Source organism: Papio anubis, chromosome 9, assembly GCF_008728515.1.
Source record: "Papio anubis isolate 15944 chromosome 9, Panubis1.0, whole genome shotgun sequence".
In the NCBI taxonomy this organism is placed as follows: Eukaryota; Metazoa; Chordata; class Mammalia; order Primates; family Cercopithecidae; genus Papio; species Papio anubis.
This window is the reverse complement of record NC_044984.1, coordinates 83,520,961-83,593,049: the sequence shown is the minus strand read 5'-3', so window position 1 is coordinate 83,593,049 and position 72,089 is coordinate 83,520,961.

The window sequence follows — 72,089 nt, the reverse complement described above, 5'->3', positions numbered from 1 at the left end:
GAAGATTATTATAACAGATTTACACAAGAGGAGCATGGGGAACTTGTTGAGACATGTCCTCTTGCCTGTAATCTTGCACAGTTTGAACATTTTCACTAGTGTGCCATATATATGTAATAAAGTTGATTTTTAATTTAGACAGTGAATTTTGTGTAAAAAAAAGTTTGCAATTTATTTTGGAAATATACATGTTGTGAGAATCCAGATAGCAAGTGATCTCTGTATGTGTGAAGTGCTCCACCAGTTCTATGAACAAAAAACGATAAGAATATAGAGAAGTAATAATTCCTGCCTGATTGGGATATAGGAAGTAATATTGAGAGGCGGACTGCTAGTGGGCTGACATGCTTGGAAAATCAGATAGAAGAGGTTTCACAGAAGGGTTGACATTTGAGTCAGCATAGAAAAGGGGTAAGAGGTCATCCCTTTCTCTTTGAAGCAATCCCTGATTTCTCATCTAGCCTCAGGGGTTACTCATCTTCCTCTGTCCTCTAATAGTGCCCCCTAATTTACCTTAACCACGATCAGCCTTGTCTTTTATACCTATCCTAGGACAATGCTTGGGGCAATATAAAGGTCAATATGTTTGTTGAACTAGTTATTCAACATTTATTGAGAATTTGCTGTATGCCAGATCCTATTCTAGGCTCTGGGAAATAGCAATGAACCAACCCCCAAAATCTCTGTCTTCATGATGCCTATATTTCCTTGGATTTGTTTTCATAATAAAATGGTTATAACATTGAAAAAATATGAGCTGTAACAAGTCAGAAGACAAGTAAAATTTCAGACAATGACAAATCATGCAGAAAAATAAATCAGTAAAAGGTGAGAAAAGGCCTGGGAGTGCTACCTTGGATGAATTTGTCAGGTAAGGTCTGGGGAGGGAGCATGTGAACAGAGCTGTGAATGAAGTGAGAGAGTGAGGTATGCAGCTACCTAGGGAAGAAAGTTCTACACAGAGGCCATGGCAAGTTCAAAGGCTGTGAGACAGCGGGTGTGTTTGATGTGTTGTAGAACAGAAAGGAAGAACAATGAGGTTGGAGAGGTAGCAAGACACCAGGTCGCATAGTGTTTTGTAGCCATGAATGAATGGTGGAAAGTGAAGGCAAGAAAGTATGAGACTTTCTTGAAATGGTATGGCTATAGGAAAAAGTACATTTTTTTCCTAGGAAATAGAGTTCAGAATCTTTAGCATAAAGTTCATGGCTCTCCTCAATTTCACCTTAACCAAGTGGGAGGCAATAGTATTTTTTAAAACTAGGTTGATTAGGAGGCCAATGTAGTCATTCGCTTGAGCCCAAGAGTTTGAGACCAGCCTGGGCTCTATGGCCAAATGTTGTCTTTACAAAGAATAAAAAAAATCACGCTGTGTGGTGGTGCGTGCTTGTAGTCCCAGCTGAGATGGGAAGATCACCTCTGTCTGAGGAGACTGAGGCTTGTACCACTGCACTCCAGCCAGGACAAGTGAGACCCTGCCTCAAAAAACCTAGGTTGAGGTGAAACTGGGGAAGGCCATGAACCTTATGCTAAAGATTTTGAATTCTGTTCTCTAGGAACTGGGTGACCTTTGAAGATTTCTGGGCTATGCTATAAGATTTGTGTTTAATAAAGGTATTATTAAGGGCCTCCTGTATATTATTGGTGGGACTGTAAGTTGGCACAATAATTTTGGAGTAATTTATCCAAATAGATAATTCTGCAGTAATCTATCAAATTTTAAAATGCATATATAGACATTTTATATACATACACTTCTAGAATTTTACATTAAAATGTTTATGTAAAAATGCACAGATATTTGTGCAAGGATTGCCATTGCTTTGTCATTAGTAATAGAGACAATTAGAAAGAAATTAAATGTCCACTAATAGGAGGCTAGTTAAATAATCATGGTACTTCAAACAATAGCCTACTATGTAGCCATTAAAAGAAGTGAGAGAGCTCTCAGCCTACTTGTATGGAAAGATGACCAGGACATATTGTTAACTGGAAAAATAAAATTATAAAAGTATATGCAAAACATTATTCCATTCATGAATGAAAAAATAGTATGTATATCTGTGTTTGTATTTGCATGATTACTGAATTTAAGAATAGACAATACCTTGATTAATTCTAGGGCAAGCTTGTCCAACCCATGGCCCAGGGGCCACATTTGGCCCAGGATGGCTTTGAATGTGGCCCAGCACAAGTTTGTAAACTTTCTTAGAACATTATAAGACCTTTTCTGAGACTTTTTTTCAGATTATCAGCGATTGTTAGTGTTAGTGTATTTTGTGTGTGGCCCAAGACAATTCTTCTTCTTCCAATGTGACCCAGGAAAGCCAAAAGACTGGACACTCATATTCCAGGGAGCTGTGTTTGGGCTGCAAGTGGTGTGAGGCTGAAGAGAAAAGGAAACATTTTACTTTACACTCCGTACTTTTGGGTCATATTTAAAGTTTTTAGAGCAAACATGTATTACTGTTTAAATTAACATTTTTAAAAAGAAGAATAAAAAGATGTTTTTATCCAAAGAAAAGCTATTGATGACAATCCACTTGGAACACTGAAGCTTTTTCTGAAAAAACTAGCTTTGATAAAGAGTAATAAATTAAAAACCTATTCATATAAGGTCATCTGAAATGCTCATTTCCAGTGAAATTAGTCTATCTAATTATCTGTTCCTGGTTCTAAGACAATGAAAACATTGCTTTAGGGAATTTTTAAAAATGTCTGTACACTGAAATACAATTTAAATGAGCTCATTGTATATCGTAATTCTCTGTGAACTTCAGTACTAATAACCCATATAATGTATTGGCTAGAATTAATGTATTTTCTACTGATTTAACATTGCTTTTCATCCTAGGGACATTATAATTCAGGGGGATTCTAAGCAATAGTCAGTACTTCTGATGAATTTCTCCACAGATAAAATCTAGAAAAGAACATGTACAGCATTACCAAATAAATATTTTGGGGTTTCGTTTTGCAATAAAATTTTCATGATGTCATTAAAAATGTTAGTAATCAAGCAATAACAAATGCATTCAGATAATTAGTATCTTTGCATATTTTTTGTCTAGTCTTCTAGTATCTGTTATCTTGTTGGTCCATGTTTATGTATCTAATTTTGTTTCACTAACTAGATTTAAAGGACCTTGATGGAAAAGAGTGTGCAGTATTCTTCACAGCTACTAGCATGGGATGTACCCAGCAACTTGAGGTGGCCCTCATAGAAATTGAAATGACACTCTCAGAAGCGCATTACTTTTTTTACTTCACTAGTATGTTAAAATTGTGATATATTTTAAATTTTCAGTCCTCTAAATGTGTCTCCATGTCCCACAATAAATATCATATAGATATTTGTTGTACAATCACAAGTCAGTGCAATATACAGATTTTGAGATCTGTCTCTATGTCATAAATTGAAGGCTGATTTGTATCACCTTCCCAGGTGATTGATTCTTTTGTGGGGCAATCACTCCTGTCTATTCCTGACCTCCTCAACTCCTGTCCCTCACTGTCCTTACCTAATGAGTCTAAATTCTATCTTTGCACATCGTAAACATCTCCTGGGATATGACCTTCTCTCGTGCCCTCTGTCTTTCATTGTGAGACTCATTGTGCCTATAGGGTCCTAGCTAAATGGTTCTTTCACTATCCTGAGTGGGGAGAACACCCATCTGTCCATCTCTATGGCAGGCCCTGACACATCATGGGTATTTAGTAAACACCTGAATGATGCTTGGACTTTTATGAAAGGTAAGATGTTAGTCCCCAAACAAATCAGCAAATATTTATTAAACATACATGCTGTGCAGAGGTCTGGGCAAGATGCTATGAAGGGTATGAGAAGTCTTTGATGCTAGGTTCTTAAAAATCTAAATGATGAACCAAGTAACACACAAATAGAATTACCTAGTAACCAGGTATATGAACACAGAAGCAATGCTGCAAAGAGGTCTATCATTAATTACTAGATTTGCTATATAGGATATGAGTGCTAGCAGGATAAATTAGCCTCTGTGGCATGCAATGACTACATGGAGATGTACCCTGTCTTGAAGAGAAAGTTGGCTTTTTATGAGTGGAGAAGTAGTCCAAGGCTGAAGGGAAGAACCATAGAAGTGAATGGGAGAGGGAGTAGTACCATCTCCCAGAGTAGTTTTCCTGCAGGCTAGTGTTCTTCACTTTTGGAAGGCTATGGGTACCTTTAAAAATGTGATAAGTACTTTGAATTCTCTTTTTATCTTCCGGATAAACCATATAAAAACAAATGCGTCCGGGCACAGTGGCCCACGCCTATAATCCCAGCAATTTGGGAGGCCGAGGAGGGCAGATCACAAAGTTAAGAGATCGAGACCATCCTGGCCAACATGGTGAAACCCCATCTCTACTAAAAATATAAAAATTAGCCAGACGTAGTGACGCGCTCCTGTAGTTCCAGCTATTCGGGACGCTGAGGCAGAAGAATCACTTGAACCCGGGAGGCTGAGGTTGCAGTGAGCTGAGATTATGCCACTGCACTCCAGTCTGGCAACAGAGTGAGACTCTGTCTCAGACAACAAACAAATAAACAAAAACCAAATGCAAACTTTTATATACATGTGCAGGCATTTATGTATATGCAGTTTACCTATGGGTATCAGAAGGAATCTCAGTGAGGTTCATAGATCTCTTCTCTTAAAAACAACATTTCAACAGAGATAAACAAGTGGAATTACAGATTTTGAAAAGTTTTAGAAAACGGACAAGATCCGCTCCAAGATGGCCGAATAGGAACAGCTCCAGCCTCCAGCTCCCAGAGTGAGTGACACAGAAGATGGGTGATTTCTGCATTTCCAACTGAGGTACGAGGTTTTTCTCACTGGGGTGTGTGGCACATTGGATGCAAGACAGTGGGTGCAGCCCAACGAGCGAGAGCCAAAGCAGGGCAAGGCATCACCTCACCCGGGAAGCACAAGGGGGAAGGGAACTCCCTTTCCTAGCCAAGGGAAACAATGACACACAACACCTGGAAAATCGGGTCACTCCCACCCTAATACTGTGCTTTACCAAGGGTCTTAGCAAATGGCACCCCAGGAGATTATATCCCGTGCCTGGCTCAGAGGGTCCCACACCCACAGAGCCTCCTTCATTGCTAGCACAGCAGTCTGAGATCTAACTGCAAGGCGGCAGCGAGGCTGGGGGAGGGGCCCTTGCCATTGCTGAGGCTTAAGTAGGTAAACAAAGCATCCAGGAAGCTCGAACTGGATGGAGCCCACCGCAGCTCAAGGAGAACTGCCTGCCTCTGTAGACTCCACCTCTGGGGACAGGGCATAGCCAAGCAAAAGGCAGCAGAAACCTCTGCAGATGTAAATGCCCCTGTCTGACAGCTTTGAAGAGAGTAGTGGTTTTCCCAGCATGGAGTTTGATATCTGAGTATTGACAGACTGTCTGCTCAGGTCAGCCCCTGACCCCCAAGTAGCCTAACTGGAAGACATCCCCTAGTAGGGGCAGACTGACACCTCACACGGCCGGGTACACCTCTAAGACAAAGCTTCCAGAGAAATGATCAGAAAGCAACATTTGCTGTTCAGCAATATTCACTCTTCTGCAGCCTCCACTGCTGATACCCAGGAAAACAGGGTCTGGAGTGGACCTTAAGCAAACTCCAACAGACCTGTAGCTGAGGGTCCTGACTGTTAGAAGGAAAAATAACAAACAGAAAGGACATCTACACCAAAACCCCATCTGTGCGTCACCATCATCAAAGACCAAAGGTAGATAAAACCACAAAGATGGGGAAAAAGCAGTACAGAAAAGCTGGAAATTCTAAAAATAAGAGTGCCTCTCCCCCTCCAAAGGAATGCAGCTCCTCACCAGCAACGGAACAAAGCTCGACGGAGAATGGCTTTGACAAGTTGAGAGAAGAAGACTTCAGGCAATCAAACTTCTCTGAGCTAAAGGAGGAATTACAAACCCAGCACAAAGAAACTAAAAACCTTGAAAAAAGATTTGACGAATGGCTAACTAGAATAACCAATGCAGAGAAGTCCTTAAATGACCCGATAAAGGTGAAAACCATGACACGAGACCTATGTGATAAATGCACAAGCTTCAGTAACCAACTCGATCAACTGGAAGAAAGAGTATCAGTGATTGAAGATCAAATGAATGAAATGAAGTGAGAAGAGAAGTTTAGAGAAAACAGAGTAAAAAGAAATGAACAAAGCCACCAAGAAATATGGGACTATGGGAAAAGACCAAATCTACGTCTGATTGGTGTACCTGAAAGTGACAGGGAGAATGGAACCAAATTGGAAAACACTCTCCAGGATATTATCCAGGAGAACTTCCCCAACCTAGCAAGGCAGGCCAACATTCAAATTCAGGAAATACAGAGAATGCCACAAAGATACTCCTAGAGAAGACCAACTCCAAGACACATAATTGTCAGATTCACCAGAGTTGAAATGAAGGAAAAAATGTCAAGAGCAGCCAGAGAGAAAGGTCGGGTTACTCACAAAGGGAAGCCCATCAGACTAATAGCAGATCTCTCGGCAGAAACTCTACAAGCCAGAAGAGAGTGGGGGCCAATATTCAACATTCTTACAGAAAAGCATTTTCAACCCAGAATTTCATATCCAGCCAAACTAAGTTTCATCAGTGAAGGAGAAATAAAATCCTTTGCAGACAAGCAAGTGCTGAGAGATTTTGTCACCACCAGGCCTGTCCTACAAGAGCTCCTGAATGAAGCACTAAATGTGGAAAGGAACAACTGGTACCAGCCATTGCAAAAACATGCCAAAATGTAGAGACCATCAATGCTAGGAAGAAACTGCATCAACTAACGAGCAAAATAACCAGCTAACATCATTATGACAAGATCAATTTCACACGTAACAATATTAACCTTAAATATAAATAGGCTAAATGGTCCAATTAAAAGACACAGACTGGCAAATTGGATAAAGAGTCAAGGCCCATCAGTTTGCTAAATCCAGGAGATCCATCTCACATGCAGAGACACATATAGGCTCAAAATAAAGGGATGGAGGAAGATCTACCAAGCAAATGGAAAACAAAAAAAGGCAGGGGTTGCAATCCTAGTCTCTGATAAAACAGACTTTAAACCATCAAAGATCAAAAGAGACAAAGAAGGCCATTACACAATGGTAAAGGGATCAATTCAACAGGAAGAGCTAACTATCCTAAATATATATACGCCCAATACAGGAACACCCAGATTCATAAAGCAAGTCCTTAGAGACTTACAAAGAGACTTAGACTCCCATACAATAATAATGGGAGACTTCAACACCCCACTGTCAACATTAGACAGATCAACCAGACAGAAAGTTAACAAGGATATCTAGGAATTGAACTCAACTCTGCACCAAGCGGACCTAATGGACATCTACAGAACTCTCCACCCCAAATCAACAGAATATACGTTCTTCTCAGCACCACAACGCACTTATTCCAAAATTGACCACATAGTTGGAAGTAAAGCACTGCTCAGCAAATGTAAAAGAATGGAAAGTATAACAAACTGTCTCTCAGACCACAGTGCAGTCAAACTAGAACTCAGAATTAAGAAACTCAATCAAAACCGCTCAACTACATGGAAACTGTACAACCTGCTCCTGAATGACTACTGGGTACATAATGAAATGATGGAAAAAATAAAGATGTTCTTTGAAACCAATGAGAACAAAGATACAACATACCAGAATCTCTGGGACACATTTAAAGCAGTGTGTAGAGGGAAATTTATAGCACTAAACGCCCACAAGAGAAAGCTGGAAAGATCTAAAATTGACACCCTAACATCACAATTAAAAGAACTAGAGAAGCAAGAGCAAACACATTCAAAAGCTAGCAGAAGGCAAGAAATAACTAAGATCAGAGCAGAACTGAAGGAGATAGAGACACAAAAAACCCTCCAAAAAATCAATGAATCCAGGAGCTGGTTTTATGAAACGGTCAACAAAATTGACAGACCACTAGCAAGACTAATAAAGTAGAAAAGAGAGAAGAATCAAATAGATGCAATAAAAAATGATGAAGGGGATATCACCACCGACCCCACAGAAATACAAACTACCATCAGAGAATACTATAAACACCTCTATGCAAATAAACTAGAAAATCTAGAAGAAATGGATAAATTCCTGGACACATACACTCTCCCAAGACTAAATCAGGAAGACGTTGAATCCCTGAAATAGATCCATGACAGTCTCTGAAACTGAGGAATAATTAATAGCCTATCAACCAAAAAAAGTCCAAGACAAGACGGATTCACAGCCAAATTCTACCGGAGGTCCAAGGAGGAGCTGGTACCATTCCTTCTGAAACTATTCCAATCAATAGAAAGACAGGGAATCCTCCCTAACTCATTTTATGAGGCCAACATCATCCTGATACCAAAGCCTGGCAGAGACACAGCAAAAAAAGAAAATTTTAGACCAATATCCCTGATGAGCATCAAGGCAAAAATCCTCAATAAAATATGGGCAAACTGAATCCAGCAGCACATCTAAAAGTTTATTCACCATGATCAAGTGGGCTTCATCCCTGGGATGCAAGGCTGGTTCAACATACCCAAATCAATAAATGTAATCCAGCATCTAAACAGAACCAAAGACAAAAACCACACGATTATCTCAATAGATGCAGAAAAGGCCTTGACAACATTCAACAGCCCTTCATGGTAAAAACTCTCAATAAGTTTGGTATAGATTGAACATATCTCAAAATAATAAGACCTATTTATGACACACCCACAGTCAATATCATACTGAATGGGCAAAAACTGGAAGCATTCCCTTTGAAAACTGGCACAAGACATGGATGCCCTCTCTCACTACTCCTATTCAACAAGTTCTTCCAGGGCAATCGGGCAAGAGAAAGAAATAAAGGGTATTCAGTTAGGAAAAGAAGAAGTCAGATTGTCCCTGTTTACAGATGACACGATTGTATATTTTGAAAGCTCCATCGTTTCAGCCCAAAATCTCCTTAAGCTTAGAAGTAACTTCACCAAAGTCTCAGGATACAAAATCAATGTGCAAAAGTCACTAGCATTCTTATACACCAATAACAGACAAACAGAGAGCCAAATCATGAGTTACATCCCATTCACAATTGCTTCAAAGAGAATAAAATACCTAGGAATCCAACTTACAAGGGATGTGAAGGACCTCTTCAAGGAGAACTAAAAACAACTGCTCAATGAAATAAAAGAGGACACAAACAAATGGAAGAACATTCCATGCTCATGGATAGGAAGAATCAATATTGTGAAAATGGCCACACTGCCCAAGGTAATTTACAGATTCAATGTCATCCCCATTAAGCTACTAATGACTTTCTTCACAGAATTGGAAAAGAACTACTTTAAAGTTCATATGGAATCCAAAAAGAACCCGCATTGCCAAGACAGTCCTAAGCCAAAAGAACAAAGCTGGAGGCATCACACTACCTAACTTTAAACTACACTACAAGGCTACAGTAACCAAAACACCATGGTACTCGTATCAGAACAGAGATATGGACCAATGGAAAAGAACAGAGCCCTCAGAAGTTATACCACACATCTACAACCATCTGATCTTTGACAAACCTGACAAAAACAAGAAATGAGGAAAGTCTTCCCTATTTGATAAATGGTTCTGGAAAAACTGGTTAGCCATAAGTAGAAAGCTGAAACTGGATCCCTTCCTTACACCTTATACAAAAATTAATTCAAGATGTATTAGAGACTTAAATATCAGACCTAAAACCATAAAATCCCTAGATGAAAACCTAGGCAATACCATTCAGGACATAGGCATGGGCAAGGACTTCATGTCTAAAACACCAAAAGCAATGGCAACAAAGCCAAAATTGACAAATGGGATCTAATTAAATAAGGAGCTTCTGCACAGCAAAAGAAACTTCCATCAAAGTGAACAGGCAACCTACAGCATGTGAGAAAATTTTTGCAATCTACTCATCTGACAAAGGGCTAATATCCAGGACTTACAAAGAACTAAAACAAATTTACAAGAAAAAAACAACCCCATCAAAAGGTCAGCAAAGGATATGACCAGACACTTCTCAAAAGAGGACATTTATGCCGCCAACAGATACATGAAACAATGCTCATCATCACTGGCCATCAGAGAAATGCAAATCAAAACCACAATGAGATACCATCTTACACCAGTTAGAATGGCAATCATTAAAAAGTCAGGAAACAACAGGTGCTGGAGAGGATGTGGAGAAATAGGAACACTTTTACACTGTTGGTGGGACTATAAACTAGCTCAACCATTGTGGAAGACAGTGTGGCAATTCCTCAAGGATCTAGAACTAGAAATACCATTTGACCCAGCTATCCCACTACTGGGTACATACTCAAAGGATTATAAATCATGCTGCTATAAAGACACATGCAAACATATGTTTATTGTGGCACTATTCACAATAGCAAAGACTCGGAACCAACCCAAATGTCCATCAATGAAGACTGGATTAAGAAAATGTGGCACATATACACCATGCAATGCTATGCAGCCATAAAAAAGGATGAGTTCATGTCCTTTCTAGGGGCATGGATACAGCTGGAAACCATCATTCTCAGCAAACTATCACAAGTACAGAAAACCAAACACCGTATGTTCTCACTCATAGGTGGGAGTTGAGCAATGAGAACACTTGGACACAGGAAGGAGAACGTTACACACCGAGGCCTGTTGTAGGGTATGGGGAGGGGGGAGGGATAGCATTAGGAGATATATCTAATGTAAATGATGAGTTAATGGGTGCAGCACACCAACATGGCACATGTATACCTATGTAACACACCTGCACGTTGTGCACATGTACCCTAGAACTTAAAGTACAATAAAAAAAAATAAATAAATAAAATAAAATCACAACAACAACAAAAAAGAAAAGAAAACAGACAAAATAGGAGTCAGGAGAAGAAGTAGAAAAGTATTCCATTTTCATTCAGAAATTGCTGTTTCTGCTTCCTGAAAGTTTTTATCTATAGAATCTGGAGAATGATGATCATTTCCTCTCTAGATTTTTTGGGTTGATTAATGGTAATAATGGTGCAGAAAATGCACTGCGAGGGGTGCATATGTTTATTTTACAGGGAAGAAAATATCCTGAAGATTTTTGATTAATTAAAATGGAATTTTGAAAGAGGAACTTTTTAGCAGCATGCATGATGGAATGGAAGTAAAAGAAACTTTCATTCTAGTCATTTAAAAGTGTGTGGCACCTCACTTTATAACTGCTGAATATAGAAGAGGGGAAATAGGGATGTCCAGCATGAGATGAGTGGGCCATAAACAACACTTTCAGTATAAATAAGAGCAAGACCTTTTCTTTTTTGAAACAGAGTTTCACTCTTATTGCCCAGTCTGTAGTGCAATGGCGTGATCTCAGCTCACTGACACCTCCCAGGTTCAAGCAATTCTCCTGCCTCAGTCTCTCAAATAGCTGGGATTACAGGCAGGCACCACCATGCCCAGCTAATGTTTTGTATTTTTAGTAGACAAGGGGTTTTACCATGTTGGTTAGGCTGGTTTTGAACTCCTGACCTCAGGTAATCCACCTGCCTCAGTCTCCCAAAGTGCAATTACAGGCGTGAGTGACCACACCTGGTTGGCTTTTTTTTTTTTGGAAGAAATGTCACCTTAGGAGGAGTTAGCATTTAAGAATATTTCTTCCTTTAAGAGGTCACTTTTTTCAGAAACTGACTCCCAACTAGTAATTTAGAAAGAAACAATTGCAATCATTATAAATGTTCGCTTAAAATATTTAAGAAATAACAGTGACTGAAGTTGGTAGACTGCACGATAGATTTGTCACAGGAATAGAAGTTTCCTTTAGAGAGTTTCACACTAGATTACATAGAAAAGCAGGTCAGGATGTTAACAAGAGTGATTCCATATGCTTGATTTCTGTCAGAGACAATTGGCTTCTCTATTAGTACATTGCTACATTGCTATAAAGAAATACCTGAGAAATGGGTAATTTTTAAAGAAAAGAGGCTTAATTGGCTTATGGTTCTGCCAGCTGTACATGAAGCATGATGACATCTGCTTGGCTTCTGGAAAGGCCTCAGGAAACTTACAATTGTGGCACAAAAGGTGAAGGGGGAGCAGGCACGTCACATGGACAGAGCAGGAGCAAGAGATGGGTGGGCAGGGGTGGGGGAGGTGCCACACACTTTTAAATGACCGGATCTCACAAGAACTCATTCATTATTGAGAGGACAGCACCAAGAGGAGGGTGCTAACCCATTCATGGGTAATCCTCCCCCAGTGGATCTAATCACCTCCCACCAGGCCCCACCTCCAACATTGGGGGTTATAATTCAACATGAAATTTGGGCAGGGACATGCATCGAAACTGTATCAACTTCTCTCTGCTCCTCTCATCCTTAACCTCTCCTTTATGGCTTATAATGGAGATTGGTTTCAGTTGGTCCACAGGTCCTTCACACCTGATAGATCCACACTCTTCTCTTTTTTCTACTAAACTTTGTTCAGACCTTCTATCTAATTAATTACTCCATCAGTTTCCTTAAGGGACTCCTTGCCTTCAGGTCTTTCCCCATTTAATGTATTCTCTGCAGTGCAGCCAGAATGCTCTTTCTGAAATACAAATATGATCACATCTCTCTCTGGCTTTAAACTTTTTACTGACTCCTCAAGTCCTACAGGATCAAGTCCAAAGTGTTTAGCATGGTTTACAATCCATGGCCAATCTACTTCCCCAGATGTATCTCCAGCCATTCCTATCTACACGCTCATACTCTACATACCCAGCTGTTCCAGAGGCTGCCATTGCTGCTGACAGGCCATGGATCTTTTTCTTTGCATATGGTTTAAGCCTTTCAACCATTCTACTGTATACTTAATTGTCATTTTAAATATGTGAACATATATTAATTATACAGATCATACTACAAGTCTGTCTTTGCTCTGCCCTCATGGCAAAGTGTGATATTCTCCAGAGGCAACTAGATTCATTCACCTCTTAGATATTTCTGGTGTTTTTCTTGATCTATCTGTCTGTCTGTCTGTCTGTCTATCTATCCATGCATCCTAACCTACCTATCATTGGCCTATCATCTATCATTTCTCTTATTTTAAAATCTTAGACATATCAAAATACTAATGTGGAAAGTTAGTATTTAGCTTCCTTGACCTCTCTTTTTACACCGTTGGTTTAGCCTCTGAATTGGGTACCAGTTTTACATGTCTCCTCAGTTTCTCCTGGTGATGTCCATTTCCCAGATAGTGCTGCTCTTCCCAGGAGATAACCAGTCATTTGTCCTGGGAATGTTGGGCCCTTCCTCTTGGCTGCTAGTAGCGCAGCTGGGCCAACTAATTTAATGCCCTAAATTTCAGGCTCATGCTACCAAATCTAGACTCAAATGAAGCTCCAATCCTAGGAACATGAGATTCAGCATCCCGACTGGATGTAGAGGTGCCAGATGACCCACCTTAGAAAAGAGGGAGGTCTCTGTGGGTGAACTTTGGCCAGTGAGAGGACAGCATGTAACATACAGCCTTTATTGTTTCCAATTCTTTTTGCTTTGTTTCATTTCTTCTTTTCTCTCATTGACTTGGGTTTGTACTAAACCTCCACACTTTAACCATTTTATTAGGCCCTTTTTTTTTTTTTTTTTTTTTTAAGTACTCAAGGTTAAGACACTTTCCCTCCTGGGTGTGTGTATATGTATTACAATTTTTGGTTAATTCAAAAATCAGAACTTAAATGATCATGATGATATATATGCTACATATCCCAGCAAAACCAGTAAGCATGATTTTAAATTTGTTTCCTAAAACTTCGGTGTTTTTGGAGTTTAAGATTGCATGAATTTTTTTTTTGTGCACTTATGTCCTATGCCAGTAAAGAAATCTTCTCAAAGTACAAAAGTACTCTTAATGTGGCCAAAAGTGTTAGGTAATATAACAGTTTTTCTTCAGTCTTTGACATTCCTGCTGTAGTCTTATGTGCTCTCATTCCAATTTTAACTGGTTGTCCCTTAGACCTGATGTTCAATATTATCCTTTAAATTCTTTTTGCGTCTTTCCTCTTTGTATTATCTATTTCCCAAATCCTATACCTTTCTTTTTCTTGGTTTGCTACATCATGTTGATAAAGCATATCCTCCAGCAGCTTTCTGAGAAAATGTGCATGGATAGGCAATTTTTAAAAATCTTAAACATCTGAGAAGCTCTTTAACTTTCATATTTAAGTGATAGTTTATTTGCATATAGAATTTTTTGACTGAAAATAAATTCTTATCAGAATTTTAAAGGCACTGTGCATTCCCCTGCCCCACCCCAGTATATTGCATTGTTACTGAGAAGTTTAATGCCAACTTAATTCCAAGTTCTTTGTAGATTACCAGTTATTTTCTCACAGGAATTTTTAGTGCCTTCTAAAAAATCTCTAACATTCTGCATTTCATAATGTTGCATATTGGTGTGGGTCTTAATTAACAACAGAACATCAGGTGCCAAGTTTTAGCCCAGGTCCATAAGTTCTAAGAAAAAATTTAAAATTATCTCTTTAATTATTTTCTGCTATCCATTTTCTTGATTATTTATTTCACCCCTAAATGTCTTGGTTATGTTTCTGCATTCTTCCATGCTCTGGGGATATAGCAGCGAACACAGTTAACACAAAGATGAAAAAAATCATGCCCTCATGTACATTCTGATCTCATGTACATTCTGATAGCAGAGATAGATAAATAAGTGAAATAAAATCTGTTAGGTAATGCTAAGTGCTATGGAAAAGAATAAAGGCAATAAGGAGGTTATAATATGGTGTGTATATGTGTGCGTGTGTGTGTGTATGTGTGTTGGGGGGAGGAGGAAGGGAGGGAGAGAGAGAGAGAGAGAGAGAGAGAGAGAGCGCAATTTAAAAAATGGTGGCCAGAAAAGGCTTCACTGAGAAAGTGAGGTGTGAGTAAAGACTATAGAAAGTGAGTTAGCTATTTAGATACCTGGGGGGAAAAGCTTTCCAGGCAGAAGAAACATCTCAAACTACAGATGCATTTAAGGAACAGTGAAGAAGTCAGTGACTCTAGTGAAGGAAGCAAATGGGACAGCTGAGGGGATAAGGTTAGGTTAAAGGTAACTAGTGCTCAGATCATATTAAAACCTCAGGTAGTAAAAGAGTCATTGGACAATTTTGAGCAGAGGGGTAACCTGGTTTGACTTATATCTTAGTGGTTTGTGTGTTGAAAATAGTGTGAAGGAGTGCAAAGATAGAAGCAAGGGTGTCATTTAGAAAACTGTTGTAAGAAGGTGAAAGAAAAGTAATGGTGACTTGTATCAGGTTAGTGGCATGAGGACTGGGGGATGTGGTGGAATTTTGATATAGTTTGGCTATGTCCCCACCCAAATCACATCTTGAATTGTATCTCCCATAATTCCCATTGTTGTGGGAGGGACCTGGTGGGAGATAATTGAATCATGGAAGCGATTTCCCCCATACTGTTCTCATGGTAATGAATAAGTCTCATGTTATCTGATGGTTTTATAAGGAGAAACCCCTTTTACTTTGGCCCTCACTTTCTCTTTGCCTGCTGCCATCCATGTAAGACATGACTTGCTCCTTCTTGCCTTCCACCATGATTGTGAGGCTTCCCCAGTCACGTGAAACTGTAAGTCCAATCAAACCTTTTTCATTTGTAAATTGCTCCATCTCAGATATGTCTTTATCGGCAGTGTGAAAATTCTTTGTATGTTCTGAAGATATAGAGTTGTCATGATTTGTTGACAGATCATATCTAGGGTGTGAGATAAAAAGGAAGAAGTGATAACATCAAAGTTTTGACTCAATCCTTAAAAAAAAGAGGAGTTGCCAAAAACTGGAAAAGGGAGAGAAGTGCAGAGGAGAAAGTTTTTATTTTGGCAGGAGATTGTGGAGTGTGGGGGAAGGAGGGAGGAAGGTAAGTTAGAAGTTTGGAATTTGGCATTGGAAGCATGAGATGCTCTTAACACAGCTAAATAGAGATGTAAATTGGCAGTTTGACATTTAAGTCTGTGTGTTCAGGGGAGGCATGAAGGCTTGAGTTGTGAAGTGGAAGCTGGCTGGGTGCGGTGGCTCACGCCTGTAATCCCAGCACTTTGGGAGGCCGAGGCGGGTGGGTAGCGAGGTCAGGAAAAGACCATCCTGGCTAACAAACACATGGTGAAACCCTGTCTCTACTAAAAATACAAAAATATTAGCCAGGTGCGGTGGTGGGAGCCTGTAGTCCCAGCTACTCGGAAGGTTGAGGCAGGAGAATGGCATGAACCCCGGAGGCAGAGCTTGCAGTGAGCTGAGGTTGCACGACTGCACTCCAGCCTGGGCAACAGAGTGAGACTCCGTCAAAAAAAAAAAAAAAAAAAAAAAAAAAAGTGGAAGCCAACAGCATACAGGTGGTCTATATGACCATGAGGCTAGACAACATAGCTTAGGAGGAGGAGCTTATAGAGAAAAGAGATCTAAGGGCTATGCTTGGAGGAACTGCCTACATTTAGAGATCAGGGAGATGTGTAAGAAACAACAAAAGAGATAAGAGGAAACAGAAAAGTAGGAGGAAAAGCAGGCATATGTGGAGTTCCACCAGCCAAACAAAGAAAGTTTTCCAAGGAGGAGGGAATTATCTGTTCTGTCAAGTGCTACTGACATGCAAGGTAACATGAAGACTGAGAAATGACCTTTTTATTGGTGATCAGGATAAGAACAATTTTGGTGGACTGGTGGGGATGAAAATCAGATTGGTATAGGTTAAGAGAGGGGAGGGAAGGAATTTGAAATAGTGGGTAGAGACAACTCTTTTAAGGAGTTTTGCTAAAAGAGGAGAAACAAATAGGATGGTAGCTAGAGCTCTATTCTGTATTTTAGGAATTCCTATTATTTAAATGTTGCATATTCTGAATTGATTGTCTTATCTTTCTTTTCTTTTCTATTTTTCATCTTCTTGTTCTGTTTTCTGGAATATAACTTGGTTTTATCTTAAAACCCTTCCTTTGATTTTTTTCCTGCTGTCATTTAATTTTAAGAGCTCATCTATTGTCTAATTGTTCATTTTTAATATGAACGATGAGCTCTGTTTGTCCTTGTTCCTCATTTATCATACATTCCTTTGAAGTATATGAAAATTGATATTTTTAAACTAGTAATAAAGCTTTTCAATTTTGTTCTAGTTAGCTTCCCTCCACCCAAATTATTAAATGATATTTAAGATATACAGAATGATATAAAGGATAATACAACGAAATCCTTGTGCTTAAAATATAACATTTTAAAACTTTAGTCTCCCAGGTTTGTTTTGTAAATATAGTGTCTTCCTATCTTCCTAAAGGCGTTTATTAAAGTTTATTTTTCCCTGAAGCTTTTTTCCTGCTTACTGCATTGATATCTATTTCTTCTGAGTCCAATTTACTCTCCTGCTTTGTTCTGTTTGCTTTAGTCTGTATTTTGTGTTAGAAGACTTCCTCAGATGTTTGGAGGATGGATACTTATCCTTGCCTAGTTAAGAGTGAGGCTCTAAAAAGCTCATTTGTAGCTTTTTGTGTTTGGGCAGCACTGACTGACTGCCACCCTTCAATACGCTGAGCCTCAGCTCTTTCCTCATGAGACCTCCAAATGCCAGTCTCTGTAGATCTCTTCTCATGAACCATTCTGTTCTCTCAGAGGAGAATCTTATAGTTTCCTGCCTAGGGATACAATTCTAGACTTGCAAAAGAGCCCCAAGGAGCCTCAGTATTCAAGATGTAGATTCTCAGTAATCTCCCATCTCCCACGTGACACCTTGGCCCTGCCCTTAGCTGTACTTGGGGTTTGAGTCAAGGGCCTCAGGTTAAGATTTAGCTTCTCTTGGGAGTAAACCTCCTGTCTTCTGCATAAAGTTGAAGAGGGATAGTCTACTGTGCTACAAGCTGGGAGAAATAATGGGAGGCATCGAAAGCTCCATGTAGGTTTTTAACTAGTTCTGTTCTCAGCTCCTTCATCAGCTGTAGGTCTCTGCCTTCCTCCCTCTGCTCAGCCACTCACCACTCTTGTGGTGTATTTCCATTGATGACTTCCTCATCTTTCTTTTTGTTCTGTTGGTTTTAAAGATGGGGCTTAAATATTTACTTTATGTAATTTTAAAGGAATGACTCAGAAGTAAATAAGTACGGTCAGTGCTCCAATACTTACTTATGATGCCACTTACTCACCATTATCCAGTTCAGATGTGACCTTCCCTGAGAAGATGCCCTTCCTTGGAGCTCTGATACCATTCATGTGGTAAATAAGTCTCTTACATTAGCCATTACTTTGCCTCTTTATTGAACTGTAAGCCCTTGGAGGGCAAGGACGATTACTTACTCACTCTTTATTTTTATTTTTTAATTGACAAAAATTATATATATATTTATCCTTACAATATGTTGCTTTGAATACACTGTGGAATGCATGCATTGTGGAATGTACCCATCATGGAACAGCTGAATCCAGCTAATTAACATCTTCATTATTTCACATACTTATTTATTTTGTGTGTGGTGAGAAAAATTAAAACTACTTTCTCAGCAGTATTCAAAAATAGAATACATTGTTAATAACTGTACTCACCATGTTGTACAGTAGACCTCTTAAACTTACTCCTCTTATTGAACTGAAATTTTGTATCTTTGATCAATATTTCCCCAACTCCCTGCCTTCACCTCCAGCACCTGGTAACCATTCCTCTCTCTACTTGTAGGAGTTCAACATTTTTATATTCCACATACAAGTTAGGCCATGCAGTATTTGTTTTTCTGTGCTTGGTTTATTTCACTTAATATAATGCCCTCCACGTTCATCCACGTTGTCGCAAGACAGGATTTCCTTCTTTTTTAAGGCTAAATGGTGTTTCATTGTGTATACATACCACATTTTCTTTATCCATTTATGCATTGATATACATTTAGGTTGATTTCCTATCTTGGCTATTGTGAATAATGCTGCAATGAACATGGAAGTGCCGATGTCTCTTCAATATACTGATTTCCTTTCCTTTGGGTATACAGTATATCCAGTAATGGGACTGCTGGGTCATATGGTAGTTTGATTTATTTATTTATTTATTTATTTATTTATTTATTTATTTATTTATTTTTGAGATGGAATCTCATTCTGTCACCCAGGCTGGAATGCAGTGGCATGATCTCAATTCATTCACTACAGCCTTGACCACCTGGGCTCAAGTGATCCTCTTACCTCAGCCTGCTGAGGAGTGGAGAACATAGGCACACAAGGTGTTACTGTGTTGCCCAGACTGGTCTCACACTCCTGGGCTTTCAAAGTGCCAGTGTTACAGGCATGAGGCACTGCATCTGTCCTATTTTTTTTTTTTTGAGGAAACTCCACACTGTTTCCCATAATAATTGTACTAACTTATATTCCCACCAACAATGTTCAAGGGTTCTCTTTTTTCCACATCCTCTCCAACCCTTGTTATAGTTCATCTTTTTGATAGTAGCCATTCTAACAGGTGTGAGGTGGTAGCTCATTGTGATTTTAACTTGCATTTCTCTGATGATTCATGATGTTAATTTTTTTATATACCTCTTAGCCATTTGCATGTTTTCTTTTGAGAAATGTCTATTCAGATCCTTTACTTATTTTTAAGGGGGTTGTTTTCTTACTATTGAGTTGTTTGAGTTCCTTATATATTTTGCATTGTTTGTAAATATTTTCTTCTATTTCTTAGTTTTTCTCTTCACTCTGTTGTTTCCTTTGCTATTTGGTTTGATGTAATCCTGTTTATCTCTTTTTGCATTTGTTGCCTGGACTTTTGAGTTAATATATTTATATAAAAATCATCACCCATACCAATATCATTGAACTTTTCCCTTATTTTTTTTTCTAGTAGTTCTACAGTTTCAGGCCTTATGTTTAAGTCTTTAGCCAATTTTGAGTTGATTTTTGTATATGGTGTGAAATAAAGGTCTAAGTTTTTTCATCTGCATGTGAATATCTAGTTTTCCCAGTACCTTTTATTGAAGAGACTGTCCTTGCCCCATTGTGTGTTCTTGGCACCTTTGTCAAAAAGCAATTGACTGTAAATACATGGATGTATCTATGGACTCTGTTGTGGTCCTTTTATTTATGTGTCTGCTTTTATACCAGTACCATGCTGCTTAGATTATTATAGCTTTACAATGTATTTTGAAATCAGGTAATGTGATGCCTCCAGGTTTGTTCTTTTTGCTCAAGATTGCTTTGGCTATTTGGGTCTTTTGTGGTTCATACAAAATTTAGCATTGTTTTTTTCTATTTTCATGAAAAAATGACATTGTAATTTTGATAAAGATTACTTTGAATTTCTAGATTACTTTGGGATGTATGAAAATTTAAAGAATTTATGAACATAGAATGTCTTTCCATCTGTTTGTATCTTCTTCAATTTCTTTCATCAATGTTTTATACTTTTCTGTTCAGGATTTTCACCTTCTTGATTAAATTTATTTCTAAACATTTTATTGTTATTGTTACTTGATGGCTCCCATAAATGGAATTGTTTTCTTGATTTCTTTTTTTTCTGGAAAGTTTGATGTTAATGTACTGGAATGCTACTGATTTTGTATGTTGATTTTATATCCTTTACTGAAATTTGTTTACTGAACTTTACTGAATTTGTTTATTGGTTCTAACAGTTTTTTGGTAGAGCCTTTAGAGTTTTCTATATACAAAATCATGTTTTCTGCAAACAAGGACAATTTAAATTTTTTCTTTCCCATTTGGAGTCTTTTATTTTTTTCTTTTCCTATTTGCTTTGGCTAAGACTTCCAGTACTGTGTTGAACAGAAGTGGTGACAGTGGGCATTCTTTTCTTATTGCTTATCATAAAAGGAAAACTTTCAGCTTTTCACTATAGAGTATACTGTTATCTGTGGGTTTGTTTGTTTCATTTGTTGTGTTGAGGTACATTTCTTTTATACATAATGTACTGAGGTTTTTTTTATCGTGAAATGATGCTGAATTTTGCTAAGTGCTTTTTTGCATCTATTGAGATGATCACATGTTTTTTTCTTTATTATGTAAATGTGATGTATCACATTTATAAATTTGCATATGTTGAACCATCCTTGCATTCCTGGGACAAATTGCACTTGATCATGCTGAATGATCCTTTTAAGGTGCTGTTGAATTTGCTTTGCTAGTATTTGGTTGAGGATTTTTGCACCTGTTTTTCAGGAATTCTGTCCTGTAATTTTCTTTTTTTCTAATGTCCTTGTCTGGATTTGCTATCAGGGCAATGGTGCCTCATAAAATGAGTTTGGAAGTATTTCTTCTTCTTCTATCTTTTAGAACAGTGTAAAAAGGATTAGTATTAGTTCTTCAAATGTTTGGTAGAATTCAGTAGTGAAGTAATCAGGTCCTGGGCTTTTCATTGATGGGAGACTTTTTACTACTGACTCAAACTCCTTACTTGTTAATAGTCTTTTTAAAATTTCCTATTTCTTCATGATTCTGTCTTGGTAAGTTGCATGTGTCTAGGAACTTATCCATTTTTTTCTAGATTATTCAATTTGTTGGCATATAATTATTTATGGTAGATTCTTATGACTCTGTATTTCTGTGGTATCAGTTGTAATGTCTCCTCTGTCATTTCTGATTTTACTTATTTGAGTCTTCCTCTTTTTTTCCTAATTAATCTAGTAAGGGTTTGTCGATTTTGTTTATCTTTTCAGAGAACAAACCCTTAATTTTGTCGATCTTTTCTATAGTTTCTCTAGTCACTATTTCATTTATTTATGCTCTGATCTTTATTATTTTCTTTCTTCTGCTGATTTTGGGCTTAGTTTGTTCTTGTTTTTCTAGTTCCTCAAAGTGTAACATTAGGTTGTTTATTTGAGATTTTTCTTCTTTTTTGATGTAGTTTATTGCTATAAACTTGTGTTTTAGAAATGCTTTTACTACATCCCATAAATTTTGGAATGTTGTGCTTCCATTTTTGTTTGTCTCAATATATTTTTTAACTTTCCATTTAATTTCTTTGTTGATCCATTGGTTATTTGGGAGCATGTTGTTTACTTGCCATGCATTTGTGAATTTTCTGAAATTCCTCCTGTTGATTTCTAGTTTTATACCATTGTGATCAGAAAAGATAACTTGATATGATTTCAATTTTCTTAAGTTTGCTAAGACTTATTTTGTGCTCTAACATATGATCTGTCCTAGAGAATGATCCATGTGGGCTTGAGAAGAATGTGTATTCTGCTGCTGTTGGATAGAATGTTCTCTATATGTCTGTTAGGTCCATTTGAGCTAAGGTGTTTAAGTCAATTAAAAAAATTGAATCTGTTCATTGCTAAAAATGGGATATTGAAGTCCCCTACTATTCTTGTATTAGAATATATCTCTCCCCTCAGATATATTAATATTTTCTTTATATATTTAGATGTTCTGATGTGGAATGCACATGTATTTACAATTATCTCTTGAAGAATTGATCCCTCTGTCATTACATGAGGAAACTTTTTTTTTTTTTTTTTTTTTTTTTTGAGACAGCGTCTTGCTCTGTCACCCAGGCTGGAGTGCAGTGGCACAATCTCGGCTGACTGCAACCTCCACCTCCCAGGTTCAAGCAATTCTCTGCATCAGTCTTCAGAGCAGCAGGAATTACAGGCACCGCCACCACTTCCAGCTGAGTTTTGTATTTTTAGTAGAGATGGGGTTTCATCATCTTGGCCAGGCTGGTCTTGAACTCCAGACCTCGTGATCCACTCACCTCAGGCTCCCAAAATGCTGGGATTACAAGTGTGAGCCACCGTGCCTGGCCACATAAGGCCTTTCTTTGTCTTATTTTATTGTTTTTGACTTAAAGTTTATTTTACCTGATATAAATATAGCTACTCCTGCTCTCTTTTAGTTTCCATTTGCATGGAATATCTTCTTCTATTTTTACTCATTCTTAAATCTCTGAAGCTCAGTATAATGTTGGATGAAGACATATCTGCAAAAGTTATCCAGCTAGGCTTGCTTGTAACTATCTGGTGGAGGTTATAAGGGCAATATGGTACAAGAGTGGATAAGTAACATTTTATCACAGAAAAAATTTTTCTATTGCTTAATAGATCTGTGATGATAAGCAAGTTATTTTTCTTTAGGCACACTTTCCTCAGAATTGTGACTGTAATAATGCCTACCACATAGGGTTTATGGGGGAGAACTGAGCACTTTGTTTTTATCTTTTTCTTTTTTTTAACCTTTTACTACAATTATTTTCAAACATACAAAAAAGTAGAAAGACTAGCACCATGAACCCCAATGAATAATTTCTTAACTCAACAATGGTCAACATTTTGCTGTGCTTGTTTTATCATCTCTCCCTCTTTTATCTTTGATGTTTTTTAAAGGTAAATTTGGACATCGTATCATTACAACAATAATCACTTCTGTATATATCTCTAATCACAGTATTATTAGCACCCTAACCCTAACTAAATTAACAATTATTATTATTATTATTATTAAGACAGAGTCTTACTCTGTTGCCCAGGCTGAAGTGCAGTGGCACAATCTCAGCCCACTGCAATCTCTGCCTCCTGAGTTCAAGCAACTCTCCTGCCTCAACCTCCAAGTTGGGATTACAGGCATGTGCAATCACAATTGGCTAATTTTTGTATTTTGTTTTTTAGTGGAGATAGGGTTTCATCATGTTGACCAGTCTGGTTTCAAACTCCTGACCTCAAGTGATCCACCCACCTCAGCCTCCCAAAGTACAGGGATTCCGGGGTGAGCCACTGTGCCCAACCAACAATTATTCTTTAGTGTCATTTTTTTTTTGGTAAATTTACATTCAGAAAAACACCTTTTATTGTATAGTTCTGCAAGCTTGGACAAAAGCATATAGTTAGGTAGCCATCAGTACAATGAAGATATACAACATATTTCCATAGTTCCTCAAATTTTTCTTTCTTTCTTTTTTCTTTTTTTTTTTTTTGTAGTAGAGACAGGGTTTTGCCATGTTGGCCAGGCTGGTCTTGAACTCCTGGCCTCAAGTGATCCAACTGCCTCGGCTTCCCACAGTACTGGGATTACAGGTGTGGGCCACCATGCCCGGTCTCCTTATGTTCTTTTATACTTAACCTTTCCCCTCACCTCAGCCCCTGATAACCACTAATCTACTTCCTGTCCTTATAGGTTTGCCTTTTCTAGAATTTCATATAAATGGAATAATAAAACATATAGCCTTAGAAATTTGCTATTATATATATTTAAGGCATACAACATGGTGTTCTGATATTCATATACACAGTGCAATGATTACTACAGGTTAGCAAATTCACATATTCATCACCTTCCATAGTTGCCTCTTTTTTGTGTTTGTGTGGTAAGAGCACCTAAAATCTTCTCTCTTAGAAAATTTTTAGTAAATAATACAAAGAAATATCACTATAGTTCTTTTGTTGTACATTAGATCTCTAGACTTATTCATGCTACATAGCTGCAAAATTATGCCCTTTGACAGATACGTTCTCGTTTTCTGCCCCTCTCAGAGCCTGGTTCTACTCTCTGTTTCCATATATTTGGCGGCAGCTTCCTCTTCCTCTTCTTCTTCTTCTCCTTCTCCTCCTCCTCCTCCTCCTCCTCCTCCTCCTTCTCCTCCTCCTTCTTCTTCTTTAGATTCCACATATAAGTAAGATCATGCACTATTTTTCTTTATGTGTTTGGCTTGTTTCCCTTAGCATAAAGTCTGAATTGAGTACTTTAATATATGTAGAGCTCTTAGAAAAGCAGCTGGTTCATTGTAAGCACAATATATACTATCAGTATTTAATTTCTAGAATAATCTTGGGTATGTTTTTTAGAGAGAATATAGTTTTAGTGGGTTTTTGTGTTTGTATTATGAAATTGTTATAACCTATCAGTGTTTTTGATGAAATATTGAGTTTGGTCAGGGGAAGGAAAAGCCTATATCTGAAGATCTGGGAACAAGAGACCTATCTAGGGGTTGGACCTGGACTCCAGAGTGAGCTACTCTTGCTCCGTTGTCCCCATATCTGTAGGGATATGAGTTCTCCTTTCTCTTTCTTTCCATGTGAGGATTCTGGAAAGTTTTGCTTTTCTTTCTTCTGGAGATTAGCCTTAAAGGGAAAGGCGTTTCCAGATTTTTGATTCAGCTTTGCTTATTTGGAACAAATTAAGAAGTCAAACCAGAAAAAAATAATAGATTTCTAAAGAGGTATTACATAAGTTAAAGTGTGGAATAAAGTGCTCTTCAAGCTACATGAAGCATAGAATTTTTATTTTATTTTATTTTTTAACTCTTTAGGAGGAAAGGAGAGGCAGAACTTGTGGCTTTGACTAATAAAATATATCTATTCTCTGGATGTTGAAAAACTTGTAGTTTTTTTTTTTGATACAGAGTTTTGCTCTTGTCGCCCAGGCTGGAGTGCAATGGCATAATCTCGGCTCACTGCAACCTTGGCCTCCCAGGTTCAAGTGATTCTCCTGCCTCAGCCTCCCAAGTAGCTAGGATTACAGGTGTCCACCACCATGCCTGGCTAATTTTTGTATTTTTAGTGGAGATGGGGTTTCACCATGCTGGCCAGGCTGGTCTCGAACTCCTGACCTCAGGTGATCCGCCCACCTCAGCCTCCCAAAATGCTGAGATTACAGGCGTGAGCCACCGTGCCCAGCTGAAACTTGTAGATTTTTTAAAGCACGATATTTGCTTTGACACAGTAAACTGAAACAGTATTCAAGGTAAGAAGTAAAACTGAATTTCAGTGTTGAAATTGGGCAATTAATTAATATTTTTTTTTTTGTTGCAGGTCTAGGCACTGGGAATACAGTGGTGAAAATAAATAAATGGTTTATGCTAAATTGAGCCTAGAGACTAACGGGGAAATTGTCTTTAAGCAAAACTCTAAATATGTAATTGGAAAGAAGGGGGCATTTTGAGAGAGAGATATTATCAGGAATGGGGATAGGGGCATGTTGACAATTTGAATTAGGATGTGAGGAAACTTTTTTTATGAATGGAGTTTTAAGCTGAGCTATAATGATTAAATAGAACTTTTCGAAGTAAATATTGAGGGGAACAACATTCTGGAACATTAGGGGCAGGGAATACTTGGTGGTGAGTTGGATGGCTCGAAAGTCTAGGTGGTTTGGTGTTTGTTAGAAGAGAATGGCTGAATGTGAGGCTGCAGGCCAATGATGACCAGAAACACACACAGCCTTTGGGAGCATATTAAAGGCGTTCTGTGTTATTCTAAGGGCTGTGAGGGGTCATTGAATGCTCTCAGCTCAGAAATAATTCTATTTGTGTATAACAAAAGATTGCATTGGCTACTATGAGAAGAAGAGTTTGTAGAGAGCCAGGAGTATCCTTGTGAGAACAAGTAGGAGGTTAGGATGTTGGCAGTGGAAATGGAGAAAAGCAGTTGTATTTGAGATTCATTTGTGAGGGAAATCATCAGGATGTGTTGACCAAATCAATGTAGGGAATTGAGGCAGAGGAATGTGTCTTAGATGACTTCCAGTTTCCAGAGGGCAGCTGAGGGGAAAGAGATTTGAAAAAAGTATGAAGAATCAGACAAGAAACACAGCATAGTGTAATTATTAACAGCAGCTAATACATAATTACATTTTTTTTCTGTTAACCAATCCTTCAAGTTCCAGATCATGTCTTGTCTTCTTATGAAAACTTCTCTGACCACCTGAGGCAGAAGTCAGTTGGTTCTTTCTTCTCCTCTTCTGTAATACTTATTACTCATCTGAAGTTTACACATGCTGTTTTTATCCTGCTTATCTTGATCTGTGATGCTTCTTCTCTCATCACCTAGATTTTAAATGCGCTGGCAAGGCTTTTTTTTTTTTTTAAATATATTTCTTTGAATTCTCAGAATCATTTAGTAGAGTTTGGTACACAGAGAATGTTTTTTGGTAGATAGAAAATATTAGTAGAGTTCAGCACACTGCTATTAATTTTTGACTGTTTAATAATTGAAAATATTATCATTTTGATAGAAAGTTTTAAAAGGACATGTTATTGGAAGTCATTTCTTCTCCATATTCTGTTCACAGAGAATGAAATAGATCATGTCTGTAATTTAATTTCTGAATTGTCCTTGAGAGCACAGCCTATAAATAACTATAGAATAATTTATGGTGGATATTTAATCAAGACAGATCAAGGGAATTCAATGTATTTGTTTTTAAGTCTCTGAATCAATTGTTCCTCTAATGAATTAGATGTGCCAGTTACATTTTGAAGAACATAATTGAAATAATGACGACTGACAAAAATATATACACCATGTGGCAATACGGTTTTTTTGTTTGTTTGTTTTAGTTTTTTGAGACAGGGTCTTGCTCTGTTGCCTAGGCTGGAGTGCACTGGCATGGACATGGCTCACTGCAGCCTCAACCTCCTGGGCTCAAACTATCCTCCCACCGTGGCCTCCCAAAGTGCTGGGATTATAGGTGTGAGCCACCATGCTTGCCCACACAATGTAGTTTTATGTCACTTATGAAAAGTGTTGTAACATCAGAGACCCCCAAAAGCTCTCTAAAATGATGTCAGTAATAGTACAACCCACACCCACTACCTTCCATGTCCTATGGTTAATGGTAATAAGAAAAGAAGGATGGGGGTGTGGACTCTGCAGCTCTTTGATGGGATCCTTCTCCAACTGCACCTTCATCTCAGACTGCTGCTGAAGCACCTCCTACTTTCTTCTGCCCATGATCCTTTGAAAACATTTTAGTGATGATGAGGGTAGAGGTCTCATTGCTGCCATTTATCTGTCAACTCCTGTTGCTATTATTAATCACAATTAGCTCTTTATGTGAGCATTTATGTAGGAATAAAACACATGTTTATTGAATATGTATACCTAGATTTGAAGCAGGCTGCTTTGGGATATAGATATGAAAATAGATAAATAAAATCTATGCTCTGAAGAAGCATGCATGCAGTGACGAAGTCAGATTTGTGCACAGGCATACAATTTTTCTCTATGGAAATAGAGATTTCTTTTCTCTATGAGAAGTTTAGCTATCTGTGTTTAAGGTTTTACAATCAGGGAGATCTAGGTTAGTAACTTGGCTTGCCCATGTAGTAACTACGCAATCTTGGGTAAGTTACTTAATTTCTACAATCCTTATTTGCATCAGACCTAAAATGGAGATAGTGATGCTTTCATTCCAGAATTGTTGTAAGTATTAAATGAGATAATGCATTCAAAGTTCCTAGCATAGGGTGTTATACATGGAGAGTGTTGAATAAATCGTACACAAAAGTATATGTTTTAATATATGTATATAAAGACCCATTCCACTGATTTAACGAGTGCTTGCACATTCATTTGCAGTGGCAACCTTTATTTTGCAAAGACAAAGTTGATGATAATAATCATTCCTGGGGCTGAGTCAGAGCAGTTGGCCCTAGGACCTACTGTTTCTTCACAAGCATGCAGTGTCCTTCCGTGGCTAGACTCCTGTCCACTCCACCCATCCTTCTCCCTCCCCATTGCCTCCCAGTCACCCTCACAGGACATGACTTTCCCTTTCTCCCACTCCAAGTGGTTATGCAAGAATCAGGCTGCTCTTTATCCTAGGGGCCCTTATAAGAACAAACTTGAGAATGAATACTTAGTTATTTCAAAACACGAAATGATGCAACTTGTCTCCCACTTCATCCATGAGTCAAGAAATTTATTGGGTATGAGTTCCCATATCATCTTCTTTACTGATTTGGAATAAACTTGATAAGTTGTTCACTCGCTCTTGGCTTTAGGATTCTTGTTTGTAAAACAAACGATTGTGAAATAAGAAGGTTGGGTTGCCTGTGATGAGTGGAGTTGTTATAATGAGAAGTACTAGAAAAGTGTCTGGTGGAAAGATCACGGTCAGAGAAATCTGGACTTGTTAAGTCCACTAAACTCTGACAGGATGATCTCAGGTAGTAGACTAAAGTGTGGGAAGAAGACCCAACCTAAATCTACTTTACCATGGCAATGTTCTCTTTCTTTCTCTTTTCACCTGAAGATGGGGAGGGATGAAAGAATGACCTGAGAAAGGGATGGGAAGATTAAATATTGGAATATCAGCACGTTCATGTTGGAAACAGGGTGGTCAGGCCAACCATAAATTCTACCCCAGGGCTTTTTCATATGGGCACAAAAGGACACTGATTTGCCTTCTTGATTTGTCTCCAAGTTAACTTTTTCAAAAGTTAGGGTATAAACACTATATTTAATGATTTACTACATTTAGTGTGCAAGAGTTTATGTAACATTTCATGAAATGTATTTCTGTTTTCAGGCAATATCATATTTTTGGGTAATGATTTTCATAAGATAAAAAGTTTTAATTTTCAAGAAGGGATAGAGAATAATTAGGGTCTCTGAGAGGATGTTGGAATATCATGCCCAAGATTCTTCTCTTCTCTGCCATACTTCCCACCCAAATTTAATATAAATAACTCAATGTGGTTGTCTTAGATTTTAAAATGTGAAGAGTCTTCCTGTTTCTTTCCTGGACACTGTCTCCAAAAGATATTACTGCCTTGACTTACCCAAAGAAAGAAAGAAAGCATGTTATGTATAATCACAGATTTCTTTGTTCTGGCTCCTTTTGCCACAAACAACAAACCACCATGCTGTAACATAATTTAATTTAATTTTTTTTGGAGACGGGGTCTGACTCTGTCACCCAGGCTGGAGTGCAGTGGCACGACAAAGATAGGTGGGACTACAGGTGCACACCACCATGCCCAGCTAATTTTTGTATTTTTTTGTAGAGATGGAATTTTGCCATATTGCCCAGGCTGGTCTCTAACTCCTGGGCTCAAGCAATCTGTCTGCCTTGGCCTCTTAAAGTGCTAGGATTACAGACGTGAGTCACCATGCCCAGTCTGTAATGCCATTTAGACGGTCATTCTACTTAACTAAAAATAAGTGTTGACTTTTGTCCCTTTCATTGGGACAAATTTAACAAAATCTTTACCTACAGAAACTAGAGAAAGAATTTGACTATTAAAAATATGACAAGTGTTTCCAACGTTTAGCCTTTCTATAAAATGCCATTCATTAGGCAATCCTCATTTGCAGGGAGGAAATGGAAAAGGTGATGTGACAGAGAGTGACCAGGTTGGAGAAGGAAGGATGGCAGGAGAATCTCTACTTTCAATGTTCAGAGAAGGCTTCCTTCTATTGGGAGGTAATGGCGGAGCTGAGAACAGAAGGCTAACGATGACAAGCATCACAATAATGACCTATAACTGTTGAACACTTAATTATATTCCAGTCATTTACATATATTAATTCACAGTGTCCTGGTATTCATACTCCCAGGCCCCTGCTTTTAAAAGTCCCTGCTCTTGTGGTTAAATCTTGTGAAGAATTGGGGAAGAACATTCCAGAAAAAGGAATGACAGGCAGAAAGTCTTTAAGCAGGCATGAAATTAGGTATGTCGAGGAACTGAAAGAAGCTCAGAGTGGCTTATATCTAATGAGCTAGGAAGAAAAGGTTATATATATGGGGAAGTATATTGAAGGCCACAATAAAAATAAAAGTTTTCATTTTGTTCTTTAGTCTTGGGAATTATCTAATTTATTATTACTAATTTTTAGATATTTGAAAGTAAACTCACTTCTAATTGTGTACTGTACATATGCAATGAACTGGCACATGGCAGAACAGACTCAGCATAACTTTTTGAAATAAAATATTATAATATCATATCCTCAATATTATGCAAATAATTATTGAGTGTGAGAGAATTTAGCTATTTAGTATTTCTACTCTTTAAAACATCCAAGTCTAAATAACTCACCAGCTTGAATAATGTCATCCGCCACAGTCTAAACAGGCCTATTGACCACTCCAGCAGATTGTTTCTATTAGGTGCATTTTCTTCTTGATCTCAAGACTTCCACAAAAGTATAAATATTTAACATCTTTGAGCAATTTAAGCAATCATAGTTTGCTGGAATATTAAAAATGCAATAGTGATGAAAAACAAAAGTATTTCTAACAGAATGCAGACCCAAATCTAGATAAATATAGCTTTCTTGTTCATAATCTTCTTTCTCAGGAAACCATGCCTGTCTTCAACAGGATTGTTTCAGTTTAGGTTTGCCCTTTTAACACACTGAGTCATTGTTTGGTAAATCAGAACAGTCTCCCCTAGCATTACATTTTTCTAGGAAATTGACTCCCAGATTTCATCACGCTTAACAAAGGGTGGATACCATGTAAAAAAGGACAAAGCTCTTTGTTGGTATCTAGGTACTGAGGAGATTAGCATTTTTTAAAAGACTATTTTGTAGAGTAATTTTAGATTCACAACAAAATTGAGAGGAAGGTAGAGAGATTTCCCATATACTCCCCACCCCTACACATGCATAGCCTCTACCACTATCAAAATCTCCTATCAGGATGTTACATTTGTTACAGTTGATGAGCCTACACTAAGACAACAAAATCACCTCAAATCCATAGTTTGCATTAGGGTTCACTCATGGTGACGTATATTCTATGAGTCTGGACAAATGTATAATGACATGAATTCACCGTATAGTATCATATAGAGTATTTTCATTGTCATGAAAACCCCCTGTGCTCTGGCTATTCTTCTTCCCTCCCTTCTAATCCCTGGCAACCATTGATCATCTTACTGTTTCTGTATTTTTGCCTTTTGCAGAATATCCTATGGTTGGAATCAGATAGTATGTAACCTTTTCAGTTTGGCTTCTTTCACTCAGTATATAAGCATTTAAACTTTCTCCATGTCTTTTCAAGGCTTGATAGCTCATTTCTCTTTCGCACTGAGTAATAGTCCATTGTCTGGATGTGCCCAGTTTATTTATACATTCATCTGCTGAAGGACATCTTGGTTGCTTCCAAGTTTTAGCAATTATGAATTAGTCTGCTATAAACATCTGTGTGCAGATTTTTGTGTGGACCTAAGTTTTCCATTTCTTTGGTAAATACCAGGCAGCAGGATTGCTGGATCATATGCTAAGAGTATTCAGATTTTAAAAAGCTGCCAAATTGTCTTCCATAGTACCTGTACTATTTTGCATTCCTACCAGCAATAAATGTGTTCTTGTGTTTCACGTCCTGGTCAGCGTTTGATGTTGTTAGTTCTGGGTTTTGTTCATTCTAAAAGGTGTGTAGTGGTATCTCGTTGTTGTTTCAGTTTGCATTTCCTTGATAACATATGATGTGGAGCATCTTTTGAGGCTAATATTTTAAAATACCACACTGGGTAGAAACAGAAATGCCTGTTCTACTCCTGTGCAGAATTAGAGAGCTGAGTTCTCTCAGGATGATGAATAGTTTGCAGCCCCAAATATTATGAGTCCTTTTGGACAGAAAAACAAAACAGAAGCAAAAAGACAAAAAACAAACAAACAAACAAAAATCAGAGTAGCTTTGTACTCGGGGTATTAAGAACATGTTAAAAAAGATTGACTCCCTGCGGTTAGTGAGAATTGTTTTAGGTGAAGAAAAGGAGAAAAAAAAAAAAGCTTGATTCAGATGCAGGACTAAGTGTTTATTATTTGAGTCCAGAAATGGATGGGAGTGAGTAAAAGGGGATGTTCCCTTAGTAGGGTGATGTTTTTGGCAACAGTACAACTGATGTTGCAAGAAGGGAAACAGTCTCCAGATGAAAATCTCTTACAGGTTGGCGTTTGCCCAAAACTGAAATGTTGACAGGGAAGTACAGGCACACCCAAAAACATCCTGATTAAATTGCAGGTGTTGTGCAAAACCAAGTGGGAAGAGCAAGTATTTTTAACTAGTAAGCAGATTCTGGTAGTTGTCTTATATATGGTGTGTATAGTGTGTGATTTTATAAAATCTCGGGACACAAGATAACTGTTTTATGCTTTTGTTATCAAGCTAAGTTTTGTGTGGAGAATCATATACTATTTGTTCTGGAATGTACATTTCAAGTTATTTCTAGTGTGTGTGTGTGTTTTTTAGCAGAAATAACTCCTCTTAAATAAAAATTTAAATGGTATTTTACTACCTAGAAACAGAAGATGTTTTATTCATAAAATAGCTTTATAAGTTCAAATTGAATAAATTTCCTCATTATATAGTCAATAAATGAAACTAATTGGGTTGTTTTGATTAATACAAAAACTTGGAATGAGAGCTTACTATGACACTTGTGATTTCACATAATCCTTAGCATCTAATTTACTTTAGTATTTCTTTTGTGTTTACATACTATCAAAAAAAATCCTAATTTATTCAGAAAACTGGTTGCAAATGGGAAGTCTTTAACAGGTTACTATGTAATCTCAGGATACTCTTGCAGAAGAAGCCTTTAATGTGAGGCCCATAAAAAGCGAGTCAAACTGGAAACACAAGTTAATGCATTGGTAGTTTCCAATGTGTTAACATCTGGCATAGAGCTTTTTGGAGTGTTTTAAGTGTTATGATATTTAAAATATTTTCCCCAAAACACTTAACATGCAAATTGAGGTCAATATCTGTTGAACTTTTTCCACAGAAGCTCTTCCACAGAAACCTAGGGCTCAAAAGAACACTACTGGTTGTTAGTGGTGATGTGATAATTATCTCGGGCTTCTCAAGGACTGAAGAGTATACACTCCAGTAAAATAAACAAGTGGAACACTGTTAAATAAAATAATTTACATTCTTGCTAGGAAATGTCGCAAGCAGGACTAGAATCCAGGCTTCTTGACCTCTTTCATGTTTAATTTTCACAGAGAATGAATTCAACACAGTATGTAATGGTTCACTGATTGTCAATTTTATTCATTTATCACTTTATTAAGACACGCCTTATGGGCCGGTGCTCTTTCTTTTAATATGTGTTTCACCAGCTAGATTTAAAGTCCCTTACCTAAAGGAACTGAGCCATATATTTTCCTATAGCCACTAGCCCTGTGTGCACATAGTAGGAAATGAATAACAAACTTTGGTTATTCATTTAAGAAATATACAAACTTATTCCCAAATAAACACCTATTATTAATAATTTACTTGATGTGAGACATTCTGCTCATGCTTCTAGCTGTACCATTTTTAATGCATAGACTGATCTAGCTATATTTTTTGTTCAAAATCTCATGAAATAATTTTGTTTTCTTAATTAATGAAAGACGTATATATTGAATATCCATTATGTCTCTAGTGCATAGATAATTCCTATGGATGCAATGGTGAGTCTTTTGTGCAACTATTTCATGTATTATAAACACAAGAAGTTATTCACTAGAAACCATCATGTCAATGGTAGTCGCCATTGCTAAGTTTGTCATTAAATTGGTCTTTTAATGGGGATAGTTGGTATTTTTTCTTTCTCTCATTTGGAATGATAGCAAGTGGTAGGATTTAGATCTGATTTCATGTTGTGGGAAGATTACAATTTCTTTTTCAGAAATATCCTGGCTTTGCTTATATTTCATGTCCCACTCCTATATGTGAGTATTAGTATCCATCAAAGCCAAATTTGTATTGCCTCTTTAATTTTTGTAACAAGATTTCAATTTTTTCTTAGGTATTAGACTGAAAAATATAGAGTTGGCCTTTTGTTTCTAAAAACAACGAAAAACGGTTAGTTTCATGTGATTCTATCTAATGTATGAACCCAACTCAAATCAACAAATTGTTTGTATCCAACTCTTATCAAAAGTTCTGTGGAGAAAAGTGATAATAATGGAAGTTTAGTCAAAAGCAGGAGTCAGCAAAACTTTTATGTAAAGAGCGAGATAGTAAATATTTAGGTTTTGTGGGCCATATGGGCATTACAATTACTCTCTACACTATTGTTGTAGCATGAAAGTAGCCATAGATGTGAAGTAGATAAATGCATCTGGCTGTGTTGCAATAAAAATTTATTTACAGTAATGGATATTGAGCTGTATTTGGTCTGGGGTCTGTATTTTGCTCACCCCTGCCTGGCTTAAAGGATAGAGAATGATATATCTGGACAATGTTGCTGTGGTATGAATTGTTATGAATTGCCTTTGCTGAATTAGTCTGTGATGTTTTGCTCTAGGGCTTTCACTGGGGAAGAAGTTGAAAAACAACCTTATGAAATTATTTATTGCATTTGCTCTGGGGATGCTATTGAGAATATTATTCACATGATTAATCAGTATTTCATTCAGAGCTAAAATCCAGAAATAATTTTGCTTCTTCCAATGCCTAACTGACTTTTTGACTATCAAAAATAAGAGTTATAGGGAAGGGAGGGTAGGGGGAGAGCACCAGGGAAAATAACTAATGCATGCTGGGCTTAATGCCTAGGTGATGGGAAAATCTATGCAGCAAACCACCATGGCACACATTTACCTATGTAACAAACCTGTACGTCTTGCACATGTACCCTGGAACTTAAAATCCAAAAAAAAAGGAGTTATAGCTGACTGTGTCTCTCCTTTATGGTTTGGCTACCAGTAATATCAACACGAAAGCTGAGGTTCCACTAAAGCCAGTTATGGTGTGTAGAGATCGAATTCTCTTTTTTTCCTCTGTAATTGTTCTTATGTTGACTATACATTCAAATTAAATTTTCTTTGGCTTAAAAAATCTTGAATTATAATCCACCATTTCCCTTTGCACTATTTATTACAAACGGACTCAAATTCTTGTGGATAATGTTTGAGAGTAAATACACAAAGTAAGTGATACATTTTTTTTATGTCTGAAAATCAAATTTCCTGCAAAGTTTCAGCATCCAAAGTCTTTTCATCTCAAGCGCAAATTACTAAATTCTTTTAATTCAACAAATTTATGAAGATCTACTCTCTTGCCCTCAAGGAGTTTATAACCTGCTAGGGAAGACACACATGTAAACAAGTAATGACAAAGCAACAAGATAATTGTTACAATGGAGGTATCTATACCAGGAAGCCGGGAGCTTGAATTTCCAAGGAATGATGCTGTTGCATTATCTCCTCATTGGCATAGTGAGGTCAGTTTGGCAGAAACAAATCCTTTGTGGATAGTCATTACCTCCTATGGAAACACTTCAAGGCATGTAAACAAAGTGAGGCTTGTACTTCCTCTTTTTATAAACTCAAAAACTCTTCTATGATTAATTTAGACATTAAGATCCACCATTTACAAAAACATGTTAATTTCCACCAAGATTTATTATGTATTTGTTAAAGCCATCAGCTTAGGCCTTTTATTTAAATTAGTCTGTGAATATTTCAAGGGTTTAAATTTACATTACAGCCTGTAAACGTTTTTTTCACCAGGAAAGCCAAGGCATTTCTCTTCATGTTATTTAATACATACAAGCAAGACTAGTAGACGATTAAAAATCCATAAGTAATATTTTAATGGCATTAAAGTGACTGATAAAAATGTAAGAAAAAATGTTATTCGACCGGGCACGGTGGCTCACGCCTGTAATACCAGCACTTTGGGATGCCAAGGCGGGCTGATTGCCTGAGCTCAGGAGTTCGCGACCAGCGTGGGCAACACGGTAAAACCCTGTCTCTACTAAAATACAAAAAATTAGCCGGGCGTGGCCGGCGTGTGACTGTAGTCCCAGCTACTCAGGAGGCTGAGGCGGGAGAATTGCTTGAACCTAGGAGGCGGAGGTTGCAGTGAGCTGAGATCGTGCCACTGCACTCCAGCCTGGATGGCAGAGTGAGTCTCTGTCTCAAACAAACAAACAAACAAACAAACAAAGGTATTCATAATAATTATGTGTCGGCAAATAAAACTCTTTTAATTTTTTCTTTGTTTCATGTGCAAAATAACATCCTTAAAAGTATATCTATGCTGTTGTGTTTAAGCAATCATACAATATTTTTTCCATCAAGCTATATATTTTTATGTTTGTAATGTCAAATATGAAAATTATTCATTAATTTGTTAGCAAATATTTATCAAGCACATATTATGTGCCAGGTTCAGTTCCATATACAGTGAATACTGCAGTGAACGAGATAGGCAGTCCTTGACTTCATGGATGCTACAATCTAATGGAAGAAGAGAGATGATAAAGATAGAGACAAATTTTTAGGGATACATATTTAAATAGTGATTAGAGCTATGATAAAAATAAAACATAGAGATGGGAAAATAAGATGGAGGATGGTGGTGGGTGGTGATCTATAAAGGTCTTTCTTCTTTTAATTATAATTTTTTAAATTTTAAAAGGTTTCTTGTAGAGATGGAAGGTCTCAGCATGTTGCTTAGGCTGATCTTGAACTCCTGGCTGATCTTGAACTTAAGTGATTCTCCTGCCTCGACCTCCCAAAGTGCTGGGATTACAGGCATGGACCACCCCACTCAGCCTTAGAGGCCTTTCTAAAGAATGATGAGAAAGCCATGTGAAAACCTGGCAGGGAAGATAAAGTATTTAGAATTTATTTAAGATTCACCTATAGACAGTGAATTAAGTTACTCATAAATTTTTAATATCAACAATATTATAGAAAACATACTCAATTAAATGCACTCTTTATTCTTATCTGCAATAGGAAAAATGCCTTTTAATAAATTATCCTTATTATGCTCTTTCAAATGAATAACATGAAGTTATTTTGGTTTGCCTGCAGATGCTTCGCTCTGAGGTTCTGAGCCTGTTCCTAAGGAGAACTATTCTATTGAAGCTTCACTTCGTTTCTTGCAGGATGGAGCTTCCAGGATAGAGCTTCTTTTCTTCCTCATGGCCTTGACCACCTAGAATGCCGCTAGAATGGAGGTGAAACTGCAGTACATATATGGAGGGTTTGGAGGGTGGCTTAAGGATAAAACAGGAAAGAGAGAGGCAGATTGTAAGAAATGAGACTAGCACTCAATCATTTGAAGCTTACTGAAAGATGGTATGATATTAAAAGTTAACATTCAAAGTTGTCCTGTCTTCTTACTGTGGAAATGTTTATAATCAGCCATCAGAGAATAAGAATGTTGTCTGATAATGGACTATACTTTCATGGTCACCCAGGTATTGCAGTGTATAGTTGAGAGTTTAAATAGGCACGTGATTAAGACATATATGAAACATCTTTAAATTTTCTTTTTTAGAATAAGTTCTCAGAATTGGGACTTCTAGGTCAATGGCTATGATTATGTTTGTGGTTCTTGATATATCACCACATTATTCCTAAACAGGCTCTGTGTATCAATTTACTTAGCCCTCCGAGAGCATCATCTGAGGCCTATCTCACCAGACTGGTTGATATTTAAAACACAGTTTAAATTCTTACATCCCAGGATTGAACTGGAGACTGATTGTCTAAGTGATCATCTGCTAAGTCTGGATAAAAGCACACACTGAACACCTTCACTGTTGATCCACAGTCTAAAACCCCAAATAGAGCATGCTACTCCCCTGCTTAGGGCAGTCCTCCTGCACATGTAACTTTTTGGCAACCTTATGAATTCTATGTCTACCACGTAGGCAGATTCCAGATTCCAAATGGCTGATGTGAGAAAAGATAGCTTCCAATTAAAAGTGGCACTCCCAGGCCACATCCAACCGTAGACATATGGTCTCAAGCCTAGAAGAAATTATTGCAAATTCTGCAAGCTACTCTAATTTTGGTTATTTTTTTTAGGGGTTAATATTGTGATTAAAATGTTTATCTCATTAGTTTTTGGTTTACAAATTTCCAATATCTATGGACAATCTGCTATGACCCATGAGGCTTTAGAAAATCCCTCACTTCTCTTTTTCCTGTCTTAATATAGTTATATTATTATTTTTAATTCCTCTGTGACTTTTATAACTTCACATAATGTATGAAATATTTATACCTTATTCTGTCCATGCATAATTTTCAAATTTCAAAAATGAAGGTATACTAGCATCTCTATTATTTTCTTCATTTCACTTCACCCCTTGACTCGTAGCTTCAATCATAAGCAATGTTTATATTATCAAGAAATATTCATAATATTTCTCTGTTATTTTGTGACCATAATTAAGCCTTTAATTCTCTGCATGTAGGAGGTGTTGAAACTTCAAATGCTACAGAGACCAGAGAGGCATGAGTTAATGGGATTGACATCTTTTTGGTTTGGCCAGTGCAAGCTCAATGTTGCCTGCATGAATATTGGATCCAGTGATGCAAAATCTCCTAATTCCGCTCTATCTTCAATTTCCATTTCTATATGAAATTCTTTTACTTGTTTCTTCTAGTGTTTGTTTCCATATTTCTAAATAATGTGTTTATATTGATTTTTTTTTTCAGTTTTAGATATTACCTGTTAATTTCTTACTCTGAAGGCAAAGATTTAATTTTGTAAGACATGCCTCTTCCTCCTTCCCCTAGAAATACTTTTCTTTCCTCATTTTCCAAATGTAACCTTTTTACTTTTTATTAAATCAACATTCAGGACATATATTTTTGTAACTACATAGATTTTATTCACAGATGAACTATGTCATGTTCTCCAAGTTTTCTTTTCCATAAAATTTTAATTTTTTGAAGTCTTGTCTAGCTTTTTTTCTTTTGTTTAATTGTCTGAGTGCCTATCACAATTCAAGTCCAAACATTTGCCAAAATTATACATCTTCTCTCAGTGCATTCAAATATATCAAATAATCTCTTAAATTTATTTAAAATCCTTCAAGTTATCTCCCCTGGATGGAGGGATTTGGTTCTTTCTAGTCTGGCTATGCTGTTATTTCTTTAGTTATCTCCCTTCATTATCATCATGCAAATTCCCTTCAACTCTCTCCTGTATTGGAGAGCCCGCTTCCTGGTTCCCATCTATCTCCTGGTTCCTCTTTCGTGCCTTTCTTTACCAACCAATTCCACAGAAAGGGAGCATGAGAGGTGCATTTTTTTTGAGAGCTTTCATGTGTAAAACATTTTTGGTCTATTCTTACTCCTGATGGATAATTTATCTGGGCATAGAGTTCAACATTAAATGTCATTTCTCTTAGAATTTTTAAAACATTACTCCACCATCAGGATTGCAATTGGAAAATCAAGTACAATGTTATTTTAATTTTTGACTTTATGTACGTGAACTTTTGTTTTTACCCCCTAATTTGGGAAAATCTTGGACCTTTCACTCTTGGTATTTTGATTTTGAAAGTTCATGATTTTGGGCTGCGGTGTGGATTTTCCATTATTCATTGTATTGAGAATCTGGTGGGTATTTTTGAGCTCAGTTCTTAGAAACTTTCTTGGATTGTTTCTTTGACAAAACTTTGCCCTTTGTGTTTCTCTATTCTGTTTATCTGGAATTTCTGTTGATTAAATGTTGAATGTTCTGGCCTATTTTTCTTGCATTCTATCTCTTTGTCTTTTGTTTTACTTTCTAGATTGCTATCTCCACTTCACCCCTTCTATGCAATCCTTCTATTGCATGTTAAATTTCTGATATCATACATTTAATTTCCAGAGCTCTTTCTTGTATTCTTAATGTTCCCTTAAAAATAGTATCTTGCTTTTTGTTCCAATAGCTGTGATATCTTCTATTTCCTCTCTGAGGATATTAATTTATTTGGAGAACAGTTTTTCTGTTTCTTCCCTGTCTCATCTCTCCCAGTTACTTTTACTGTGTGTTTATGTTGGTTGCTCTCCCTGGTGTTAGAGGCTTTTCTTAAATATCCTGTGCTCTCTAATGTCCACTCATAGACTTAAGTTTGATGAATTAAAAGACTGACTGGGAGCTCTGATGGGCTTTGTGCTAGCACAATTGAACTAAATGTTTCACTGGAGTATCTATTATCACCAATATCTGCAGATTTTTTGTTATAGAATGGTCCTTCTAAGACTTCCTGCCCAGGAGTCTAACCTGCGTGCTGGTGCAGAAAGGGGGCTCCCACTATTCAATATGTCAACCGTGGTTTAAGTGTTTAATTTTCATTATGTTCCTCTGACTTCAGCGATTTGTAGTTTGAGATCCCTCTGCTTTAGTCTCTCCACATAGTTTTTTGTTGGGTCGAGAAGGGGGAGTTCTCTGACTGAGTAGGTTAGGAGACGCAGAGCTGGACTAGAGATCCTTCTGCTTTAGTCTCTCCACACAGTGTTTTGTTGGGTCGAGAAGGGGGAGTTCTCTGACTGAGTAGGTTAGGAGACGCAGAGCTGGACTAGGGGTGACGGTGACTGCTTTTGGCTTCTGCTCCAGAAGTTGCTTTCAAATTTGTCTGTTTACCTTAACCTTTACCTCTTCTTTCAGAGGTCAAAGTTGTCTTTGATTTTGAAACTTTCCAGGGTACTTTGATGTAAACAAGCTTTGTTCCTTATCATACTCCAATGTTGATGTGTTTAAATTTTCCGCTTTTTAATAAGTTAGTCATCTCTATTTGTTGGCTTCATAGATTCCATAATTTTCACACGGGCATTTCCTTCCCTGTCCCCATATTCCTTGTAGATTTGTGTCTTTTTTCCGTATCTCTGGTGTCATTTTAGTGGAGTGTGGGAAGGAAATGAAGATCAAAACAGATGCTCAAATTGCCACATTTAACAGAAGTCACTTTTTTATTTCGAATTCAACATTTATTTAATAGGATATTAAAGTTTGGGAGAATTTTAAAATGACAAGGTCACATAAAATCCCTTTGCTTTAGCACAACTATTTTGCAAATTATTTTTCAAGTATTGGCATATTTTGTCCCAGTTTTACTCAAATTACACATAATCATATTTACTTTTTGATTTAATATTTCATCATAAATACTGTCTATTCTCTTAGAGAATATTTGCCATTGTGGCCTTATAATGTTGTATTGTGTTGATGTCACATTATTTGCTCAATTAGTCTCTAATATTATGTTCTAATTTTCCCTGGTTATTAATAATGTCAAAATGAACACCTCTTTACTCTTTTACCTTTCTTAATTGTTTCTTAAAAATACATTCCTTGCCATGCGATCACTGGATACAAGAGGAAGGACATTGTTATGGGTCCTGTTACACATTTCTGTACTAATTTTCTAAAAATTTTATGCCACATTTCAATGCCCCTTCAATGAATAAGGATATAATAGTAATTTTACAAAAATGATTTTTATTAACAACTTGGCTTTTCAGGGCCCTGTCGCAAAACACAGATGTTGTTTAACAGAAGTATTTTTCTAAACCTTCTTTGGTGTTTAGGTGTCTCTGAGAATCTAATTAAGGCCATTAAAGTGAATGTCCTTAGCTACATGGAGTGACACACACACTCACACACACACTCACCCACACACCTCTACACATACTTTCAGGCACTCGCTGAGCTCTCTGAAGCTCATTCTGTGGACTCTGGTGTAAGACCCCAATCTCTAGAGAAGGCAGCTTCTAGAGCTGTGAACTTCGCAATTCCTATATTGTTGAGAAATTCAAACAGATAAAATGGAATCACTCAATCTCTAAGGACCCCATATCCTGGGATTCACATTGGTTTTTCCCTTGCCACCATGATTATGGGGCTAAATGTGGGGACATGAAGACTGACAAGAGGCTGATTCTTCTAATCTTCGCCTAATTCCTTCTACTTAGCTTTGCCTCTTTGCCCCGAATTTATTATATAGAAACGTGATTACTACAGAGGTTGCACACACAAACTTTAGTCAAAAAATGAGCAAAACAGGAAGTTTCAGTGGAGATTGGCTGTGAGAAACTTAGAGAAAAATAATAGAAAGAAGAACATGTGGAACTAAGAGTGGCCTATTCTGAAGCATTGTATAATCTTACATGATAAAATACATATTGAGGAACTGAAATTAGAACTTTTGGTAACCATGGGAACAGCACTGTTTTGGCTCAATTGTTAGAGAAACAGTCCTGGGATTTCTGTGAAATGAAAATGGTTGTTTAGATAATGATACATCTGTAGTGTGAGGACTGATAGTGAAGTTCCAGTGTAATTGGAAGTAGTAGGCCAAAATGTGAGGAGTTTCTCAAACCCAAAATTCCCAAATATTTCTCTTGAAATAAATACAATTCAGATTTATAGGAAATTCCAGCACTTGAAGTTTTGCAGTGACTTCTCTGAAATTTTATAGCCATAATTTTCCTATATGTCCATAATTTTCTATTTCCCTCTTCTTTGCATATTCTATATTTAGCAGCTTTTCAGTAGCTTGCTCCTGGAAAAATGTCATGTGAGGTTTTTATTATTCTAGTCTCCAAATCCCAGAGTTAATTTTAGAAAGAGAATTTAGGAGTTAGATGCAAGTAATCTTAAAGAGGAAATTTATCTACATATAAGGAAGTACTTAATTTTTGGTATCTTTGCTATGGAGAAACTTTATATTAATAAAATAATTACCATTTATTTTAAACATAACATGTACCAGGAGCTATGCTGTTTGCTCGCAAATACAACTCTGCCAATTTGTTTTTATCACTCTTGAAGTTTATAGAAGATTAAATTGAGGCTTCCAGAGGATAAGTAATTTCTCTAAGGTAAAATCAGTAAGTGACCACATTGTGACTGGACCTCATCCCTTAATTTCCATGTCTTTTTATATTCAAAGCTTATGTTCTTTCCACCACTCCATGTGGTCTAAGATCTGAATCTGCTACGGTTTGCTAAGGCTAGGGACATCTGTGTGCTGTTTATGATTCTCTGCAAAATCAAGAATTCTTATTGTTGGTCCTGGTGACTTTGGAAAGCCCTTCCCCTAAGTCATTACAACCTCCTAACTCTTCATAGCTCAGTTCAAATGCCACATTCTTGCACTGAGCTTTTTCTCTATCTGCTCAGTTGAACCATTTCTCCTTCCTTGACCTTTCCATGACATTCTGCTTTACATTTCTTATGTGCCTTCATCACCTTCCTCTTTTACTGTCCATGGTTTAGCTACTTGAGGGCGTCTTACACACAATAGATGTTCATATGTTGCCACTTCATTCATTGTATGTAGGTAGTTTTTGTTGAGTGACCTGATTGTGGTGTTCTCTATATGTCTTCAAGTGACTGGACTGAATGGAAGATAAACATCTGCAGAAATATGGGTAATAATGAGAAAGTATAATGTTTTAGTCCTTTTTCTCCAATGAGGAAATTTCTGTAGAATGGGTAGAAAATAAAATGAATGCTTTAGAAAAAGACGGAGATGAATTTCTTTTAATGCACAAAAAGACTTTGGGCCTAGACCTCCATGCACCTGAATTCAGCAGACATTGCGTGGCCTGCAAATCCCCAAATATTTACTATCTGGTCTTTTAAGGGTGTTTACCAATCCCTAATTTAGCATATTAGTTATCTATTGCTATGTAACAACCCCAAAATCTGGTAGCTTAAAATAACAAACACTTATTGCCTCACAATTTCTGTGGGTCAGAGATACAGATAAAGGCTTCTGTGGCTAAGTGAGTCTAGCTTAGGATCACTCATGAGGTTTTAGTCAAGCTGTTGACCAGGTTTTCAGTCGTTTCAAGGTCTGACTGGGGCTTAGGAATCCACTTCCAAGTTCACACAGGTGGTTGTTCGCAGACCTCAGTTCCTGGCGGGGGGAGAGAGAGAGAGAGAGAGAGAAGCAGTAGTCTCTCATACCTGAATTTAGAAGTTACATACCATTACTTTTACCATATTCAATTTGTTAGAAGTGACTACTAAGTACAGCCCACATTCAAGGAGGATTATATAGAGGAAAGGACATTAGGAGGAAGAGGTTATTGGGAATTATCTTGAAGTCTGACTATCAGACTATCACAGTTAGTAACTTACCACCACCCACCCCTGCCTCACTACATTTTACTCTTTTATATTCTCATGCTATATGTGAGCTTGTGTCACTGTAGCTCTGGAATCTAGGACTGTGGTAACGAAGGTAAGCCAGATAGTGAAGGGTTGAAGTCGTTTTAATGAACAATCTAACTCTGAGATAACGAGTCTTGTTGGTGACTGTGGGCTGAATTCACACTAAGACTCCAAAGGTTAGAGATGTAGTACTTGGGAACCCATACGGACAAAAATGGTAAGGATTCAGAAAGAATAAGGACAGGTGGTTAAGGCAAGTCTAGTTTGTAGCAAGGTAGGCAATTAAGAGAGCACATCAATAACAATGAGCACTTTTCATTTGTGAATTCTTTCAGTATTCAACAAATATTTACTGATCTCCTGCTAGGCCCTAGGTGCTATTGAAGGCTTTGGGGATTTAGCAACAAATTTGGAAGCAAAGATGGCTTCAGGCAGGAAATATCTTACAGCAGGTGCTTCCTTTGTATGTTGACAGAGCCAACAGGTGACTTCCCAGAATTTGACCCTTTTCAGTATTTGTGTGCAGAAGACACTTACATAAAAAGGTAATAGGTAGAGTTGAGTATATCCAGGGAAATGGAGACAGGTCCTAGAAACTTTTTAATGCATATACAGTCCTTCTTAGTTCAAGTGAATGCTTTAAAAATGCTTGCTGCCCCGAAGTTTGTAAGTCCAGACACTGGCATGGAATGGCAGGGTCTATAAAAGCTATACATTGTTGAAAGGATCAATATGCTGCCTTGTTTCTCTTACCTGCTTTATTTAGCCATTTTACCACAGTCATATCTTTCACTAGGCTCAAACTGTATTTATTTAACAATCAGATCTAAAATTCTGCTCTAGAATCCTCAACTCAAAACCCAAACCATTCTTCTTCATATTGAGATGGATGCAGAGAAGAGAGAATGGGGGAGGAGGGTGAGTTTTCTTGATCAATCCCGAAGAAGTCAGGCTGATTTGGCGATAAGATCCTGTGTCTGTACTGGTTGGGTTGAAGAATAATCATGATGGCCCTGCTTCCAGGACATTGCACAAGCTTTTGAAGTGCTCATGAAGTTATCTCTGTATTGAAAGTCAGTTTTAGGAGTCCGTTAGACCCAAGTATTCCATCGCCTGTATTTACATCAGTGGTTTATTGGTGTGGAATTTTTTAATGGCTCTCTGGGACAGATTGACACTCTGAACTCTGTAGAGCTCAGAGAAATGTTTATTTCAGCCATCCACCTTTCAAAAGGGAGAGAGTTGGAGGAAAAGACAACTTTGAAAATTTATTGTTTTGAATGTGAATCTGTGAGGAAAATGGAAATGTAATTTCTAAATGAAATAACAGCAAAGCAAAATATTGATGTATACTAGGCAGCCACAGCCATTTCTGACTGTGAATACTTTTTCTTGGAGATTATAATATCTGATGCCAGATACACACATGTTTTACACTTATTCAGCAGTTAAAGGTAAGAGGTTGTGAAACTCTAAATGAGCCAGGAACAAAAAAGAGGCAAAGGGCTGAGTCTGAGTGAGTAAGGGAAGATAAATCAGATGAGATTGCATGTTGATGACACTCCCTAGGGTTGCTCAACAGCAATATCTGACAAACAGCAAGAGAAAAAGGAAACATTTTGGCAGAGTCAGCCACCCCCAGCAACCCTCTTCAAAACCCTGCTAAGAAATCCCCACCACTGGATGAGTTATTTCCTCTTTCTGCAGTATGAGTATAATGGGAAAAAAAAATAGGCCCTAGAGCTGAAATATTGAAGTTAGGAAACAGTGGCATGAGTAATAACACTGAAATGAATTAGACAGGCCTGGAGGCACAGATCTTCCATCTAGAGGGCTCGAGTTTTGAAGTCCGTTTTGGTACAGTGGGTATTTGGACCATCTTTAAGACTGTTATGGTGTCTTGTTTATGACCATCCTTTTTACTCTTCACTTTGCTTATTAGCTCCTCCCACCTAGAATCAAAAGGAACTGTACCTCCCTCAACCCATGTGTAGCCCCACCAGAATCACTTTGGAAGTGCTTATGTTTCTTCAAAGCCCAGCTGAAGTCCATTTTCCTCCAAGAAGCTGTCTAAGCTCTTCTAGTTCGGAATTAGCCTCTGTCTCTTTTCTTCTCTTAATGAATCTCTTTAGTCTTTTATTAAATTGGTCACAGTGACTGCAAGTTATTTATAAATTTTCTGTCTTCTCTATTGAGTTAAAAAAATCTCCTGGGAGCAAAGGCCTTGTCATTAACCTTTTTATGTTTCCTATACCATTTACTTGGTGATAAGAGGGATGTAATAAGCCAATGTAACAAGTCATTATTGATTTAAAGTATAAACTCTTAATAATTATAATAAGGATTAGTAGGTTCCTAGTCAAAAGTACCTTAACTCTGTTTTTTGCAGATAGAACAGATCCGTCTCTATTTTGTTTTATAGAATGCTGATAAAATAAACTAAGCTACTAAAAAAATTTCAGGGAAGCAAGTTTTTATTTTTATTTTAGAACTGTTTGATTAAAAGGTAAAATAATTTATCCACCTATCTTTGAGTTCCTTGGAGACACAAGGCCATGTAGTTGTCCTGTTGGCATCAGGTTAGAGTTATGGTAGGTTCTAGAACATTTTAATTTTTACCTTCTTACTAGAGAAATCTGCTATTTAAACAGAGTTCCATGTCTTAAAAAATAAGCAGAGTAACTTTCACCAAACGCTGCAGTTTTCTGCCTTCATCCTCCTTCCCAAGCCTCTCAAACGTGTCATTTAGGCCTTTTGGCTATACTTGCTAAATTGTGCCTGCCTTTCCTAACTGTTTACAATCAACTGGCTTTGATCTTCATCACCCTCCAGAAGCAGTTCTCTAAAAGGTCAATAGTGGCATTCTTTTTGTCAAAATCTCTACAGCATCTATAGTTGATAGCCCGATCTTTGTGACTCCCTGCTGTCTTGGCTTTCACATTACTCTGTTTTTTTTCCTAGGGGGTAGGATAACTAATTTGTGAAACACACATGTCCGTATGTCTGTTTGCACTGTCATTACATTTGAGACTCATCACAATTCTCTGAGGCAGGGGTCATTCTTGTATACTATCACTTGAGTATAGATTTTTTGGTTTTGTCTCATTGATCAATCATTTCGTAGAGGTAGGCTGATTGCAAATTCACTGAGAGTAGAATCCATGCACTCCACCTCTTCTTCATCACCCACAGTGCCTGACACAGCAAATATTTTCAGACTTAATAAATATTTGTTGACTGATTATAGTTGAAAGTGCTCAGGCCTTGAAAATGAAGAACACCATGAACACTGACCAGATTTTGGCTGAATTTCTCTGTTTTTCAAAGTGCTGGCAGAAAACTCCTTTCATAAACCATCTTAAAGGAAAAATGACTCCTTCATAAGATCATATTTAACACTAATTTAGAAAACCATTAGCAACTGTCACATGTAGGTCAGAGCAGGCTTCCTTCCAACGACAGGAGAATCTCTCAGTTGGAAGTGACCGAACCCTGAGGTCTCCGTCTGAATTAAATCAGGGTGATTATATTTATTATCTGCTCTCAGCATCTTTGCCAAGTTTCTGAGTCAGATGCACTGAATTTGTACTTTCTGTCTGACACACAGATATCTTATCCCTCATTTCCATGTGAGATTAGGACTGGCCCCGGGTGAAATGAGAGCATGGGGGCGGTGCTGGTGAAGTTAGTCTGTGTGTCACCCTCTCCATTTCCTCTTACACTCCCTTTATCCCCTTTCAGTTCCTCCTTTCCCACCAGGTGCCAGAGGGGTTATGCTTCCCCATAGTCTTTCTTGGCATTGGGGAAGTGATGGGAACTAACATTTTTTTTTAAGTGTCCACTATGAAGCACATTATTGGGCATTCTTGAGTCATTGCTTCAGTTTTTAGTCCCTTTGCCTCCATGAGACAGCTTTTTATTATTTGGGTATCACAGAGATTGAAACTGAGGCTTTGAAAGGGTAGAAAACATGTCCAAATCACACAGCTTATAAATACAAAGGTGGGATTTGAAGCTCTGCCTGTCTGATTCCAAAACATCTGAGCTCCTGGTATTGTACAAGGTCAACTCCTCAGAGGAAAGGGAAAATTGTTTCCCATTGAGAGCTTTGTAGCTTGTGGTAGAAGGAGCCATTCTTTTCCAATAAAGCTTCAGCAAATTTGCTATGATGAGAGGACTGGAACATTTAGGGCGGCTGAGGCTATGTTTTATCTGTGTATAAGACTCATTTGGGGCAGGATCCTCTCATGCTAATATGTGTCTCATAGCATTGCAGTTGATCTCTTCAACTAAGCATCTTTAGCTACCAGAGGTGCATTACTTAGCATTCAGCACTTAGAGACTTTTTTTTTTCCTTTGACAGATGTTCTTTCATTACTCCTGGGAAAATAAATTTAGTGGGCTAAGCCCTTCATTTTAGTCAAAGGAAAAGCCTCTTTTAAAGTAAGGGGCAAATTCTCTTATCACCATTAAGTTAATTAACCATGGTTATGTGTGCATAGGGTTCAGAAGAATCCCTCTGCACTGGTTAATGTCATAGAGCTCACCTATAACTTGCTTGATGATGCAGACTTGCAGGTTTTTAGATGCTTCTCTGGGGCAAGAACCATGGCTGAAGCAGTGAATGGTTCCTCATTATCCAAGAAAAATTTATGTAGGTATGTGTGTGCGTGTGTGTGTGTGTACACACACATACATAAATTTTATGTACATAAAATACATATATACATACATAAATTTCCTGAAAATGAATCCACTTATAATATTTTACAAAAAATGAAAATAACTGGGATTGGGCCTATATCTTCAAAGGGAAACTAAATCTCGTAATTTGTTTATTATTATATTTAAATTAAGTTAAATTATATTTAGCACTTTAAGGAAAGAAACACAGATGAATCAAATACTAATCACTCATTTTTGGCTTAATTATTGAATAAAAACATTTGATAGCAATACGGAAATCCTCATTTAATATGTGTATGACTTTTGTAATGTGGCCACAACGCAGGTGTTTTTGGAAGTAAGTAAAGTAAGGACTTTCTTAGTTTTCTTAAGGGACTTTTTTTGCTAATTTTCTCAATGACTTTTTTGATTTCTTCAATTGCATTCTATTTTTGTTTTTTTCTTTTGAGACAGGGCCTCACTCTGTCACCCAGGTTGGAGTGCATGGTGACATCACAGCTCATTGCAACCTCCTGGGCTTAGGCAATCCTCCCACCTCAGCCTCCCCAGTGGCCAGGACTATAGGTAAGCACCACTATGTCTAGCTAATTTTTGTATTTTTAGTAGAGACTGGGTTGCACCATGTTGGCCGGGCTGGTCTCGAACTGCTGATCTCAAGTGATTTGCCTGCCTTGGCCTCTCAAAGTGCTGGAATTACAAGCATGAGCCACTGCGACTGGCCCTTAAGGGCTTTTTAAAATCATATATATATATATATGTGTATATATATATATATATATTTTTTTTTTGCCATGCCTATCACATCAGCATCCTTGCTGATTTCCTATTTATTAATTTTTCAGTAGGCCTACCTCTGTTAGCTCATTTGGCTTATGCGTGTATATTTTGTGTGTGTGTGTGTGTGTGTGTGATCCAACACATTTTTCAACATTACTGTTAGCCTTATGAAATCCTATAACTTTTGTGATGTTTGCCATTTTGCTTGGCAATCTTTTGGTTTGCCTTTGCATTGTTTAATCTAAAATGTATGACATTCATACCATTGGTTAGAATTGCTAGTGTTGTGATGAGTGGAGATACAAACCAGTGTTCAGTGGAGAAGGGTAAATGGTGACTAGTATTATGACAGATCAGTCAGCCCTTTGTGAATATTTTTGTAATACAGTCATTTTGGCTTCCCCAGGCCACCATGTAATTGTTGGATGGTTATACTGCATGTTCAAATAATGATTTCCTGAAATCAGATGTTTGAATTGCATGGAACTGACCTTGCCTGGATCTGTTCTCAACCTATAATTGTAGCAGATGTGAGGAGCCCACAGGCTCTGGGCTGCATGCACATAGATCAACTGAATCCTCTTCCAGCCATTTTGGTGTGCATGAATAGAGCTGAAAGCATTCCAGTACTGCTGGGATGTTAAATCTTGAATCCAGAGATCTGCTTGAAGGCTTATAGTTATCTATATTGTGATGCCACTCAACAGATCTAAGAGGCTGTGTAGTTTTGATTCAAACTAGGCTAAAGGGATGGTAAATCTGAATGTAACTTGGGTTTCAGGCCAGTTCTGTTATTGGTATATTATGCTTTTTGAGAGGAAAGGGGTTCATTTAGCTTCAGTCAACTTCAATATTGCCATTTTTGTTTCTTTTAATGTCATTTATAATTATATTCTATGTGAATATAACTTAATAAATAAGAACAACTTTTCCTTTCTGTAAGTATTTTAGATACAACAGGTCAGTGGAAAGGACAAACATGCTTGGTAAATCCCTTCTCTTCCCTCTTGACATATGTATGGCCACGTGTGTGAATAGCATTATTTGCAAAGCAGAAAAGCATTTTAAAGTAATAATACATTTTTTTCACAGATAGATAGAAGAATGACACTTGCTTCTTCTTGACTGCTTCCTTCACACACTGTTAAGCATGTTAAACAGAGCTTTTTTTTTTTTTCCTTGCTCCCATCACAGTTGAATGTGGGGTTTTGGGTTGAGTCTGTATTTTACTTCTCACTGCATCACGAGCTCCTTGAGGGCAAAACCCTTGTCTTATTTTGTTTCATGTTTCCACGATCTGACACAGGACTTCATAAATGTTACATTTTTCTTTAATCGAGGTAGAAATGAAGAACCTGGCTTAGAAGGAAGGAAGTGGAAAATGATTATGGTGGAAGTGAAGTGGATTGTACTAACTTTGTGAGGACAGGAAATAAAGCAAGGTTAATTGGTGGAAGCCAGGACACAGGGCAGGTTCCCTGTGGTATCGTATGAAAAGGGCAGAGGGCAAAGTACAATGGCTATTTCGCTGGAAAACAAATAAGCAAGCTGAAATATGCTTGCCTGAGCACATGTATAGTTGGAGTCTCTGAGCAGTTAGATGCCTTATGCTAGTGACAAGGTCATAAACCCACCTGTATAGTCTCTGAAGGTTTTTAAATTTGTGCTCATTCAAAAGTGCTTCCCAATAGGAAATGGCACTTTCTAAACAAGTGTCAATGAAGTTTAACCAGTGATTAATACAAAGTGATGGAATCTCCTTACAATGGAGATTTCCAATTATCATATTGGAAATTTCCAATGACCAACAGAAAAAGGGCAAAAAGGTTTTCTGGAAGCCGTATATCTGAATGTACTCATAGGCTTGTGAAAAAAGAAGAGCTTAATTAGACAGATGAGCAATTTCCTGAAAAGGCACATGCAGGCATTGGATTAAATCTCACTTCCTCCAAAAGAAGTATGATAACTATGATGATTAGCAACTCACTGTTTTTGGGCTTAGCCATCCTCCAGTTTATTTTCATTCAGTGGGAGTAAAGGAAGGTGATGCTACTGCTTTTGGGTTAGGTTCTCTTAGTCATGAATGTTGGATTTCTCTGAAGCAGAATGTGTGTTAAATTGAGCTCCAGATCATCTGAGCGTGGGATGCTATCTTACTGCTTGCCCTTGGTTAAGCTGCAATAATTTTGGCCAGAAGAATGTTCTAAGTCATCTCTCTGCTTTCAGTGGCTCAGGAAACAGAAACTAATTTTTGGATGGATTTTTATTTAAATCAATCCAAACCTGATTAGGAAAGGAGTTATGAAGCTACTGCATGAAAGCATGAAATTCCTGCCGAGCCAAACACATTCTTTTAAAATATTCTGTTGATTCCTTCCCATTTGGTTTGTCCATGTCACCTTGATCTCTCCATCAGGGCATATAACTAAGACTTTGCTCTATTGGAACTTGATCATTTATTTTATCGATATCAAAAAGCTAACATTGACTTGAAAGATCAGAGAGTTGAAGTCCTCCCTGAAGGATATGATCCTTAGCTTCCATTTCTCAGTGTTTCTGCTTCTTTGAAATAGGGAAGTTTATAGGTCTTACTTAGTTTCCTGGTGCCCACTGGTCTTTTGTTTTCCTGTGTTTTACAAAACTGAGTCACTGAAACCCTTCCTGTTTCACCATTGTGCAGACATAGTATCATTATTAAGAAAATAAAACTTTGTATTCTTTGAGGGCTGTCAGAAAATCTAGTTATTAAATACCATTATAGGTGACTGATCCAAGATACTTTGTATGTATTTAAACAGTTGGCCAGTGATGAAGAATAGCTGTCCTTTTTAGAGTTGTTCTTTCTGTTGTCAGGTTTGGGTCTGTTGGACCAACTTAAATTTAGAAAGGATAAACTGAGTACCAGGTTTTATTTAAATATATAAAAAGTTTATATAAAGAAGAATTGTAAACATGCCCCTTTTCAATCAGAAATTAATTAAGGTTTTTCTTAATTTTCCTAGAGGGCTAGGAGTGAAACCTTGGCAAAGGTGAGATTTTGATAACTCCTACACAATACAGTGTAGGCTAGGAGACAGGAAATAAGCAAATTCCCCAGGTTAGCCACAGAGAGTCAGTCCGATGGGCATTTTACTTGAGTTCATAAAAGGATCCCTTCTACCAAGTAAGCAAGTAAGCTTGACACCAGAATTTGAATATATGGAAGTGATTTCTTAAAAATCTTCTTCTGGTGGTTTTGAGAAGTTTAAGCCCACCAAAATTATCTTAGATATCATGTAATACATTTATAAAATTCACCATGATAGATTTCATAAAGAGGTGAAGTTACTATAAGAATTCTAAATGATTGCAACTAATTTATAATTAGAGGATGAAAGAAGAAAGCATGTGAACTCAAATTTTAGTAGAACTAATGTTGACATTCTTCTCCTTTTTATTTCTTCTCTCTATATAACATTATGTGATTGATTTGTTCACCCCCCCTCCAACAGAAACACACACAAAATTATTTTAAGGTAAATGTTGAGGGGAGGTCCAAGACAGAGTGCACAGGTCCTGTCTGGCTATCGGATATGTTTTGTCTGCCTCTACAGAGTGTTTAGAAATTTTTAAATTTGTCCTCAACACCAAAGCCAAAATCTAAGCTTCTGGCTTCTCTTGCAAAATGAAGAGATTTTGTGTAACTGGGCCTGCAGTTTCCGTGTGACCTCAAGAGGCTGGAGTTGAGTAGTGGCACTCACATCCCATTTCTAATGGCCGTGAACTACAGGCATGCTTAGGAAGTACCGCAGGTTCTGTTCTAGACCACCACAATAAATTGAGTCACATGAATTTTTTGTTGTCAACAGTGGGCTTAAAATATTCAGTAAACCATACAATAAACAGATGCGCTGTCATCAAGCTTTGTTATTTTTTATTTATAGAGCACATACAAAGTAGATTTAGCATCATTTTTAAGGGCTCTAGGATTTTCAGAATGGTAATGAGCATTGGCTTCACATTGAAGTTGAACTGCACTTAAAAGTTATGTTTACACTATAGTCTGTTAAATGTACAATAGCATTATATCTAAAAAGCAATGTGTATACCTCAATTTAAAACATTTTATTGCTGAAAGTGCTAACAATCATCCCAGCCTTCAGCTCATTGTAATCTTTTTGCTGGTGTAGTGTATTGCCTCAGTGTTGATAGCTGCTGGCTGATAAGGGTGGTGGTTGCTAAATATTGGGGTGGCTGTGGCAATTTCTTAAAAAAAGACAATAAAGTTTGCCACATGGACTGACTCTTCCTTCATGAAAAATTTCTCTGTAGAATGCTCTGATGTTTGATAGCATTTTACCCACAATATAACTTGTTTTAAAATTGGAGTCAATCCTCTCAAACTCTGCTGCTGTTTGTCCACTACATTTATGGAATATTCCAAATTCTTTGTTGTCATTTTCAACAACGTCTACCACTTCTTGACCAAAAGAAGATTCCATTTCAAGACACCACTGTCTTTGCTCATCCATCGTAAGCAACTTGTCATCCTTTCAAGTTTTATCATGAGATTGCGACAGTTCACTCACATCTTCAAGCTCCACTTCTAATTCTAGCTCTCTTGCTATTCCACCACATCTATAGTTACTTCCTCCAACCCAAAGACAGTTTGAAGCCTGATAGCCAAGCTATAAGTTAAGTCCTTGGACCCACATTGAGAACTTGTCTTCCCGTTTGGCACTCTTCCGTCCAATTGATCCCCACCTTTTACCTATTTTAAATGCACCTACCCTTTCCTAATTGGCTTTCTACACTGGCATGCCCACCGTTGAGTGGTGTCTTTGTTTTAACCTTATTTTGTGTGTTCACAAACCAATCAGTATGCACTTGCTATTCTGAGTCCATAAAAGGCATCGGACCCAGCCACATGGGGGACTTTCCTGCCTTTGGGTAGGAGGACCACCTCCACATCCCCTCTCTGCTCAGAGTTGTTTCATCACTCAACAAAATTATTCTCCATCCTCCTCACCTTTCAATTTCAAGCATCCTCCTTCTTCTTGGGTGTGATATATGAACTCGGAAACCACTGAACATGGGTACAAGCTATAACACAGGCAAGCTGGGGCATGGCCGAATGGGGCCCAGGCAGGACATTTCTGGCCAGAAGTCCCTGGCTTGCAAAGTGACCAAGAAGAAAAATCCTGCATCATTAGTAGTGTGAGAATGGACTAATACAACCCCTGAGGTATCATTATCTATGGCAACTATAGCCTTATGAAATGTATTTCTTAAATCATAAGACTTGAAAGATGAAACTACTCCTTGACCCCCGAGCTACAAAATGAATGTTGTGTTAGCAGGCATGAAAACAACATTAATTTTCTTATATGTCTCCATCAGAGCTCTTGGGTGCTAGGTGCATTGTCAATGAACAGTCGTATTTTTAAAGAAATCATTTTTTTGTGAGCAGGAGGTGTCAACAGTGGCCTTAAAATATTCAGTAAACCATGCTGTAAACAGATGTGCTTTCATTCAGGCTTTGTTGTTCCATTTACAGAGCACAGGCAGAGTTGATTTAGCATAATTCTGAAGGGCCCCAGGATTTTCAGAATAGTAATGAGGATTGGCTTCAACTTGAAGTCACCAGCTGCAATATCCCCTAACAAGAGAGTCATCCTGACCATTAAAGCTTTGCAGTCAGGCATCGACTTCTCTCTAGCTATGAAAGTCATAGATGGCATATCCTTCCAGTAGAAGATTATTTTATCTACATTAAAAATCTATTATTTAGTATTGCTACCTTCATCAATTATCTTAGCTAGTTCTGGATAACTTGCTGCAGCTTCTACATCAGTGCTTGCCGCTTCACCTTGCACTTTTATGGTATGGACATGGCTTTTTCTCCTTAAACCTCATGAATCAATCTCTGCTAGCTTCAAACTTTTCTTCTGCAACTTTCTCACCTCTCTCAACCTTCATAGAACCTGAAGAGTGTTGGAGACTTGCTCCAGGTTAGATTTAGCTTAAGGGAATGTTGCAGCTGGTTTGATCTATCAAGGCCAGTAAAACTTTCTCCATATCAGCAATAAGGCTGGTTCTCTCTCTGTCTTTTTTTTTTTTTTTTTTTTTTTTAAATCTTTGGCTATTCACTAGAGTAGCACTTTTAATTTTCTTCAAAACCTTTTTCTTTACTTTCACAGCTTGGTTAACCATTTGTGTAAGAAGCCTAGCTTTGGGCCTATCTCAGCTTTTGACATGGCTTCCTAACTGAGCTTAATCATCTTTAGTTTTTGATCTAAAGTAGAGATGTGCAAATTTGCCTCTCACCTGAACTCTTAGAAGCTATTGTTGGGTTGCTAATTGGCCTAATTTCCATGTTGTTGTGTGTCAGGAAATAGGGAGGCCTGAGAAGAGGGCGAGTCATGTGGGAATAGTCAGTTAGTGGAGCAGTCAGAACACACAAAACATTTATTTTATTTTGTTTTATTTTTATTTATTTTTTCATTTTCATTTTCTTTTATTTCAATAGCTTTTGGAGTGCAAGTGTTTTTTGGTTACATGGATGAATTACATAGTGGTGAAGTCTGAGATTTTGTGCATCCATCACCTGGGTAGTGTACGTTGTATTAAATATGTAGTTTTTTATCCTTCATTGGCCTTCCACCCTCCCCATTTCTTGAGTCTTCATAGTCCATTATGTCACTTTGTATGCCTTTGTATATGTGTAGCTTAGCTTCCACTTGAGAATATATGGTATTTGGTTTTGCATTCCTGAGTTACTTCACTTAGAATAATGGCCTCCAGCTCCATACAAGTTGCTGCAAAAGACATTATGTCATTATTTTTTATGTCTGAGTAGTATTCCATGGTGTATATATGCCACATTTTCTTTATCCACTTACTGGTTAATGGGCACTTAGGTTGGCTTTGTATCTTTGCAATTGTTAATTGTGCTATGTATTAGTTTGTTTTCATGCTGCTGATAAACATATACCTGAGACTGGGCAATTTACAAAAGAAAGAGGTTTAATTGGACTTAGTTCCACAGGACTGGGGAGGCCTCACAAGCAAGGCAAGGAGGAGCAAGTCATGTTTTACATGGATGACAGCAGGCAAAGAGAGAGCTTGTGCAGCGCAACTCCCGTGTTTTAAAATTGTCAGATCTCTTGAGACCCATTCACTATCACAAGAACAGCACAGGGAAGACCTGCCCCCACAATTCAATCATCTTCTACCAGGTCCCTCCCACAACACATGGGAATGATGGGAGCTGCAAGATGAGATTTGGGTGGTGACACAGAGCCAAACCATATCCTGCTGCAATAAACATATGCATGCAGGTGTCTTTTTGATACAATGAGTTATTTTCCTTTGGATAGATATCCAGTAGGGGGGTTGCTGGATCAATTGGTAGATCTACTTTTAGTTGTTTAAGAAATTTCCATACTGTTTTCCATAAAGTTTTTGCTAATTTACATTCCCACTAGCAGTATATAAGCCCTCCCTTTTTACCACACTCATGCCAACATCTATTGTTTTTTGACCTCTGAATAATGGCCATTCTTGCGGGAGTAAGGTGGAATCTTACTGTGGTTTTAATTTGCATTTCCCCAATGATTAGTGATGTCACACAAAATTTATTGAATAAGTTTGCCATCTTACGTGGGCATGGTTTGTGGTACCCAAAACAATTACTATAGTGACATCAAAGATCAGTGATTACAGATGACAATAGAAGATGTAGTAACAATGAAAAGGTTTGAAATATTGCAAGAATTATCAAAATGTGACACAGAGACACAAAGTAAGCACACTCTGTTGGAAAAATGGCACCAATAGACTTGCTTGCCACAAACTTTCAATTTGTAAAAAACACATTATCTGCTAAGTGTGATAAAACACCTATATACTCTTTCAAACAGTTCTCTAATTTCTCCTTGATGTGGGGCGTGAGTTGCCATCTATGATCAAGATTGAACTGTTGTTTCTCATAGTAAAGTTAGTGTAAAAGTGCAGCATTATAAAAACCTGTATTTTTTCTTTCTTTTTCTTTTTTTAATTTATACTTTAACTTCTAGGGTACATGTGCACAACATGCAGGTTTGTTACATAGGTATACATGTGCCATGTTGGTTTGCTGCACCCATTAACTCTTCATTTACATTAGATATTTCTCCTAATGCTATCCCTCCCCCTGCTCCCCACCCCATGAGAGGCCCCCATGTGTGATGTTCCCCACCCTGTGTCCAACTGTTCTCATTGTTCGATTCCCACCTGTGAGTAGAATTTGTGGTGTTTGGTTTTCTGTCCTTGTGATAGTTTGCTCAGAATGATGGTTTCCAGCTTCATCCATGTCCCTGTAAAGGACATGAACCCATCCTTTTTTATGGCTGCATAATAGTCCATAGTATATATGTGCCACATTTTCTTAATCCAGTCTATCATTGATGGATGTTTGGGTTGGTTCCAAGATTTTGCTATTGTGAATAGTGCCACAATAAACATACATGTGCATGTGTCTTTATAGTAGCATGATTTATAGTCCTTTGGGTATATACCCAGTAATGGAATTGCTGGGACAAATGGTATTTCTAGTTCTAGATCTTTGAGGAATCACCACACTGTCTTCCACAATGGTTGAACTAGTTTATACACCCACCAATAGTGTAAAAGTGTTCCTATTTCTGCATATCCTCTGCAGCATCTGTTGTTTCTTGACTTTTTAATAATCACCATTCTAACTGGTGTGAGATGGTATCTCATTGTGGTTTTGATTTGCATTTCTCTGATGACCAGTGATGATAAGCATTTTTTCATGTGTCTGCTAGCTGCATAAATGTCTTCTTTTAAAAAGTGTCTCTTCATATCATTTGCCCACTTTTTGATAGGGTTCTTTTTTTTTTTTCTTGTAGATTTGTTTAAGTTCTTTGTAGATTCTGGATATTAGCCCTTTGTCAGATGGGTAGATTGCAAAAGTTTTCTCCCATTCTGTGGGTTGCCTGTTCACTCTGATGGTAGTTTCTTTTGCTGGTCAGAAGCTCTTTAGTTTAATTAGGTCCATTTGTCTATTTTGGCTTTTGTTGCCATTGCTTTTGGTGTTTTAGACATGAAGTCCTTGCCCATACCTATGTCCTGAGTGGTATTGCCTAGGTTTTCTTCTAGGATTTTTATGGTTATATACACTAAAGTCTTTAACATATCTTGAATTATTTTTTGTATAAGGTGTAAGGAAGGGATCCAGTTTCAACTTTCTACATATGGCTAGCCAGTTTTCCCAGCACCATTTATTAAACAGGGAATCCTTTCCCCATTTCTTGTTTTTGTCAGGTTTGTCAAAGATCAAATGGTTGTAGATGTGTAGTGCTATTTCTGAGGACTCTATTCTGCTCCATTGGTCTATCTTTCTGTTTTGGTACCAGTACTGTGCTGTTTTGGTCACTGTAGCCTTGTAGTATAGTTTGAAGTCAGGTAGCAGGATGCCTCCAGCTTTGTTCTTTTTGTTTAGTATTGTCTTGGCAATGCAGGCTCTTTTTTGGTTCCATATGAACTTTAAAGTAGTTTTTTCCAATTCCGTGAAGAAAGTCATTGGTAGCTTGTTGGGGATGGCATTGAATCCGTAAATTACCTTGGGTGGAATGGCCATTTTCATGATATTGATTCTTCATATCCATGAGCATGGTATATTCTTCCATTTGTTTGTATCCTCTTTTATTTCATTGAGCAGTGGTTTGTAGTTCTCTTTGAAGAGGTCCTTCACATCTCTTGTAAGTTGTATTCCTAGGCATTTTTTTCTCTTTGTAGTAATTGTGAATCAGAGTTCACTCATGATTTGGCTCTCTGTTTGTCTGTTATTGGTGTATAAGAATGCTTGTGATTTTTGCACATTGATTTTTTTATCCTGAAACTTTGCTGAAGTTGCTTATCAGCTTAAGAAGATTTTGGGCTGAGATGATGGGGTATTCTAGATATACAATCATGTCATCTGCAAACAGGGTTGACTCAAGATAATTCTGTCTTCTCCAGCAGTGTTATCTAGAGTATGCCCTCCTCTCCCTCAATGCTCTTAATCAATTTCTCCTTTTAGCAGATCAGTATTAGTAGATTGGTTGATATCTTCTAGCCCTTCTTTCTAGACACATGACAAAAGCATAAACACACGTATGTAACTAATGTTTTTGCAGTAATTGGAATACATCATACATTTTGTTCTACAGTTTAATTTTTGTTCACAGTATATTTTGAGACATGTTTTCATGTCCTACACATGTATGCATATAATTTTGAGAAATACTCTTGTCACAGTGTGTATTAGTCCATTTTCATGCTGCTGATAGAGAGATACCGAGACTGGGCAATTTACAAAAGAAAGAGGTTTAATTGGACTTACAGTTCCACATGTCTGGGGAGTCCTCACAATCATGGCGGAAGGCAAGGAGGAGCAAGTCATATCTTACATGGATGGCAGCAGGCAAAGAGAGAGCTTGTGCAGAGAAACTCTTGTTTTTAAAAGAATCAGATCTTGTGAGAACCATTCACTATCATAAGAACAGCATGGGAAAGACTCGCCCCCATGATTCAATCATCTCACAGTGGGTCCCTCCCAGAACACATGGGAATTATGGGAGCTACAAGATGAGATTTGGGTAGGGACACTGAGCTAAGCCATATCACAGTATATTCCATTTTATAGCTTAATTGTAATTTTTTCAACTGTTTCCCTATCTGAGGACATTTAGACTGTTTCCAACTTTTCATTAATATAAAAAATGATATAAGAAACTGTTGTTCATAGATTTTCATATTTATTACCATAGGATAAATTCCCAGAAGTGGAATTTCTTGGACAAAGAGCATATACATTTTAATTATTTATAGGCATTGTCAAGTTAGCCTCCATACATTTTATATGAATTTACATTTCCAAATACATTGTAAGAAAATTTTTATTTACAAACACCCTTAGCAAAAGTAAATATAATTAATCTGATAGAAATAAATTTCTCTTAATGTTTTGAATTGTATTTCTTTAATTATTAGTGAGAGATTTTAATATTTTGATCATATAGAGTTCTGCTGTGAATTGCCTAAGTCTTCTGTCTTTTTTGTTTTATTTGGGTTGTTTTCCTTTTACTTCTTTTGTTCTTTATATATTTTGAATATTAATATTTTCTACATTTGGCAAATATGTTCTCCAATTTGTTATTGTGTCACTTGTCAATACACTTTGCCATTCCCTCCCCTTCTGGATTTTTTTCTTTGACCACGTCAAGCTGAAGAGATGAACTCGTTTTCTCAAACTTTTGCATCAAATTAATAGTAAAAACAATAAAAGTAGTATCAAATGAGTCAGGCCAACTAAAATAAGAAATAAATTAGAAAATATTGACCTTCCGCCAGGCATGGTGGCTCATGCCTGTAATCCCAACACTTTGGGAGGACGAGATGGGCAGATCACTTGATGTCAGGAGTTCGAGACCAGCCTGGCCAACATGGTGAAACCCCGTCTCTACTAAAAATACAAAAATTAGCTAGGCGTGGTGGTGGGCACCTGTAATCCCAGCTACTTGGGAGAGTGAGGCAGGAGAATCACTTGAACTCGGGAGGCAGAGGTTGCAGTGAGCCAAGATCATGCCACTGCACTACAGCCTGGGTGACAGAGCAAGACTCCATTGCAAAAAAAAGAAAAATAAAGAAAAAGAAAAAGAAAAGAAAATATTGACTTTCTTATTGATTCCACTGTTTTTTAGGTTAACTAAATCATTTTGTACTGTTATTTAAATAATACGTGGTTGATATGAGGTATTAATAGGTATTTTTTTGTTTGTTTTTGGTCTCTCCCTCTCATTTTTATTTCAGTTCTCGATCTTCTTTCTCTTAACCTTTGTATTTTATACTCAGAGGACTCTGTGGACATGTTCGTTTCACTCCCATGGTCACATTTAATGACAGAGAAGTCATTATAGGTAGTTTAGTAAATGAAAAATAGAAAGAAAAACATGAACATACAGTTAATATATTTGGTATTATAAATTCAGTTCCACTATCCAGAAAATGTGGATTATGATACTTGCTCCTCGATTTAAAAGGATCTCTAAATAATACATTATATCATAAATATGTGAATATCTTTTCCTTTTTCATGTCTTACTGGGGATAACTGGTTGTTTGCAGGTGAAAGAGCAGCAGATGAGAGGACTTCATCTATGTTAGGACCTACTATTGATACACCATATACATGTACGTAGAGTACACTGCCACATTTCATCTTTCTAGCAACCTACTGAGAAATAAATTAAAACTTTTCTGATTTTTACAGGTGAGAGAATCAAAGCTTTGGGAGATTAAGTAATTTGTACAAAGTCGTATAAATGGTAAAAATGAGATTTGAATACAGGGTTGAATAGAGCACCACCAAGCAACTGTAAGATTATCTGATAAGGGCTGTGTTTTATTCATTAAACATTTTTTTCTTTGTTTGTTTATTTTTGAGACAGTACCTGACATAGGTTCTTAATAGTATTTGTTGCCTGAATATGAGTGGAGCTAACATCTATGATTTTTTCTGGCATACCATGCTGTATTTGGAGAAGGGGTGCTAAACTTGTCTTTCCCTTAATGTTATTATAAAAATGCCCTCCCTCCCTCCCTCCCTCCCTTCCTCCCTCCCTTCCTCCCTCCCTTCCTCCTTCCCTCCCTCCCTTCCTTCCTTCCTTCCTTCTTTTCATTTCTCTTTTTCTTTCTTTCTGTCCTCAAACAAATAAGAAAGGCTTCAATTTTATTTTGATAATTTATAATTTATTGATTGGGTTATTGAAGTTAATGCTGGTTATTAGAGAGACAGGAGTTCCCTAACTCTGCTTTTAGACTAATTTTAGCTTAAAACTTTAAACTGACTAAACTGGAGATTTTTATGCGCCTTTATTTAAAAACTATGGGTACATCCTACTTATATGAATTAAACCTTTAAAATGAAGTCAATCGTAGGTCACAAAAATGTTTCATTTATTCATTCAACAAGAATTTGAGTGTTTACTAAGTACTTAACACTGCTAGGCACTACGGTTATTATATTGAATGTAACATCTCATGTAAATGTGAAGTGGATTTCAATAGAAAGAGAATATCAAAATATATCGTGATATAAAGTTGAAAAACATTTTCCTTGTCAAAAATGTGTGCCAGAAATCTAGAAGTAGTTACCCATTTTGGAAAATTTCCCCACGCAGATACCTCTGATAAAATGCAAATGTGTTACCAATTGAGACAATTGTACCTTCCTAATATCCTACTTGAAGAGATTAAGGCAACATCCAGATAAAGCAACTGTTCTGAGCAAATATTCAATTTAGCTAAATAATTGGTTTTATTTTCCTGAGTGGCAGTTGGTTAGCTATTTTTATATCACATTTCATGTAAGTTATTTTTCCTTCATATTCTGAATTTAGTGCTCTGTAAATTTGGCATTCACTCTGAAAAGAACAACAACAACAAAAAGCAAAATAAACAAAAAGCCCAGGAAGATGTATGCCTTTGAATGGTTTCTTGGCTGTTTGCACAATTACGCATTTTGAAGTCTGTATCTTCTGTAGTTATGCACTTAAAGAGGTATACTTATTTGTGGATAGGTGTTGGAATTTCTTTTCTTTATAAAAGATAAAAAAACCTGGAAGGTGGATATATATTCATGGAATTTGAGAAATAAAGACAAAGTTTTATTTTAGTTTATGCCAACCAAAATTAGTGTTTTGTGTTTTATAAAAATACTTCTGAGCATTTGCTGAGAAGATTTTCTTTTTGATTTGTAACAGAAAAACAATGAAAACAGGTAGATTGGGACAATAAACCAAAGGATCTAAGAGGATTAAAGGATTAATGCAAAACATAGGGAGGCTCTCTGCTCTGTAACCCCAAGGATATGCAGAGCAGGCCACATTTCTGCAACATAGAGGCTCTTTCAGAAAATGTTCTTTATCAGTGAGAGTGTAGCTTGCCCTTGACCATTTGGGGCACGTGAGGTAAATAGTTAATGAATGCCTCTATAAGAAACATAATAACATATTACATCTTTCTTACTCTGAAATTCTAGGGCTCTTTCAGTCAGAAGAGAGAATCCTAGTGTTACCCTAAATTTCAAAGTCTGTAATTCCACTCAGAAAATAGAAACCAATTCAATAAGCTACTATCATAATGCCCTGCATTGATGGGTCTTGGGTCCTCAATTTCTGTACTAAACAGACTTCTTTTTGTGCTGGAAAGAGTTCATGTTTCATCTTTTATCCTGGTACAACTTCACCATGATTAGCTTAAGGACTAGGTATAGGCTGGGATTTAAACATGTTTATAACATCAAACGGTAGATTTAACAAAAAAGCATTCCATCCTTTGCAGACTGTTTCAATGACTGATATGAATTGAAGCACAGTTGATATGAGAGTTTTATAATCACAATGGTGAAATCATTTCAAATCAACTGGAAAATGGTCAGGCTACTTGCTGCATCGGCGTGTGCTATACAAAGAAGCCGAGTTAGGGTGATGTTGATTGTTAAATTAAGAAGTGGGAGAGGCCAGTATGCGTAGGATAAGGTGCTCAACCTTATTAGGAGTTAGAATATTTAAGTGGAAATGACGATGACACATTGACCAAATTGGATGTGACGTTGAAAGGAAGCTCAGCATTATTGAGGAAAACTGAAGATATACATACCATATGACCCAGCAATTCCAGCAATATACCCTAGAGAACTGTCATATATCGCCCTGGATATACGTATAACAAAGAAATAAATTGAAATACTAGACAGTAATGTAAATGAACAGTCACTTACAGGCAACATCATTGGAAATTGTCACAGATGTAAAGTTAACCAAAGGAATCGTGCCACAAAAGAATGCCTACGTTATGATTCTGTTTCTATGAAATTCAAAAACAGGTGAAACCAGACTCTATTGTTCCAGAATGCATACATTAGTAGTAGGAGTGCAAAGAAAAGCAAGAAAATGATGAACACAGGTAAAGATAGTGGTTATCTCTAGGAGAGGGGAACACAGAGCCTGTTTGTGGAGTACTGACAATATTCTATTTCTTGACTGGATTGGACTATTTGAATAATTGCCAAAAAGTTCATGTATATTTTATGTAATTTTCTATGTGCATGTTATATGGTGCAGTAAGGAATAACTCTCTCTCTCTCTCTCTCTCTCACTCTCTCTCTCTCCAAGACCACTGTTCATGGCATGTGACTATATAGTGCTTAGTATGGTAAAGTGTGCCTGGCAGTTTGAAAGGCAGTTCAGTGCTGGCAACTATAAACAAAATGCACACTGGATTCAACATGTGTTTGCTTCATGTAACTTCATTGCTTAACTGTGATCCTGGATTGGATTGTAGTCACAGGAAAAGTCCCTCTAATAAAATCCTGTTTGATTCAACTAAGTTCATTCATTCTCATCACTACCCACTTAGTCTTATGGCAACTTGGTTTAGGGATTAAAAACCATTAAGCATTAATATCTTAAGTGAGAATTGGTTGAGACTCTCTGAGAATTGTTCAGAGCTCTTTTATTCTCATTCCAGACCTGCCATCTTTCTAAATGACCTTCAAATTTGTTTTTCCCAGCCTCCTTTTACCTCAAGTCATACAGCCTGTGTTCCAGAGATAATAGAGGAGAAAATATGTTCAATGATTTTTTATCATCTCTAAACACACGAGCAGAGGAATATCTGAAAAATGTTTTCTTCTGACTAATTAGGTTAGAAATCTCAGGAGAACAGTCCTATTTGCTATATTTCTAATGGAAATGTTTCTGTTTCTGGTTGAGAATCTTGCAAGAACAGATTTCTCCTTCGACACTTCCTCTTCAAGAAGGAAAAATAGAAAGCAGCCTTTTCTTTCTTATCATTTGGGAACTATAAACTTGAGTAGTAAGCAACTTATGTACAGGGGCTATGACTTCTTAATGTTTTTAGGTGCCTATTGTATAGCATGAAGCTGTGCAGAATACCAGAAAATAAAAGCTTATTGGTGATTATTGATATGTCTTTTTTCCCTCCCTAATTATGCTATTTCAGTGCACCATTGTTAAAGTCCTGTTTTTAGTAGAGACAAGTCAGATGGTAGAACCCAGAATATTTCTTTCTTTATCTGTAGGACTTTTTTCAATTTATGATCCATGAATGTAAGTACTTAGTGAATTGTTCTATTCTCTCATTGCCTTATATTAATCAGTCTTACTTTCTTAATTGGTAGTGGAGTTCTCTAAAGGAAGAAGTTATTTTTCCTTTGTGTTCTCCATGGCATTTAAACACAATTCTTAGGATACCATAGGTGCTTAATAAATTCTTGCCACCTTTAATTCCATTCCTTTGGGGAAAAAAGAGGCACTTTTTTTTCTTTCATTAAAAAAAATTTTTTTTAAAGAGATGGCATCTCACTATGTTGACCAGGCTGATCTTGAACGCTTGGCCTCAAGCAATCCTCCCATCTTGGCCTCCCAAAACACTGGGATTACAGGCATGAGCCACCATGCCTGGCCAAAGGGACACTTTTGAAATACACTCAAAACCACGTCTTGAGAATCCTCAGGATGGTCAGCATCAAGTCATATAAATTGTGGGAAATGGCTGAATTTTTGGTTTCATCGGAACTCTTTTTTGCAACAGATTGTAATTGCTACTGAAATGGCTACTATTAAAAATAGGGCTTCTGTGAAATTTTAAAATGCAATGGCAAAGAAATGTTGGGAATAGAATAATATTATACATAATGGCAAGCAGAAAAGTTTAAAGGAAGAGAGAGCCCATGGCAATGAAAGCAAAGTAAGTATAATTTCAGTCTACTGGATTCTTTCCCCCATTGCCCAGTGACATTTGCATTCCATTAGAAGTTGTAGGTTCTAATCAAGAAAGTAAAGGCCACTCTTTGTGAAGGTAAAGGAAAAGGATGCCTCTTTTAGGGCCTCTCTAAAATCCTAGTATCTAGTTTTCAATGTTAACTTTCACTAAAATACTCTAATAGAGTGCAGTGGGGACATGTTGTGTAGAATACAGATCAAGGATTCTTAATATGGTGTCCATGGAAGGGATTCAAGGCCTTTAGGCGCTTGATGTTGTATATAACACTGGATCTGTGCATATGCACGTTTTGCTGAGCTTTCTGGCCTTCCTCTGAAATTCATAACTTCCCTCTCCCACAGCCCCAGTTAAGTGTGCTGCTTATAGTTACATCTATTCTGTCCTAGAACCAGCCATATGAGCTTGACTGGACAAGTGAGATTTGAGAAAAGATCCCACAAAGATTCAAATGGCATTTTGCAAGATGACAGTTCTCACCATGGTTCAATTTAGGAATGTTCAGGGGATCCCTTTCCAGAATTCAAGCATCGTGCTGGAAATACCAGAGGCTATTAATACTGCATGTATTTTTACGCTTATGACTTGGCAAGGGTGTGAGCTGTGACATGCAATCTTCGCAGAGATGATGCTGTGAAGGTTGGCTAGCAACCAGGCAGATGTCTGGGGTTTGGCAGTAATGTGCTCTTCCTCCTCCTTGGAGCTGCAGAATGGTCCAGAGAGTGCATTTGTATTTCCATTTTCTGTACCTCTAGCCCCTTCTATTTTTTAATCTTTATGGAGATATAATAGATATATTATAAAATTCACTTTTCCAAGTATATAATTCGTGGGTTTTAGTACGTACACAGAATTGTGCAACCATAAGCACTATTTTTTAAAACCTACTTGTAAAACTCTTTGCTGATTGTTGCTTCTAATAGCTCCTTAACAGTGCTATGTTTAATTTATTTATTTTCTATGCCCTGAAATGACCTCTGGAGAAAACTGGCTTAAAGCATGTTTTAGAAAGGGTCTCGATAGCATCTAGTGATTCCATCCCTTTTAGTGCCAGGATTATCTTTTTGTGACTCAGTGTTTACAGAGAGTGCTAATCAGTTCTTAAATGTAGATGATGTCTCCTAGACCAAAGAAGATATCTGACTGAACCATTCGAATTTGCCATTTTTATAGACTCAAAGCAGTGAATATTTATAATTTTATAAGGTTGAACATTCTGAAACTTGCATAATAAAACTTTCATGCCCACTCCACTGGCATTACAAACATTTCAAAGAAATGCTATATTTTAGGCTCATTAAAAGTAAAGCAACTGACACCTGCTTGAAACACACAGCTAAAATATTGTATTTCTTGTGATTATATTCAAAGAGTTAAAATATTCTCATGTTCAACCTTTATTCCCAGATATTTACTAAGTAGTTACTATCTGCCAAAAATGAGTGGGAAGAAAGATATGGTCTTAGCCTTAAGGGACACTTATTTTTGCTGTACGTTTCTTTAGCTATCTTATTAATTTATTATTATAGAGTTTTGCAATGTGTTTAGTTGTAAATTGTGAATTTCCATCTTCAGCAAACTGTTTAACTGATTTGCTTTTGGCCTCTGCTGCTATCTAGGTAGGCCAAGCTCTCCTCTCCTCCGTTTTTCACCCAATTACAGAAATGATGACTCTTTTTTTCCTTTTTTCTTTTTCCTCTAAAATTCCCAGACTCACTGAAGGGACACAATCTCCTGTCAGTGTTAGAATGTTTCTGCATTGTTTAGGAGCATAATTTATGGCTTTCCCAAGGATAATGAGTACTTGCCTCAGTCTTGGCTAAATACCAATGAATCTCAATTCTTAAATATTGGAAGGAGATTAAAATATTTAATACACACACAAACACGCGCACACACACACACACACACACGGAATCTTGATGTTTTCAAATTTAGTCCTTAACATTCACGTCTCATGTGCAATCAAAATCATCAATAACACAAGGGACTCATATGTAATTGGGATGTATTTCCAGGATATTGGTAACTCCCATTGTGTTTTAAATGTTACATTGGACCTCTCGGATATCCAGTGCATTTCACCAGATCTGAATTAGACTGGAATATTCTACTGGACTACTGACTTGGAATGAAGAACTATAATATCTTTTAGTAATTTTCCTTCAAGAATGGCTCCTAAGTAGAGAAATAGAATGCTGGAAAAATTATATCATCAGGTTTATACCAGAAAGGGCATGATACCTAGGAAGCAATGATAGAAAATAGCATTTGTGAGTGTTGGAGAACATTTCATCTTCTTTATTTTACAAAGGAGAAAACGGAAGCCCAGAAAATTTAAGTGATTCATTCAAAGTTGCTTGTTAGTTACAATTCCAAATTTTAAATCCAATCGTTTAGATTCCCAGCACAATGCTCTTTCTTCTAAAGCGTTTTCCATTTTATATATGAAAAGGATTAAATTATAGTTTGTTTCTAAAGTGGGCTTCCTTTTAAATCAAAGTCTTGTTTATTCAACTGCCTTTTGACTTTCCTGACCAGCTACTACCTTTCTTAAATTTCACTTAACCTCAAATAGGACTGGATGACGTACACCAGTGGTCCTCACACTTGAGCATGCGTCGGAGTCACCTGGATGCTTTGCTAAAACACAGATTCTTTGGCTCAACCCTCAGAGTTTCAGATTCAGTAAGCCTGGGGAGTGTGTTAGTCTGTGAGAATTTGTCTTTCTAAGAAATTTCTTGGTGATGCTGATGCTGCTGGTTGGGGATCACACTTTGAGAATGAAAAACCTATGTGAAGCAGGCCTAACAATCTGTCTATTGACAGGGTTTCTAATGGCTGCATCTCCTATTGCTGACTGCTTTACCTTCTAAAAAAGTATAGTAAATTATCAAATGTGTCCCCATCCAAGAACCCTATTGCCCTGTGTAGTCACCCAGTATTGGCTGCCACATGGAGACCAGTGTAAAAATGACTGTGTCTGCGCAGATGGCTAGTGAGTCAGTCTGGAATAAGAAGGTAGCTATTTAGCACTTCTGATTAGCACTCACAGCTCCCAAGACCTAGCCTTCTGTGTGGTGCTTCCTTCTCTTTCTCTAAACAAAATAATGTTAAAAGTGCCAATGATAAGAAGACAGCCATAAAAATATGTTTTATGAGCCTCCCCATATCTTTAATCCTTAAAGAAGCAGAGAATCAAAATACGACTCTGTCAGTCAGAATTCTTAGTTGCAGTGATAGAATCTAGGTCAGCCAACGTAAACAGAAAGAGATTGAATATAAGGTATCAGGTAGCTTGCAGAATGTGAGTGGGCTTAGAAGAACCTAGGTTTCCTGCAGAACCCTCTGGAGAATGTGAGATTTAGCTTTCCAGCTTGTATCTCATAGCAGGAGGGTATGCTAGGAGATTGAAATGGTTGTTAAATGAACCAGTCCTCAGCATCTGCCACAATTATCATTACCAAACTGTGGCTCATTCTTTTTAAAAAACTTTAAAAAAATTTCAGTAGGTTTTTGGGGAACAGGTGGTGTTTAGTTACTTGCAAATGAGTTCTTTAGTGGTGATTTCTGAGATTTTGGTGCACCCATCACCCGAGCAGTATACACTGTACTCAGTTTGTAGCCTTTTATCCCTCACCCCCCTCCCACCCTTTCTTCCCAGTCCCCAAAGTCCATTGTATCATTCTTATGCCTTTGCATTCTGGTAGCCTAGCTCCCACTTATGAGTGAGAACATCTGATGTTTGGTTTTCCATTTCTGAGTTACTTCACTTAGAATAATAGTCTCTAATTCCATCCAGGTTGCTGCAGATGCCATTATTTCATTCCTTTTTATTGTTGAGTAGTGTTCCAAGGTGTAGAAATATACCACACAAATTTGGCTCATTCTTTATTGTTAAGCTAGGTGTTTTAGAGTATCAGGTCTTGGCTTTACGTATTGTTAAAAAAAAACTTTAGCCAAATTAAATTTAAAAGAGTTTAATTGGGCAAAGAATGATTCGCAAATTGGGCAGGCTCCCGAGCCAGAGTGGTCTCAGAGACTCCGGTGCAGCCACGTGGTGGAAGAAGATTTATGGACAGAAAAAGGAAAGTGACATACAGAAAATGGAAGTGAGGCACAGAAACAGCCATTTTGGTTACAGCTGGAAGTTTGTCTTATTTGAACACAGTTTGGACTGTTGGCCACTTTTGATTGGCCAAAACTCGGTTATTGGTACAAGAGTATACTACAGTCTGTATAGAGCTCCATTTAGGTTATAGTTTATGACATACAGAAAAAACTTGAGGGCAAACTTAAAATACGAACGGAGGCAGATTTAGACAAAACTTGATTTAACAATACTGACATAATGATTTCTGAATTGGGCCAGCATTGAAGGAGAGATGTGGCAGTGAACTGACCAGTAGGTGAAACTTTTGTGGGTAATTCTGCTAGTATGCTGGCAGAAAACTTAGCAGTACTGGTCCTCGCATTCCTGGGATTTCAGGATTCACAAATCTCTTCCATTTGAAGAAACACTTTTATAAAGATAACCTGGTAGCTATCGCAACCCAACACTGATAACTTTGTTTCCGGTGACCCTAATGTTTTTATTTAAAGCACTGTGTTTCTATACTGAAGGACTATTTATTGACATTGGAATTTTTGAAAAGTAATGTTTGACTACAATATGTTAACTCTAAAGACTCATTCTACCATTAATTATTTTAAAGCATATATTGGGTTAAAGTGTCATTGGCCCTAGGAATCAGCAAATCTTCCTATAAATTATGAAACTTGAGATGTCTTAGTTTATGACTAAAACTATTTCTGTGTAAATGAAACTGGAATGCTGTGGGCTAGGTAATACTGAACAGAATCTAAGACTGAAGCATTCTGCTTGGAGTCCTCATTTGTATTCCGTGGCAGAATTCACTCTAACTGTGTCATTGGGCAAAACATCTAAGCTGTTAAAATAGAGACTCACGATGCAGTGGCTTAAACAAAATAAGCTTTTTTCTCTCTCATGTGCCTGTCCAGAATAGGCAATGTAGGGCTGGTATATTAACTCTGTTATATTTAACACAGTTTCATCCCTGTGTCCAAATTGTCTATAGCAACTCTTCTCTAGCTGGTGAGAAGGGGAAAAGAGGAAGTGAAGGGCACATCTCTTCTAG